At 43.1% G+C, this 71771-nt stretch overlaps 2 protein-coding genes and 1 pseudogene across 2 annotated transcripts; 2 read left to right on the top strand and 1 right to left on the bottom strand.

The window, feature by feature from the left end:
- Nucleotides 1-7143: 7143 nt before the first annotated feature.
- On the top strand, nucleotides 7144-10741 carry Nefl (neurofilament light chain). Its single transcript, XM_052190829.1, has 4 exons — nucleotides 7144-8190; nucleotides 9249-9373; nucleotides 9769-10088; nucleotides 10602-10741. The coding sequence occupies exons 1-4, from the start codon at nucleotides 7144-7146 to the stop codon at nucleotides 10739-10741; spliced, it is 1632 nt and encodes a 543-aa protein (XP_052046789.1).
- Nucleotides 10742-41551: 30810 nt separating this feature from the next.
- On the top strand, nucleotides 41552-43044 carry LOC127690688 (phosphate carrier protein, mitochondrial-like; annotated as a pseudogene).
- A 4370-nt stretch (nucleotides 43045-47414) lies between these two features.
- Nucleotides 47415-52093, bottom strand: Nefm (neurofilament medium chain). The gene is made up of 3 exons (XM_052190826.1): nucleotides 51020-52093; nucleotides 50126-50250; nucleotides 47415-48771 (listed from the first exon to the last, which is right to left on the bottom strand). Exons 1-3 carry the CDS (start codon nucleotides 52091-52093, stop codon nucleotides 47415-47417), a joined length of 2556 nt encoding a protein of 851 aa, XP_052046786.1.
- Between the last annotated feature and the right edge of the window lie 19678 nt (nucleotides 52094-71771).

The raw sequence follows: 71771 nt of genomic DNA, 5'->3' as shown, positions 1-71771 counted from the left end.
TGCTAAGGAGGGTTTGTATGGTGCAGGCTAGAATATCCTGGAATTCTCATTGTAGTGCAGGCTAGCTTCAAACTCTGGGTACTGCCTCAACACCTCAGTCTCTCGGTCACAGGTATGCACCATTGTACCTAGATGCTCCTTTGTCTTTCCAGAATTGCACTGCCATGAGGTTTGATATACAAATATATAAAACCATAAGATTTAGAGGAAGAACCCCAAAGACCACCAGGACAAGAAACCTGGGTGATAGGCCTGGCTTCATTGTCTATACTTGTCTGAGGTATATCTCTTTACTCCTCAGACCTCTTTTCAGCATCTTTGGAGGACCAAACACCTGCAGAGTCAGCTCACACCTCATAGAACGGCTGTGGAGAATCAGTACCCTAACTCAGGAAGGTCATCTTCTCACTGAAATATCTCTACAGTTACCGATTAGAAGCAGGATGCTATAGACTCGCACAGAGAAGAAAGTAAAATTTAGGAGCATAAAACCATAAAGGCGTAAAATCAAAAATTTTTTCTAAGCATCAGTGTTCCTGTGTGTCTCTAGAAATGTCTATTCCTTTTAGAAGTACTGTCCGGTGGCTGCAGTATGGGGTGCAGATGGGAAGGGATAATCCACAGCTCGGGAGAGACAGCAAAGCAGATGAAGGTTAAAGTCCCAAAGCAGACAAAGAAGCAGATAGAAGACTCGCCCGGCAATCACATACATTACAGATCCTCATAGCCTGTAAAATAGCTTCTAAGAAAAGACTCTAGGGGTACTCAGCCTTAGATAGCCTGAACCAGACATTTATTCTCCAATTTGGCCTGATGTTGGGAAGGTTTTTGAATTATTTCATCAGGTTTGAATGGACCAAAAATATTTAAAGAGGATATTTAAAGAAAATGAATCACAGTTATGGCTTAGACTTTACAAAAAGCCTCAGTATAAATAGCTTTTTATGCTTCTTAAAGTCAATACAGAATCAATATGAGGCAGCAATGTAAGACTGAGTTGGAAAAAAATTAATGCAACACGAGGCTAGGATAACTGGAATACAACACCATACACACATCTCTGGAGCAGGATAGCATTTACTTCTTAGAACGGCTGAGGTTTAAATATAATGTCCATGAAGCACAGGAGTTAGCCACACAAACGCAGGCTCTGAGCCACTGTCAGCCTTTCCTCCTGCAAACTGCCCCAGTTACTGCTCACACCAGACGTTTCCCCGTGATAACTCTTGGGATTTTCATTCTTTGAAATTTCGTGTAAATAATATTTTTTTTCTGTTTGTCTGTTCTTAAAAATAATGTCTGATACTTTTGTTTTATGCTAAATTCATTTTTATAATTATTATTATAAAGGTGGACATAGATTTATTTATTTATTTGGACATGAGTAAATTCAGTAAAATGCACAGCATCCTGACAAAGGCAAACCCCAAATGCACAGTCCAAACTGCTCAAGAAATAACCGTATCACCATGCAGAAAGTTCCTTTGTCAGCCCCACCCCCAGAGAAGCAGCCGCTGCTGCAGTTTTCCTTGCACGGGTTAATTTGTCTGCTGCAGAATTTCATGGAAATGGAGACATAGAGCATGTAATCCTTTGTCAAAGATTTCTTGCAGTCTGCCCAGCTTTCTAGTTTTTGATGTTCATTCATGCTGTGTGTTTTCTGTAGTGACTTCTTTTGATCTTATTTAGCCTCTTTTCAGTCCCTTTGAAGACCATGGCTGGGCTGTAACTCTCCGCACCCACTAAGGCACATGTATAGATTTCTGCACGTTCTGAGCTTTTCTGTTGACATTTTGTGACTCAATGGGTGCCCGAACATATGAGTTATTTAATAAATCAATAAGCATTTAGCCACGACTTTTCTAACGCAGACAGTGCCTTAATGTTTAACTTACCAAAGAACCTGACAGACACATGGTTTTCAGAAGCTGGCCTGCAGAGTCTTCAGAGTCCTGGGATCCGCCCCTTTGCGACTCAGCGGCATCTGCTGCCATCTTGCAGCAAGAAGAGCTGGTGAGGGAGTGAACTGCTGCCCTGGCTGGGCTCCAGCATGGCTGTGAGGGCGCCAGCCTCAGGCTCTGTCTCCCGGCAGGTGGAAATGCTTATCCCCTGTCTTTGAAAGCATTATGCCTCACATTCCTCCGATTGATTTATTAAGCCACAGTAGAGGTCAGCAAAGAAACCCAGGTGCGGCGAGGTTAGTTTTGTAGCCAGTTACGGCATGGATTGCAGAAGCAGCATGTATTTCTTTGCAGTCAGGAAAGTGCAACAGAACAAAAGGGGTTAGCACTGTCAGACCTGACCTGCAGCAGTGACCTGCCTGAAATGCTGTCCACAGCAGAGCCTCTGACTCCTACTGGTGACTGTGATGGAGGGTGAGGTTCTGTGGAGCAGACCTCTGGGGAGAAAAGACATTGTCCTGGCTACTTCCATGGAACAAGCCTTTAGGGGTCTGCCCCCATCACCATCATTTCTGCTCAGACAGCACCAAGTTCCTGTCAGTTCCAGGGATGAACGTGCTCTGAATGGAAACCAGCCTCTCATCTTTAATGCATGCAAGTGTCATCCGCCCTTCTGCTGCAGCTTAAAGTCTATACAGTCCTGCGGCACATTCGTGATGCAGTGATGCACCACTTTCAGAACATAGTGCTTTAAATCGGATGCCCTTTACACTAAATGGCATGCTTTCTTTTAAGCATTTCCCTAGATAGGAGGGAGAGTCAGCTATGAGTCTAGTTGTGAGTATGGGCCCAAATATATACAAAAAATGAACTGGCTATAGAAAGGAAAGATATCCATAGCTTCATCAAATGTGCCTTCAAGATGACATTATGCTCATATTTCTTTTGAAAACGTTAAAAATATTTAGCAAGCCCGACACACTTTGATTCTGGGCTGCTGAGTACCAGTGGTTTTCCTTTTATCTGTTGTAGAGATTTTAAAGGTAATCTGAAGGAAACCTATTTGCAAAGACAAAATGAGGGAGAGAATGACAGGGGAGGACAAAGAGGAGCGTAAGTCCAGGAAACTGGACATCAGGGTGTGGCTACTGCAGAGTCTGAGGCCTGAGCTGCATTTCAGCTTAGTACCTTCTGAAAAGGTTACGCTACAAATGGGTGTGAGGCTCTATCTGAAAAGTAGTTACATTGTTACGTTATTGGTCATATATCTTCTTTACTGGGAAAATCCATTTTATTGTCTACTGGGATGTTTTGGGACGCTTATAACAAGTTTATGCTAGTTGTACAAAGTGAACATTCTCAGTTTCTACCTTACTTACAATATAGATCAGTCCATGTTGGGTGGTACCAAACCAGGAAATGTTTACAGCACGCATGCTAGATTCTGCATCCTGCAGCATGCAGCTATTGAAATTCACAAAGGCAGAGAAGATGCAGACTCAGGTGGGCAGATCAGCAGTGCTCAATTTGGAGGCATACGCAGCTTGGGCTTGATGCAGCTGTGTGATTTCAGAGGACTGTTTTCTCTGAAGGGCATGCTTAGAGAGATCTTGTTCTTGTTAAATATCACATAGTAAGTGCCTGTTACTTGGTGGGTATCCTTTCTGTGTTTATTTCCTTCATCCCTCCTTGGATTGATGTGTGCACATCAGCAACAATGCCCTTGATGTATCTACTTGATGGTGAGAGGGATGGAGACCCATCTGCTGTTCTGAGGAGGACTGTTTAACTGCATTTCTGATGAGAGGAGAATATTGCTCTCAGTACCATGGACAGAAGCCCACCACTCTCCTTGGCCTATAAGAATTTCAGCTGATTGCTGCACACACACACACACACACACACACACACACACACACACACACACCTAAATGCCAATACAGAAGTTGCTGTGCCAAAGGATTTCAGAATAAGTAACAGAGAAGCTACAGTCACCAGGTGCCCACTTGAAGCTTTACAGAGTCACAGAAAAAGAAGTGTTATCTTTTTAGTGGTCCTAAAACAGTTATTCAGTGTTACTGTTGAACTGTAATGCAAATATATTTTTCTTTCAATTGATTGACCTGGAAGAGTTCTTTGAAGGAATAGAGAGATGTTGAAGATAATTAAAATAGGGTGAATTTTCCCCCCAACTCATATTTATCTTTATTTTTCATTTTATGTATCTATAAATCCTGTCTTATTGGAAACTCTCAATTCCATGTTTGTTCTATGATTATAGGAAAATAAATAGATAAAGATGATGAGACTCATAGGTTTTATTGAGAGAGAGAGAAGATACACACATGCACACATCCAGAGAGATCAGTGACAGACACACAGAGAGACAGACAGACGCTCAGAGAGAGACAGAGGCAGAGACAGAGAGGGAGGAGTAGACCAAATTCTTAAGGCAGAAATTCTTATGGGCAGGGGAAATGAAAGTCAGGCTGTTCCTTTTAAAAGTGTCTTATTCTAACTTGGCCCGGGCACACCAAGCAAATGTCACTTGGACGCTCAGAGCAAATGCTGACAAGAGGACTGGGAAGGGAGGATGACTGGGCAGAATATTTAAAAAGAGACAGGCACTTAGCAGAGGAGAGCACGACGCGGGTAATGAAAGGGGGGGCACAAAATAGCTTCAGGACGCCCCTCCATCCCGATGCAGGTCTGAAGTGAAGCAGTTATAACCAGTGCCTATTGACAGATGCTATTAAAAAAAAAAAGAGTAGAGCCTCGCCCACTCACAAATACTTTCCTCTGCTTGTTCTTGGTCAGGATTAGCAAGGGAAAGGGTCCTGGATGCTCACTCAGTCTTGCAGATGCCAGCCTTGTCATCAGGCCCAAGTACTTGCCTCCTCTACCTGCTGCATTGGACCACAGAAGGTGCCCCATAGTTTATTTTCTCTGCAGCATCTCAGGGCCCTGCAGCACCAGCTGCACCACTCCCTTGTGGGCAGTCTGCTCTGCAGTCAAAGGCATTATCTAAGAGCCCTGCCCCTCAAAAGAAATCTCTCCCTCTCTCTCTCCCCCTCTCTCCTCTCCCCTCACCCCCTGCCTCTCTCTCACACACACACATGGGCTTAAGATCTCTGAGAATGACCTGTAACTCCCAAGGAAAAGTGCTGGCGGAATGGAGTGAACAATGCCCAACAGAGGTGTGTGCAGACCCTCTAAAAGGTTATGAAATAATACAAGTTACTTGGAGGAGCTTGGGAGAAACAATTGCATCTCTTTACCTATATGAGTAATAGGAACAAAGAAAAGCTATGGCTTATTCAAGACTTTCTCTCTCTGGTCCCCCCCCCCCTCCATACTTGATCAGTGATAAAGAAGAAAAAGAAGATGCAGGCTACAGAGAGCCGTCTGGATAAATGCTCCGCTCTGTGTGCCAACCACACTCAGGCAACCTGGGGACTAGGTTTGGACGCTTAGATTGTGTAAACACGGGTGGGCTTCTAACATGGCTTAGACTTGCAGCTTTAAGCCACCAGCAACCTCACAGTAGCCCCCTGCTTCAGCACATTTCTCTCCCGTGAAGGGGCGAGCTACCAGAATCACAGTACCTGTAACACGAGAAAAGAATATGCAGGATAAACCTCCCTTCACCCTCTTTTCAGTCTCCAGAAGCGACCGAGTACAGCTCCAACAATTTCACGACTTTTTTATTTGAAAACTGTTACTGCCCACTGTGCCATTTAAAGGAACCAGTAAGCCAGTGATGTGTTCAACAAATTAAACAAAACGCCAAATGTTTGCTTAAAGGTTTTTAGTTATTTCTTACAAATCCCTGCAGTGTCTCTTTGAAACTGCAGGTACTCACAACGCCAGTGTGAAAATGCTGCACCCACGTGCCTTTGCCTTGTCCTCTCTGGTATCTGGGTGCTTCCAGAGGGAAGCTCACAGATTCCTAAGTACACCCATTATCTGTGAATTTCAGCAGGCTTCATGCTGAGTTCTCTTCCTGAAGACCACACCCAAAGCTGGTAGCTCTTTGCAGCAGTCTCTCTCTCTCTCTCTCTCTCTCTCTCTCTCTCTCTCTCTCACACACACACACACACACACACACACACACACACCACCTTCATGGATTGTCGAAACCATCAGGTTGGGGTACCGCACAGGTGTTAAAAATAGGGGAAGAGACTTTTGATGCGATGGAGATCTGAATGCCTCCAGTGAGGATACAGGCACCCCGAAAGTTCTGCTGCGGCAGAGCGCATCGGTCTTTTGCCTTGCAAGTCTTTACCTGGTTAGTTTTAACCCCTCCCAAACACTCCAGACTTCATTTCTCACAAAGAAAGGGAGAATTCTATGAAAGGCGCCAGACGAATTAGCTGCTGTAAAGGTTTTAAAATGCTAAAATGAACATCCGCTGTCCTGGTTGTCCTGCGGTTCCAAGGCTGTGTAGTGATACATGTCCCCTATGTATTGAGAAGCAGAGTAAACCGGAAAGAAATAAAAATAAAAATAAAAATAAAAGGAGGCAGGAGATAGGTGTGGTAGGGGGCGAATTTAAGAAAATGTCAGAAAATATCTACAAAGACATGCAAAACTTTTCCTGCAGTAATGTCGCCAGAGCGAAACCTTAAGCTATTGTCAATTACCCAAACATGCTGCTTAAACACGAATCAGCGTGCTTGAGAGGGTCCCTGAGGCAGAAAGGGCGAGCTGGGGGTTGGCTGGGGTGGGGTGAGGGTGTCTTTGTGACATTGTTAAAAGTTAAAATGTTAAAATTGATGTTAAAAGTTGATGTGTCAGTAGGGATCGAGAACCTTTTATTTGGAATATTTAAGGGCCCGAGTGATGTGGGCTTTAGGTATTAATAGACAAGAAAAGATGGGCCGGGGGAATAGGAAAGGAAAGGAATGAGCAGGGAAGTTATGGGGGTCTCAGAGAAAGTAGGGGGCCTCAGAGAAAAGCGGCCAGGCGGGAGCCGCAGCTCGTTACCCTGCTGTCGCTCGCCCCCGCCTTTGCTTTTGCGCAGAATCCACCCCTTGGCTGCAGCAGCGCGCTGCCCCCACTGGCCTGCGCACCGCGATCGATCACAGTCTGCGTCAGAGTCCCGGCGTATAAATAGAGGTGGCAGGACCGCGCCGAGCCGCACACAGCCATCCATCCTCCCCTTTCCCTCTTCTCCCCCGTTCTTCTCTCTAGGTCCCCCATCTCCGCCCCGGGCCTGAGGGGCGCACCGGCCGCCACCATGAGTTCCTTCGGCTACGATCCGTACTTTTCGACCTCCTACAAGCGGCGCTACGTGGAGACGCCCCGGGTGCACATCTCCAGCGTGCGCAGCGGCTACAGCACGGCGCGCTCCGCGTACTCCAGCTACTCCGCGCCGGTCTCCTCCTCGCTGTCCGTGCGCCGCAGCTACTCGTCCAGCTCCGGCTCTTTGATGCCCAGCCTGGAGAACCTCGATCTGAGCCAGGTAGCCGCCATCAGCAACGACCTCAAGTCTATCCGCACGCAGGAGAAGGCACAGCTGCAGGACCTCAACGATCGCTTCGCCAGCTTCATCGAGCGCGTGCACGAGCTGGAGCAGCAGAACAAGGTCCTGGAAGCCGAGCTGTTGGTGCTGCGCCAGAAGCACTCGGAGCCTTCCCGCTTCCGCGCCCTGTATGAGCAGGAGATCCGCGATCTGCGGTTGGCGGCGGAAGATGCCACTAATGAGAAGCAGGCGCTGCAGGGCGAGCGCGAGGGGCTGGAGGAGACTCTGCGCAACCTGCAGGCTCGCTACGAGGAAGAGGTGCTGAGTCGCGAGGATGCCGAGGGCCGGCTGATGGAAGCGCGCAAAGGCGCTGATGAGGCCGCGCTCGCCCGCGCCGAGCTGGAGAAGCGCATCGACAGCCTGATGGATGAGATAGCTTTTCTGAAGAAGGTGCACGAGGAAGAGATCGCCGAGCTGCAGGCTCAGATCCAGTATGCTCAGATCTCCGTGGAGATGGACGTGTCCTCCAAGCCCGACCTCTCCGCCGCTCTCAAGGACATCCGCGCTCAGTACGAGAAGCTGGCCGCCAAGAACATGCAGAACGCCGAAGAGTGGTTCAAGAGCCGCTTCACGGTGCTAACCGAGAGCGCCGCCAAGAACACCGACGCTGTGCGCGCTGCCAAGGATGAGGTGTCGGAAAGCCGCCGCCTGCTCAAGGCTAAGACCCTGGAGATCGAAGCCTGTCGGGGTATGAACGAAGCTCTGGAGAAGCAGCTGCAGGAGCTGGAGGACAAGCAGAATGCAGACATTAGCGCCATGCAGGTATGAAACGATTTAAGCTCAGTGGGGGAGGGGAGGCTCCACAGTCGGGGGTGCAGGGTGTACCCAGAGATTGAACGCTAGGGGGTCCTCCAGCACATAGCCACTATCCTAGGGCTTAGCTTCGGAGAGGTTGTGGAAAGGATGGGGCATTTGGAGGGGGCGGGGCGCGACTGCTGACTTGTAATTGCTAGTTCTGGTTGAATCAGTGTTCTTGGGGGTGAGTTGGGAGGAAGGGGCGGAGGGAGTCGGAGTTGGGCGTGGCCACCAGTCTAATGCCTTCTCTCTACTGACAACTGTTAACTCCAAGTTACCCTCAGTACTTCCTGTATCTCCTGGTTAATAAATATGGCTGCTAGCTCTCACTAGGTCTGGACCACCCAGCCCTGGGATAGTTTTGTTTTTAACAGGGACACAAGAATAAAGTCACAATATTTTAGGTCAATTAATCACTGCAATCCATTTTTTAAAAAATAAGTTCTTCATCTTTGGGGGAGAAGAAATAGAGTTGTGGAAAGCATTTTAGACAAACAATTACACACATATATATAGCTTTATTTTTGTTTATATATTTATTTAGACAAACATATACACATGCACACACATGTATATATGTACACTCACACACACATATATATATATAAAACACTCACACACACACACACACACACACACACACATATATATGTGTGTGTGTGTGAGTGTGTGTATATGTCATTCCCAAATATGACCTGGCTAAAAGAAGTGTGACAAGGGTGGTTAATAATAATAATAATAATAATAATATCAATTTGGTAGTTTTAAAAGACATAATCAATTGAGGACAATTTTCAAAATGGTTCACATCAGTCAATGCCCTTCTTCTTCTTCCTCCTCTTCCTCTTTTGCTTCACTAGACTGGGTATTTTAGGCCAACTCCCCTCCCCACCATTATTTTAATGGAGATTTCTTGAAGGTGTACACTTTGGAGTTAACTGAGGCCAGGCCTAAGCATGGATACTGCAGTAAAACAAATGCAGTAGAGATTTGTGTTTTGACTTTTGGAAACAATCTTCGGACAGGACACAATCAACAAACTGGAGAATGAGCTGAGAAGCACGAAGAGTGAGATGGCCAGGTACCTGAAGGAGTACCAGGACCTCCTCAACGTCAAGATGGCCTTGGACATTGAGATTGCAGCTTACAGGTACCATGAGAGTTGGTGCAGGCAGTGGGCATGACAGCTCAGGATGGAGAGGATTGCCCGCCCAGTGCAGAGCTACAGTGACTCCCAGGTGTTCTAGAATAGTCCTACTCTGGTGTTCCTCCAAGAAGGTACACATGTGCAAGGAATTAACCCTGAAGTAACACAAACCCTGTTCTTTGCATTCATATTTTAAATCCAATGGGGATGCATAAAAGGTCTTTTTGGGTGTGGTCTCTCATGAGCTCCTTATTAAATCTTGATTGTGCCTAACCCTGCATGTCCTTGTATTTGCCTTTGAGGTTGGTTGTAGAGGAAAGCGATGAATATGGACTTAGAGCAAGTCATGAGCACATCCAGCCTTGGTCTAACTGTGCCCTTCATTCCTCCCCCACCAGGAAACTCTTGGAAGGCGAAGAGACCAGGCTCAGTTTCACCAGCGTGGGCAGTATAACCAGCGGCTACTCTCAGAGCTCACAGGTCTTTGGCCGTTCCGCTTACAGCGGCTTGCAGAGCAGCTCCTATTTGATGTCCGCCCGCTCCTTCCCAGCCTACTATACTAGCCACGTTCAGGAAGAGCAGACAGAGGTCGAGGAGACCATTGAGGCTACGAAAGCTGAAGAGGCCAAGGACGAGCCCCCCTCTGAAGGAGAAGCAGAAGAGGAGGAGAAGGAGAAAGAGGAGGGAGAGGAAGAGGAAGGCGCTGAGGAGGAAGAAGGTATGTAAAGCATAAAGATCTTTCAGAATCTCCATTGCAAACTGGCTGTGGCTATTTATTGGGAGATCCATGAGCTATGCAGGCCTTGAGAATTCTATGCGAGTTTTGCAGTCATAAACAATACACACATGATGAGAACACACATGTTTAATAAGCACAGATGATAAATTGTAAAAGGTTCATATACCCTCATTTAACATTGTGGTTTGGGACCCAAAGGAACACTTGATGTTGGCCAAAAGATGAGGAGTTGATTGCATCTTAAAGAACACGAGTGCCAGACGCACAAAAATATTGAGGTGAGGTCTTGGAGAGGAGATGAGCTCTCAGCACCTGGAAGTAACCTCCTTTTATGTGTACATGCAAATCGTTCATGGCAGGCACTGTCTGTTACCTGTTCTTCAGGAGAGCGGGGGCAGAGTCTGACAATAGTGTTCAGTAACCCACAAAGCCTCAGTAGAAATGTTTAGCCTAGACTTAACCTGGAGTTTGTATTTTTTTCCTATGTTCAAGCTGCCAAGGATGAGTCTGAAGACACAAAAGAAGAAGAAGAAGGTGGTGAGGGTGAAGAAGAAGACACCAAAGAATCTGAAGAGGAAGAGAAGAAAGAGAAAAGTGCTGGGGAGGAGCAAGTGGCTAAGAAGAAAGATTGAGCCCCGTCCCCAACTATTCCTGGAAAAAAATCTCCCCAAATCAGGTCAACCTCATCGCCAACCAACCAGTTGAGTTCCAGATCCTATACAAATTAAGAAGTCAATATATGTATAATTCTGAGATGACTTAGGTTGGACATTCAATGTTGTGCTATGAATTTCCTCCTTACGCAGAGTATCTGTTTGCTTGCAGAGTGGCTTTCTGGCTTGCTGCCAGCCTGTGCATGGTCCATGCTTATGAGTTCAGGATCTATGGCAATGTGAATCACACAGATGTTTACAATAATAATAAAAAAAAACCACACACACAACACGAATAAATGAATTCACTAATGTTCATGTGCAACTTCATGGAAAAATAGTCATTTGAAACTTCAGTGGTTAGAAATTAATGACCTCGAGTTATGTGCAATAAATAGTAAATAAAGTTACACTGAATGACATATATTTTGCTGTGGTTTTTACTTAATTAAAGTACTTTAAATAAGGCACTAACGTAAACCGTATACAAGTGGATGACTAACTTCCAGTTTTTTTTAAATAAAGTAAAAATTGTAGTGAGTGCAGTACATAATTGGACATTCTGAGGGACAAATAAGTCAAGACTAGAAAATATCCCAAAATCTATTGATAATAAATATGAATGAGAGTATTCATAAGTAGCAGTGTAATTCACCATGCAAAACACACAATTCTGGCTGGAGGGATGGCTTTCTAAAAGACAGTTTTGAAAGTATGATCTACTGTTAACATAGTAGTGCAACCCGGATAGACTATGAATCCCACGGTTGTCACTATGGTTACATTTTTAATATATCCTTGAATATCATGGGCATAAATTGAATCCCAAGCCCATGATACAATTAAGAGGAATGCCATGAGGGGAAGTAAGATTATCAGAGGTTATCTGCCACTGCAGACATGTTGCCTGGAATCCTGAGCTCATGAATGATGTGTTGTCTGCTTAATTCTACTGCCTCACATAATTGCCTTTGATGCTATACATTTTAAAACCATTTAAAGACCACACAAGCAGGTAATGAAATTATATTACTGTCACTCCTTGCGGGGTTGGGGGGGGGGAAGAGAATAAATTTGCGTGCTGCATTGGTATTGCTCTGCATGTCTTAATTGGTAACTATTTGGATTTCAATGCCTGGTTGGACACTACATCACACCTTTCCCCATCCATCCACATCCATGGTAAAGTCACGGCAACTCTTGCACTTGTCTTTGGCGTGGAATATAGATGATGCCTTTGCTTATCTATAGCTCTGGTGTTCTATGGCTCTGATGTTCTTAAGGAACTGTTTGGTTTGTTGATTTCTTTGCTACCTGTTTTTTAGATCACCTGTGAGACTTAGGAATTTTACCTAAAACCAAAGTAGCCTCCATTTAAAGTTACAGGGTCTCTTTGTATCACTTACTTCTACTTGAAAATGTGTTACCACACAAGTAGGCAAAGCATTTCTTTAGCCATCATGATGTGAGTTTGAACTGTGGAGGCTCTTGGCATTCCTTTGTGCATAGGAAGCTCCTAGTCTGAAAGCTTTTCACACTTGTCAGTCATGAGTGGATGCAAACATGTGGTTGATTTATGAAATATTTGATTGAAGAACACAGTTCCATATTCACTCCTGTGTGCCATAATAAAATATTGAAAAAAATCTAAATTCAGTGTGCAGTCTTTTTTAAAAAACACTACTCGAGTCAAACTTGAGTCACTGGCCAGTCGTTTTTCCCTTGGCTCCACACAAGCACAGGCTGCGACTCAAAGTTTTTGTCCCCTGTCTCAGTGGCTCTCCTCCCCAGTTACATGGCCCATAGTATAATTACAAGAAATAACTTTTCATCCATATTTTATTTCGAGTGGGAAAGTAAGACTAGCCAAGATTATCTTGAAGAAGAACAAAACACACACTCCTTCATGACATTATACCCTTGATTTTTTTTCTCTTTCCCAATCTCATTGATTTCTTGAATCCACGGGCACCTCCCTATGTACTCTGACACTGCCCCAAGGACTTCATCAGTGTGTATTGGGGCCCCTGCAGTCAGCCCCTTCTTCTTGGGTCTTGAACTCTGACTAGGGCAGTGTGGGAATGTTGAAAGGTCTGTGACACTGAAGACATGACAAACACATGGTTATAGAAAATCTGGGGTCAGGTGGACTGTGTGTTCTGATGGGGCCACAGTTACTATCTCCACAACTCAGAACCTCATCGTCTGGGAATGCCAGAGCTTGGACCAGGGGAAGAAGGCTTTGGCAATTCTGAATCTGAGCCATATGGGGAAAGGCCTTACCATTTGCTCATGGATTTGGTCCTTGTCATGGCTGTGTCCATGTCAACAATACACATTCACACGGGGCTGCTTCTGTTCCCTACATAATAGGCTAATCATTGGGAAAGCTAAGTTCAATCAGGGCACCACCTCCCTCTTGACTAAACTCTTTTGTAGCTTTCTATCATTTGCATATAAAACTCAGAATCTCTAATGTCATCTACACAGCTTGTTGTTGTGTAAGTTTCCTCTGAGAATGAAACATTGCATCTTCAAGGAAACTCTTTAAGCAGGAAGATAACTTAAAATAGATTCAGGAAGTCCCTGCAACTGATTAGATTTACTAGGTCCCCTCCTTACCAGAGCAAGTAATAAAAGCTGAGAGCCGTCCTCAGATGGAAGAGAGCTGGGCTAGAAAGAAGACTCTAAGCAGAGACAAGCTGCAAGGAAGACTCTCAAACAGGCAAAGCTGCAAAGACAGACCACGCCAGCTTCCCGGAAGAGGCAGAATCTAGCTGAGTTTCCTGGAAGAGGTTTAGATCAATCGAGGCACCTGGAAAGGATGCTCTCTAACCTACCGAGCTGCTGCAGGCTGTGCAGCGTGCTGTAGGATCTCGGCTTTGTGACCTGTTTGTTACCTGTGCTGGGGTGGGCTTTGGTGATTCACATGTCTTTGAGTCATTTCTGCTCCTGTAAGTAACCCCTCATCTATATTCCTGTAAGCAATGCCAATAGTACAAATTGGTTCACCAAGTTGGGCTTCGGTGGTATTAATACGTGTCATAGAATCCCTATCTGAGGTGAGTAGACATGAGTGTTCCATGTCTCCAGGAAATGTTTTTGTCACACAACTGGTGAGATCTCATCGTGACCTATTTTTCTGTGTCCTCCCTGAATACATTTCTCTGGCCCTCACTCTGGGTGCTCCAACCGCCTTGATCTTTTTGATCCCATCCTCAACCCTGCCTTACAGCTAATACTCACAATTCAGTTATATGCTAATCAGTGTCCTTGTCTTAGGAAGCCTTTTTGACCTCTTTAGTTGGTCAAATGCCACAGTTAAATGTGCTCATAAAACTCTGCAGACATCTCACACTTGACTTTGTTATCTATTTTGTGATCATTGAACAATTCTCTCTCAACCCCAACACCATGCACGATCTTCAGGCAGATGAGAATCTGAGCTCCGTTGGTCACTTTTCTTTTTTTAAAGATTCATTTATTTTACTTTACATGCATGAGTGTTTTTTGCCTGCATGTATATGGACACCACTTCATATCTGGATCCCCGAGAGGCCAGAATAGAGCATCTGATCCCCCAGAACTAGAGTTACAGATGGTTGTGAACATCCATGTGGGTGGGTCCTGGGAACTGAGCTTGGCTCCTCTACAAGAGCAGCGAATGCTCTTAACCTCTGGGTCATCTCTTTAGCTCTGCTTATTACTTTTTAAACTTTTAATTAGTGTACATTTGTTGCATGAAGTTTTATTAACATATTTTACACATGTTTCTCATTTAGTTTTTGTATATATTCATTCTATAAGTTCTGTTACTCTAGAGAACCCTGACTAATATAGGCAGCACAGCCAGGATGACAGTTCTAGTCCCATTTCATTTACTCAGGAGTTTCATGATTTTATTTTTAAATGTTAGTAATATTCCATTATATAAATATACACATTTTCTTTACCTATTTCTCTGCTGAGGGACATTTAGATACTTTCCAACTTCTGGTTATTATGATTAATAGTCAGCAATGAAAATAATTTAGCAGGTGTTTCTGGGGGTAGGATTAAGCATTCTCTGGGAACATATCTTAGAGTGTTATAGCTAGATTTTGAGTTAGATTGATTCCCATCTTTTAGAGGAACTGCCACCCTGATTTCCATAGTGGCTGTACAAATTTGCACTCCCACCAACAATAGAAGAATGTTTTCACTCCCTTTAACTCATATCCTCACCAACATGAGCAGTAATTTGTTTTATTGATCTTAGCCATTTTGACAGATGTAAGATCAGGTCTCAAAGTAGTTTTGATTGCCATTTTTTGTTGACTAATCTCTCAACACAATTGTAATCTCTTTACATGTTTCTCAGCCATCTGAGTTTCCTGCTTTGAGAATTCTGTTTAGATCTGTACCCCATCTTGTATTTGGGTTACTTGTTTTTTTGATATCTAGTTTTTGAGTTCTTTATTTATTTTAGATACTAGCCCTATATCAGATGTGTAATTGGCAAAGATCTTTCCCGTTCTGTAGACTGCTGCTTTGTCCTTTGCTACACAGAAGCTTCTCAGTTTCAGAAGGTTCATCTATTAATTTCTCAACTATTAATTACATGCACTAATGATGTTCTGTTCAGAAAGTCATCTGTAGCAGCGAGTTTAAGGCTATTCCCCCTTTCTCTTTTATCAGGTTCAGTGTATCTGGTTTTATGTTAAGGCCTTTGATCCATTTATGGTTGAGTCTTGTGCAGGGCAGTAAGTATGAATCTGTTTGTCTTCTTTCATACCCAGCCATCCAGTTTGACCAGCACCATTTGTTGAAGATGCTTCCTTTTTTCTAGTGTGAGTTTCTGGCTCTTTTTTTTAAATCAAGAATGAGGCATTCATAAGTGTGTGGATTTACGTGTGGGTCTTCAATTTGATTCCCTTGATTAATATATCTAGTTCTGTGCCAATACCATACTGTTTTTGTTATTATAGCTCTGTATGACAATTTGAGGTTGGGGATGCTGATACCTCCAGCAGGTTTTTTGTTATTCATGGTAGTTTTAGATAATCTGCCTTTTTGGGTTTTTTGTTTGTTTGTTTGTTTACTTTTGTTTGCTTTACTATATGAAGCTGAAAATTGTCCTTTGGAAATCTGAAGAGTTGTGTTAAAGTTTTGATAAGGATTGCATTGAATGTGTAGATTGCTTTTAGTAGGATGGCCATTTTAAAAGCTATATTAATCCTACTGATCCAATAGCATGAGATATCTTTTCATGTTCCAATATTGTGGTGATTTGAGCAGGAATGATCCTCATAGGATTCAGGTGTTTTAATGCTTGGCCCACAGGGAGTGGCACTATTAGGAGGTGTGGCCTTGTTGGAGTAGGTGTGGCCTTGTTGGAGTAGGTGTGGTCTTGTTGGAAGAACAGTGTCACTGTGGGGGAGGGCTTTGAGGTCTCCTATGCTAAGCTCTGCCCCATGTGGGAATCCAGACTCCTCCTGGCTGTTGTTCTGTTTTCATGAGTTTATAAGCTTGTTTTTTTTTTTTTTTTTTTTTTTATTTTGTTCAGGTGTTATTGACATCCAGCTTTAATCTGTGGTCATCTAATAGGATGCAGCGCGTTATTTCAATTTTTTTTTTTTTATACCCGTAGAGACTTGCTTTGTGATAAAGTATATGGTGAATTTTGCAGAGAATTCCTTGAGGTACTGAGAAGGAAGTATATGTTTTTGTGTTTGGTGAAATGGTCTGTAAATCTTTGTTAGGTCCATTTGGTTTATAATATACATTAACTCCAGATTTTCTCTATTTGGCTTTTGTCTGGATGACCTATCTATTGCTGTGAGCTGGGTAGTGAAATCTCCCACTATCAGCGTGAGGTTCGGTATGTGACTTAATGTGTAGTAGTGCTTCTTTTATGAACATGAGTGTCCTTTTATTTGATGTGTAGATGTTAACAACTGCAGTGTATTCTTGGTGGAAGTTTTCTTTGATAAATATGTATATGTCCTTCCATTTCTTTTCTTTGGTTTTGGTTTCAAGTCATACTTGTTACATATTAAAATGGCTACACTAGCTTGCTTTTCAGATCAGTTTGTTTGGAATATTTTTTTCCATTCTTTTACCATGATGTGAGGTCTCTCCTTGATGTTATGGTATGTTTCTTGAACACAGTAGAAGGATGGGTCCTGTTTTTGCCTTCTGCTAGTCAGTGCCTTATTGGGGAATTGAGACCAACAATGTCGAGAGTTATCAATGAGTAATGCTGATGGATTCCTTTTATTTTGTTGTAATGCTATGCCTGTGTATGTTTCCTCTTTTCTCATGTGCTGGTCTGGGATTATTTATTCCTTCATTTTCTTGGATTAGTTATCCTTTTCAGGTTGAAGTTTTTTTTTTTCTAGTAGGTTCTGCAGGGCTGAATTTGTAGGTAGATATTGCTTAAATTTGGTTTGGTTGTGGAATGTCTTATTTTTCTCCATCTGCAGCGACTGAAAGTTTTGCTGGGAGTAGTAATTTGTGCTGGCACATCTGGTCTCTTTGAGTCTGCAGCATATCTGACTTCTGGCTTTTAGAGTCCCCATTGAGACATCAGGTGAAATTTTAATAGGAAGACCTTATATGCCACTTTGTCTTTTCCCCTTGCAGTTTTCAATATTCTTTGTTTGACCTGTACATTTTGCATTTTGATTACTAAGTACCAGGGGAAATTCTCTTCTGACCTGATCTACTGGTGTTCTGTGTGGTTCTTATACCGTAATAGGTATCACTATTAGGTCAGGAACATTTTTAATATTTTGTTGAAAATATTTTCTGTGCCTTTGACCTAGGTTTCTTCTCCTTACTTTGGTCTTATTGACCCTAGATTTTTTGTCTTTTCATACTGTCCTTTTACTTAGATGCTTTGTGCCTGGTTATATTTTTTTAAGGACTCAATCTTTACATTTGCATAAGTAAGTGGGTTTTACTCTTTACTACTTATTGAAAGCTATTTCAGGCATTTTCCCCCTCAAATTTCCCCCTCCTCTTTTGAAAATAGATTGTTTCCTCTCATAATGTCCTGATTACGGTTTCTCGTCCTGTTGCTCCTCCTAATTTCTCCGACCTCCTTACTTACTCCCTTTCTGACTCTCATTTGAAAAGAACAGGCTGATGTCCTCAAGGGTCTTCCCCAGTTTCTTTTCTATTAGCTTCAAAGTGTCTGGCTTTATGTGGAGGTCCTTGATCCATTTGGATTTGAGCTTAGTACAAGGAGACAAGGATGGATCAATTCGCATTCTTCTGCATGCTGACCTCCAGTTGAGCCAGCACCATTTGTTGAAAAGGCTATCTTTTTTCCATTGGATGTTTTCAGTCTCTTTGTCGAGGATCAAGTGGCCATAGGTGTGTGGGTTCATTTCTGGATCTTCAATCCTGTTCCATTGATCCTCCTGCCTGTCACTGTACCAATACCATGCAGTTTTTAACACTATTGCTCTGTAGTATTGCTTGAGGTCAGGGATACTGATTCCCCCAGACTTTCTTTTGTTGCTGAGAATAGTTTTAGCTATCCTGGGTTTTTTGTTGTTCCAGATGAATTTGATAATTGCTTTCTAACTCTGTGAAGAATTGAGTTGGGACTTTGATGGGCATTGCATTGAATCTGTATATTGCTTTTGGCAAAATGGCCATTTTAACTATATTGATTCTGGCGATCCATGAGAATGGGAGGTTTTCCCATTTTTTGAGGTCTTCTTCCATTTCCTTCTTCAGAGTCTTGAAGTTCTTGTCATACAGATCTTTCACATATTTGGTAACAGTCACCCCAAGATACTTTATGCTGTTTGTGGCTATTATGAAGGGGGTCATTTCCCTAATTTCTTTCTCAGCCTGCTTATCCTTTGAGTATAGGAAGGCCACTGATTTGCTTGAGTTGATTTTATAACCTGCCACTTTGCTGAAGTTGTTTATCAGCTGTAGGAGCTCTCTAGTGGAATTTTTTGGGTCACTTAGGTAGACTATCATGTCGCCTGCAAATAATGAAAGTTTGACTTCTTCCTTTCCAATTTGTATCCCTTTGACCTCCTTATGTTGTCGAATTGCCCGAGCTAGAACCTCAAGTACAATATTGAAAAGATAAGGAGAAAGGGGGCAGCCTTGTCTGGTCCCTGATTTCAGTGGGATTGCTTCAAGTTTCTCTCCATTTAGTTTGATGCTGGCTACCGGTTTGCTGTATATTGCTTTTACTATGTTTAGGTATGGGCCTTGAATTCCTGTTCTCTCCAAGACTTTAAGCATGAAAGGATGCTGAATTTTGTCAATGACATCGGTACAGGGAGAAAGTTTCTGAACAGAACACCAATAGTGTATGCTCTAAGAGCAAGAATTGACAAATGGGACCTCATAAAATTACAAAGTTTCTGTAAGGCAAAGGACACCATCAAGAGGACTAATAGGCAATTAACAAATTGGGAAAAGATCTTCACCAATCCTACATCAGATAGAGGGCTAATATCCAATATATATAAAGAACTCAAGAAGTTAGACTCCAGAAAACCGAACAACCCTATTAAAAAATGGGGTACATGGATTCGGTTGGCAAGAATTTTATTGAGTATTTTTGCATCTATGTTCATAAGGGAAATTGGTCTGAAGTTCTCTTTCTTTGTTGGATCTTTGTGTGGCTTTGGTATCAGCATAATTGTGGTTTCATAGAAGGAATTGGGTAGTGTTCCTTCTGTTTCTATTTTGTGGAATAGTTTGAAGAGTATTGGTGTTAACTCTTCTTTGAAGGTCTGGTAGAATTCTGCACTGAAGCCATCTGGTCCTGCGCTTTTTTTGGTTGGAAGACTTTCTATGACTCCTTCTATTTCTTTAGGCATTATGGGACTGTTTAGATGGTCTAGTTGGTCCTGATTTAATTTTGGTATTTGGTATCTGTCAAGGAAATTGTCCATTTCCTCCAGATTCTCCAGTTGTGTTGAGTACAGGCTCTTGTAGTAGGATCTGATGATTTTTTGGATTTCCTCAGTTTCCGTTGTTATATCTCCCTTTTCATTTCTAAGTTTGTTAATTTGGATACTTTCTCTGTGTCCTTTGGTCAGTCTGGCTAAGGGTTTATCTATCTTGTTGATTTTCTCAAAGAACCAGCTCCTGGTTTTGTTGATTTTTTGTATGGTTCTCTTTGTTTCTACTTGATTGATTTCGGCCCTGAGTTTGATGATTTCCCGCCTTCTACTCCTCCTGGGCGAAATAGCTTCTCATCAAAACGATCATCCACCATGATCAAGTAGGCTTTATCCCGGGAATGCAGGGTTGGTTCAATATACGGAAATCCATCAATACAATCCACTACATAAACAAACTCAAAGAACAAAACAACATGGTCATTTCATTGGATGCTGAAAAAGCATTTGACAAAATTCAGCATCCCTTCATGCTTAAAGTCTTGGAGAGAACAGGAATTCAAGGCCCATACCTAAACATAGTAAAAGCAATATACAGCAAACCGGTAGCCAGCATCAAACTAAATGGAGAGAAACTTGAAGCAATCCCACTGAAATCAGGGACCAGACAAGGCTGCCCCCTTTCTCCTTATCTTTTCAATATTGTACTTGAGGTACTAGCTCGGGCAATTCGACAACATAAGAAGGTCAAAGGGATACAAATTGGAAAGGAAGAAGTCAAACTTTCATTATTTGCAGACGACATGATAGTCTACCTAAGTGACCCAAAGAACTCCACTAGAGAGCTCCTACAGCTGATAAACAACTTCAGCAAAGTGGCAGGTTATAAAATCAACTCAAGCAAATCAATGGCCTTCCTATACTCAAAGGATAAGCAGGCTGAGAAAGAAATTAGGGAAATGACCCCCTTCACAATAGCCACAAACAGTATAAAATATCTTGGGGTGACTCTTACCAAACATGTGAAAGATCTGTATGACAAGAACTTCAAGACTCTGAAGAAGGAAATGGAAGAAGACCTCAAAAAATGGGAAAACCTCCCATGCTCATGGATCGGTAGAATCAATATAGTTAAAATGGCCATTTTGCCTAAAGCACTATACAGATTCAATGCAATACCCATCAAAATCCCAACTCAATTCTTCACAGAGTTAGAAAGAGCAATTATCAAATTCATCTGGAACAACAAAAAACCCAGGATAGCTAAAACTATTCTCAGCAACAAAAGAAATTCTGGGGGAATCAGTATCCCTGACCTCAAGCAATACTACAGAGCAATAGTGTTAAAAACTGCATGGTATTGGTACAGTGACAGGCAGGAGGATCAATGGAACAGGATTGAAGATCCAGAAATGAACCCACACACCTATGGCCACTTGATCCTCGACAAAGAGGCTGAAAACATCCAATGGAAAAAAGATAGCCTTTTCAACAAATGGTGCTGGTTCAACTGGAGGTCAGCATGCAGAAGAATGCGAATTGATCCATCCTTGTCTCCTTGTACTAAGATCAAATCCAAATGGATCAAGGACCTCCACATAAAGCCAGACACTCTGAAGCTAATAGAAAAGAAACTGGGGAAGACCCTTGAGGACATCGGTACAGGGAGAAAGTTTCTGAACAGAACACCAATAGCGTATGCTCTAAGAGCAAGAATTGACAAATGGACCTCATAAGGTTATAGAGTTTCTGTAAGGCAAAGGACACCATCAAGAGGACAGATCGGCAACCAACAAATTGGGAAAAGATCTTCACCAATCCTACATCAGATAGAGGGCTAATATCCAATATATATAAAGAACTCAAGAAGTTAGACGCCAGAAAACCGAACAACCCTATTAAAAAATGGGGTACAGAGTTAAACAAAGAATTCTCACCTGAAGAACTTCGGATGGCAGAGAAGCATCTTAAAAAATGCTCAACTTCATTAGTCATTAGGGAAATGCAAATCAAAACAACCCTAAGATTTCATCTTACACCAGTCAGAATGGCTAAGATTAAAAATTCAGGAGACAGCAGGTGTTGGAGAGGGTGTGGAGAAAGAGGAACACTCCTCCACTGCTGGTGGGGTTGCAAATTGGTACAACCACTCTGGAAATCAGTCTGTCGGTTCCTCCGAAAACTGGGCACCTCACTTCCAGAAGATCCTGCTATACCACTCCTGGGCATATATCCAGAAGTTTCCCCACCATGTAATAAGGATACATGCTCTACTATGTTCATAGCAGCCCTATTTATAATTGCCAGATGCTGGAAAGAACCCAGGTATCCCTCAACAGAAGAATGGATGCAAAAAATGTGGTATATCTACACAATGGAGTACTATTCAGCCATTAGAAACAATGAATTCATGAAATTCTTAGGCAAATGGATGGAGCTAGAGAACATCATACTAAGTGAGATAACCCAGACTCAAAAGGTGAATCATGGTATGCACTCACTAATAAGTGGTTATTAACCTAGAAACCTGGAATACCCAAAACATAATCCACACATCAAATGAGATACAAGAAGAAAGGAGGAGTGGCCCCTGGTTCTGGAAAGACTCAGTGAAACAGTATTCGGCAAAACCAGAACGGGGAAGTGGGAAGGGGTGGGAGGGAGGACAGGGGAAGAGAAGGGGGCTTACGGGACTATCGGGGAGTGGGGGGCTAGAAAAGCGGAAATCATTTGAAATGTAAATAAATTATATCGAATAAAAAAATAAAAAAAAAGAAAAAAAAAGAAAAAAATGGGGTACAGAGTTAAACAAGGAATTCTCACCTGAAGAACTTCGGATGGCGGAGAAGCATCTTAAAAAATGCTCAACTTCATTAGTCATTAGGGAAATGCAAATCAAAACAACCCTGAGATTTCATCTTACACCAGTCAGAATGGCTAAGATTAAAAATTCAGGAGACAGCAGGTGTTGGAGAGGGTGTGGAGAAAGAGGAACACTCCTCCACTGCTGGTGGGGTTGCAAATTGGTACAACCACTCTGGAAATCAGTCTGGCGGTTCCTTCGAAAACTGGGCACCTTACTTCCAGAAGATCCTGCTATACCACTCCTGGGCATATACCCAGAGGATTCCCCACCATGTAATAAGGATACATGCTCTACTATGTTCATAGCAGCCCTATTTATAATTGCCAGATGCTGGAAAGAACCCAGGTATCCCACAACAGAAGAGTGGATACAAAAAATGTGGTATATCTACACAATGGAGTACTATTCAGCCATTAGAAACAATGAATTCATGAAATTCTTAGGCAAATGGATGGAGCTAGAGAACATCATACTAAGTGAGGTAACCCAGACTCAAAAGGCGAATCATGGTATGCACTCACTAATAAGTGGATATTAACCTAGAAAACTGGAATACCCAAAACATAATCCACACATCAAATGAGGTACAAGAAGAAAGGAGAAGTGGCCCTTTGTTCTGGAAAGACTCAGTGAAGCAGTATTCGGCAAAACCAGAACGGGGAAGTGGGAAGGGGTGGGTGGGAGGACAGGGGAAGAGAAGGGGGCTTACGGGACTTTCGGGGAGTGGGGGGCTAGAAAAGGGGAAATCATATGAAATGTAAATAAATTATATCGAATAAAAAAATTTAAAAAAAGAAAAGAACAGGCTTCTAAGAAATAATAATAAAGTATAACAAAATAAATTACAGTAAGATCAAACAAAACTCATGACATCAGAGTTGGACAAGACTAACAGAAGGAACAGAACCCAAGAGGAGACGAGAGAGTCATAGACTCACTCATTCTCCCACTTTGGAATCCCATCAACATACTAAACTGGAAGCCATACTATACATACAGAGGACCTGGTGCAGGCCCGTGCAGACCCAGTGCATGCTGCCCCTCTGTGAGCTCATGTGAGTTTTGAGAATGTTCATTTAGAGGCCTTGTTCTCCTGGTGGCCTCCATCCCCTCTAACTCTAACACTTGTCCTGTCTTCTTTTCCAAGGGTTTCCGGAGCTCTGAGAGGGAAGGATTTGGTGGAGAAGTCCCGCTGAGTGCTGGGTTCCAAGGTACCTCGCACTCTGTAATGTCTGGCTGTGGGTCTCTATATGTGTCTTTTTTCCTGTAGGAGGAAACATCTCTGAGTATGGCTTAGCAAGCACCAAGGGGTTTTAGATTTAAGTTTTTCTTTGGTTGAAGTATCTATTTCTTCTACCATGTGTTCAATGCCTGAGATTCTCTTGTCTATACTTTCTTTTTTTTTTTTTAAAGATTTATTTATTTAGTATATGTGAGTACATTGTAGCTGTCTTCAGACACACCAGAAGAGGGCATCAGATCTTGTTATGGATAGTTGTAAGCTACCATGTGGTTGCTGGGATTTGAACTCAGTACCTCTGGAAGAGCAGTCAGTGCTCTTAACCATTGAGCCATCTCTCCAGGTGAGGTTTACCTCTGAGGTTCCTGTTTGAGTTCCTATTTTTTTTATTTCCAGATTTCCCTCAGTTTTGGTTTATTTATTGATTATTTTTCTGTTTTCAGATCTTGAACTGTTTTCTCCATTTCCTTCCACTGTTTGCTAGTGTTTTCATAGATTTCTTTAAGGGATTTATTCATTTCCTCATTAAAGACCTCTATTATCTTCATAAAGGCTTTTTAAGGTCTTTTGTGTGTGCTTCAGCTATTTTATAATCCTCGGGGCCTGCAGTGGTAGAGTTGCTGGGCTCTAGTGGAGACATACTGTCCTGGCTGTTAGTGTGTTTTCATACTGATCTTTAGTTAACTGGGTTTGGGAAGACTGTAATTCTCGATGTTGATACGTTTCTTATCTTGTCTTTCTTTATATGGTAGGTGTTTCTCCCTTTGGTTTCTCTTTCTGTCTGTGGTTCTTAGGAGGGTGTGGTGGCTGTGTGTTGCCTCTTAGTGAATTCTTCTGGAATCCAGCTAGGTGTGGCCACTGGGGCAGGGGTTCAGTCAAAAGTGTTTCTAGGTATTGACAGCTGACACTTAGGAATGGCGCTGGGCTAGGAGGCGGAGGTGAGGGATCTACAGGGGGAAGAAAGGCAGGAGGTTGCATGAGGATCCACTTAGTCTCCTGGAAATGGGCAGAGAGTAGGAGAGGCCACAACAGGTAGTCTGTTATAGAGCTGGGTATGAGACTGGGGGATTGGATTTGGAGGAGAGGAGTAACAGTGAAAATCTGAGGCTTGTCTATCTGTTTCACTGGCCTTCTCTGGTAAGCTTAACTGGTAGGTTCCTAGAGAATGTGTGCTGGGTTGGGGGCTGGGATTGTAAGCCACTTCAGAATGAAAGCATGAATGTATGACCATAGAAAGTGGCAAGCAGTATTACTCTTGATAACAACATAAGCTATATCAAAACATATATAGCATGTCTGAGTCACTCACTGCTGCATAACAAATCGCTCCAAGCTTCACTGGCTACTGTTATGTGTCGCCCTGACCAAGGCTACAGGATCTTTTCAAGGTGATTCATTTCTGTGGCTGGTAATTCTTTTTGACCCGGGCCTCTCCCTCTTAGCTGGCTGAGCATCCTTGCAACACAGCAGCTGGCCTCCCTCAATGCAAAGCTGCTCAAAGCCAAGGCAGCACATGCCATGTCCCTTATGACATAGCCTTCAAGGTCAAATATCGTCATTGCCACCACTCTCCTGGTCACTGCTACCATTGCAGGACATCGGGCATGTGAGCATTATGTTTTATAGTCAGGAAGCCTCCATTCTAGAGGTTCCAACACAAATCGAATGTTAGGTATTCTTCTGCCCTGTCCTCATCAGTTACTCATTCTTGTTGGATTATGTGTTCCAGTTTAAGTTTCACAACATGTTATGAAAATTATAAACAGTTTGACAATGAATATATCAACCCAATGGATATCTACATACACAATCTTCTGATATTTATTTAAGTATTTTGTTAGTTTAATTATGTGTTCAAAAGGTAGTATGGGATTGAGGAGATGTCTCAGAGGTTAAGAGCACTTGTTACTTTTGCAGAGAATTTGAATTTGATTCCCAGCATCCATATGATGGTAAACAACCATCCTTAACTCCAGTTCCAGGGCATCTAACAAGCATCTGCAGGCACCAGGTATGTATGTGACACATATGCATGCATACATACATTCACATATACATACAGGCAAAACATTCATACTCATAAAATAAATACATCATTAAACAGGTATTGCATTCATTTTAATAACCCCTGATAAAGATCTCCATCTTTGTGGGAGGTTAGTTTTTTCACTTGTTGCATGTGTATATGTATGGTATGATTTGTGTACATGCATGCATGTGGATTCATATGTGTGTAGGTGCACATGTATGCAGGTGTGCATGTTCATCTATGTGTGTTTAGAATCATGGGGTTGGCATGTAGAACCTTCCTCTATCACTTCCACTGTATCCATTGACGCAATGTCTCTCAACAGAGCCCTGGGCTGGTTAATATGGGCTAGTCTGGCTATCCAACTTGCTCTGGGGATCCTAACTCAGTCTTCTTAGCAAGCTGGAATCACAGGAGGGTCAGCATTACTAGGAGTTTTCTTGGGATCTGAGGATACAAACTCTCGACCTCATACTTACACAGCCAGGCATCTCTTTCCCTGTATATCCTTATTTCTCTTTTACAAAGGCTGGCAGTATACTTTAAGACCTCTGTATTCTTGCAATAGTTTATTTGAAATAAAATTAATATTACTCTAATTATTGGGGCTAAGTAGGTGAGCAGCTAATATAAAAACTTAGAGTAAGTTATGAGAGAAACATGATAACTGCTAATTATTTTCTTCTGTGCACAGATTTATCTCAGTTGACATCTTTAGATTTAAGAAAAATGTCTTAGGTTTTAAACATGAGTTTACATGAGCAACACTAACTTCTACTAAACAAACATCCAAAATTATCTATGTTGATTACGAAGGAGATAAGCAATGTCTTCTTATGCAGAAATTTTCTTTAAATTAGTTTGGATTTCTGGGGTTTGTTAAAGATACCCCCCACCACCACCACCAATAACAGCCCTTTATTTTCCCCCAGAGACATCCTAAATTGTACAGATAAACCCGGATCTTGTTTCTGGAGCTGGTAACTAAGGTCTTACTCATCAGCCTGATGCTCTGTTCCCTTTTCAGACACATAGATATCATCCCAAACCTTCATCATATCTTCATACTTAACTGTTGTGGCTTGATGAATCAGAACGGCCGAATTTGAAACAAGTGTAATATGGTTTCTGTCAAGGATTAAATCATCCTTCTGGGCCTGAGAGACAGAACAATCAGCATCCATCTTCACCCAGACTCTGTGGACATATTCTTTTACACAAGAAAATTGGATTTCAACCAAAGGCCCATACTTCTGAGTAATATCATTGATGGGGAAGTGAGCTCACACAGACCACACTGTGTTATGGAAGCCCCGTGACTCTTGACTCCGTGAACACAACTGTAGATGGTGCAGACAGTGGCCAGGACCTTTCCATTTCCCCACCATTTCTTGTTCTTTCTAAAGAGTCTGGGCTCTACATTGATGTGATTGAAGTTCCCCTGGAAGGTTGCTCTGTGGGCCTGTATTCCCCCTCAGAGTTGTATCAATGCTTTCTGGAATGTTTGCAGTATGGTTACTGATAATGGTCTTCATTCTCTCAGTAGGTAAGGCAAAGCCAAGCCCATTTCGTCTGTATTTCGATGGCCAGACATCTCTTTGGTTTTAGCTAAATGTCATCCTTTCTTTGTAGAGACAACTCATCGCTATAATTTCTTATGGCATAGGCCTATTCCTGATATGACCCCTGGAAATCAAATATTTCTGAGAAGGATTCCTCTAGTAGAGACAGAACTCCATAATGAAGATTTTGTTTTGAGGAAGAGAAAGTGACCTATCCGTGTCCAATGTGACTTGGTACTTGTTTCTAATAGTTTATTCCCTGGAGATATGTCAACATTTTATTATAGAAACACACACCTATGCACACACACACTTAGGCATACATACCCATGCACAGCTGGAGAGAACCCCCTACACAAACTCCCAACCACACAAGGCTTTAAGTGTTGAGAGAATCTCACCTGTATCTTTAAATTGTTCACACAGTTTAAAGCAGAAAAATTGGTGTCAGATATGTGAGACCAGGGGTCAATTTTGAGGGGAGAGTAATCACAGTTCTCTATTGACAGGCCCCCACAGTCAGTGTGAGTGTATAGGGTTATGTGTGTGTGTTGTGTCTGTGGGTCTGTGTTAAGTACCATTTTCTTTTCTTTCTTTCTTTCTCTCTCTCTCTCTTTCTCTCTCTCTCTTTCTTTCTTTCTTTCTTTCTTTCTTTCTTTCTTTCTTTCTTTCTTTCTTTCTTTCTTCCTTCCTTCCTTCCTTCCTTCCTTCCTTCCTTCCTTCCTTCCTTTCTTTCTTTCTTTCTTTCTTTCTTTCTTTCTTTCTTTCTTTCTTTCTTTCTTTCTTTCTTTCTTTCTTTCTTTCTTTCTCTCTCTCTCTCTCTTTTTTTTTTTTGCAGTTCCAAATGGAGACAGACAACTTGCTGTTCAGGGAACAGGAACCTGAGGGTCTTCACAGCCTTCTGTCTTCCTTCTGCACTCTTAGATTGCAACATCTTATTTCTGTTTGGCAATAATTCAGCAACATGAGCAGGAATGCTCCCATCCTGTGTTCCTGCCTCCTCCTCTCCACATCTTGCCACAGTTACCCACAGCAGTGGCCTTGGTTGGGAGCACCAAAGCTATCTTCCTAACACTATCCCTTTTGGGATTGCACTCAGCAAAAATACCACCTGAAAAGAATGTTTTAGACACATTTCTTTGGCCTGTGATAATTTACACAGCTACCCAAGATGAAAGTGTCAAAAACCTAAAATAGATAATGTAATTCAGTCTTGACCCCTGTGTTTGGCTTTGTCGGGGTGCCATGCCAACGGTCATAGATCCTTTTGAGAATGTTGACAGGATGCAGGGACCAAGATGGTTCCTTTGAAGATTCCAGGATACTCCCCGACTTTCTCCCAGAAGTCCTTACCTCTCCTAATGCCTTTTGGGTATTGCTCTAGCTCCGCCCAGAAATCTTTACTATGCAATACCTTCTAGGTTCTGCCCCAGCTCCTCCTGGATGGCCCTACAGCTCAATGCCAGACAGTTGGATTTTGTGCTCAGTAGCCTAGAGCCACGCTGGCTCACATGGGTAAATTATTCTAAGTCTGGTTGAAGAGAAAACTGGGGTGAAGCTGAGGGGGAAGGAGGAGACACCTGAAATACCCTATTATTAGGTCTTTCTCTAGGTCACTGCGCCTGGAGGATGGGACTGAGTCCTGTCCAAGGCAAGGATGTGCCCATGTATCCCTGTCCAGGAGGAGGAGGGGACATCCCTCAGGAAATGTGTGTCAGAAGGCAAAAGTGTCCTTTATTCAAGGATGAGGCAGTTCTGGGACTCCAGGAATAGGCCGGGAAGGTGAGATATCTGAGTCTTTTGAGTGATGCCTCTTTCTTATGAAGCAGGGGTAAGCTCCCGAGCCACTGGAATATAATTTTAATGTGAAACAAGACTCTGGCACTGTGAGCAACTCTCTGATGTGGATGCAGGAGGTACCATACCAGGGGTCAGGGCGGGGGATGGGCGGTGGGGGCTGAAGGGGGGCTGGTCTATCCCTTAGATGGGGATTTGGGGCCTTTTCATAGCTTGGGCATTGGCTAGGCATACACTTCTGACTGCATTCGAACCAGGTATTCTTCAGTTCTTGGACATAGAGAGCACAAGGCATGCTGGACAGGAAATGAAGGGTTCTGGTGTTAGAGTCCAGGAGTAAAGACAGGTGAAAGAGGCAGAGAAAGTGAGGGGTTACTACTTACAACAGGAGGGAAGCAAGGAAAGGCTCAGCTTTCCGTGGCAATCATAACCAGGGACCCCTTGCAGATCGAGGGCGGTGCAGGTGTGCTTCCAAAGATCAATAAAGGGCTTTTGTAGAGACTCCTTTCTCTTGCCTGTTAGGTCCTTTTGGTTCTTCTCTTTATCATGGTCTGCTGCCCAGGCTCCAGTCAGACAGAGCTGTGAAGGCATATGGGTCTGTAGGACAGATCCCCAAACCCATGGAAATCAACATTCCTAGAGAGGTCCAGTTCCCCATCTGACTTTGTTTCTATTCTGTACTTGTCTCTTGTCATGTGCTTCTTGGGAGTCCACCACCTTGTGAAGTGGTGAAGGTTAGGAAACATGGAGTAGACATGTCTCTGGACCTTCCACCTGTCCCAGGCTGAGCAACAGCTTGGCTGAGGTTCTGCAGAGTCATCAACGTAGGTGCTTAGGGGGCTTCAGTAAAGGAGGCAGGTATGGTAGAAAACAGGACCTAGACCCCCAGACCCATCTGCTGGCAGTTTTTGACATTAATCTTTCTAGGCCCGGCTTGGGGGATCACTGTAGTCCACCTCTGCTGGGAAGGACTCCAGGAAGGAGATGCCATTGGTGTTTTGCTCATTCACTCATTCATCAGAGACTGCCTGAGAACCTGCGATAGGCTAGCCACATTACTGAGGTTCGAGGCTATTGTAGTTACAATATAAATTTCCTGTTTCTATACAATTTTATTGAAAAAGTAAATTATGTGCCAAGGGGTGTGAATGAAGTACTGTGAGTAGGATGTAGCCTGGCTCATCTGTGATGCTTGGTTTCTAAATTAGCATAGATTTGAGTGAGTGACAAGGTACCCTACTTGGTGGAAAGCCAAGTGTCTAATGGGTAAAGTCCAGTCCAAAGACCCGAGGTAGCAGTGTGTAGATTTACATTTTAAAAAACCTACTTTAATAAGGGTTCTCAAACACTTCAGCCTCCCTTTCTAGCCCATAGTCCAAAGGTCAGGGAGAAAAGATGGTAAATAGGACAAGGGGATGTGGACCTGTTTAGAAGTAGTTTGTTGGCGTGATTCCAATCACTGTTGTCAGAATACCAGCAGTCCAGTTCAGTAGTGTCAGGATACCAACAGTCCAGTTCAAAAGTGTCACCAAACATAATTCAGCAAGGTGGCACAATCCAGCAGGAAACACTAGGACTCCTCTGAATCAGCATGAGTCAGCAGAAGCAATCAGAACCAGCCAAAAAGCCAAGAGAATTTCTCTGCCATGCTTCTCTCAACAAAGTGAAAATCATAGAAGACTCAAGACCAATGAAGTGTAGCATGGCTGGCTATGGAAGCGCCCTGTCACTGTCTCTTGGGTCCCAGTTATACTCTCTCCAAACATCACATTAGTCTGCATCACATGACACAACCAAAAATTTCTACTCCATGACTGTGCTCTGTGTGTTGATAGATGGGCAAAGAGGGTAGTGTGGCCATAGCAAACTGGACAAGGAGGAATTTTCTGGAAGATCGACGTTGGAAAATGTGTGGAGTCAGGATGACTCCAAAGTTTTAATCTGAGAATCTGCATTAGCTTTCCATTACTGAACAAATATCTGAGACAGTCACCTTAAAAGGAAGAGATGTTTATTTTGGCTCTTTGGTTTAGAGGTTTTTGTTCTTAGTGAGCTGGCCCTGTTGATTTTGAGCTTAGGTGGCATCACACAGCAAGTGTGTGAGGGAGCAAATCTGTCCACCTCTCAGTGACCAGGATACACAAATGACAGGAAGGAGCTAGAGTCCTACTATTCTCTTCAAAACTATGTCCCTAATAACCTAACTTCCTCCCAGTAGGCTACACCTCTTACTGGTTATAGAGCCCCAGCAACAACATGGGTTGGAGGACCAGCCTTTAATGCATAGATCTTTGGGTGACACATATCCAAAGGATAAAAAGCATGATGGAATGGAGTTTCGAGTTGATGAAGAGGGGACACCAAATATGTAGCAGGTTGTGGAATTGAGGTAACAAGGGTTAGGTTTCATGTACCTGTCCCTTGAGGACACACTCAGATATATGTAGTGGGAGTCTGCTGATAAACATATGAATTTCACTAACATTTGGAACTTTCCTTTAGCACTTTAAAAAGTAAAAGTTCCTTCAGTGAGGTGTGGTGATAACACCTATAATCCCCGGGCTGGAGAGGCGGAAACACCAGGATTTCTGCAAGTTTGAGTCCAGCATAGAGTATGTAGTGAGCACCAAGACATCTTGGGCTACATAGCAAGGCATTGTCTCAACCAAGCAAGCAAGCAAGCAAGCAAGCAAGCAAGCAAGCAAGCAAACAACCCACCAACCCACAAACACTTTCCCAGCCTTGAGTAGGTTTTTCCAGCATTGAGCAGGCTGAATAGATCTTGAGCACTTGTCACAATGGACCTTAACCACCTAGGTGGAGTCATCTGCCTTCGTTGCTTGTGCAACTTCCCACACGAACTTAGAAGAGACTGCCCAGCTGACTTGGCTGACCTGGCTGATCTTGCTTTGCAACATAATCCAGCTGAAACAAAAGCTGGGTCTGTGGGCTCTCCCTATGTAAACACAGTGCTGATTATTAAACTTGAAGCCTTGATCAGAACCTTGTCTTGGCTTCATTCTTCTCTCAGTGGCCAAACAGCTGAGTGCCCTGGGTTTGATTCTGTTTCATGTTTGAGGAAAGGGAGAGTCATCAGGGAAAAGGTGCACTGGAATTGTCTACAGTGGGACTCAAATTGGAATCTAACAGTCCAGTACCCTTGCCCATAGGATACAGTTCTGACTGCTGAGAAATGCTGCTTTGATTCTTCCAGCTCTTTTTGACGGCCATGATTATGGCAAACTATGTACATGTGTACGTTAGTTAAAGTGGTCCTTTTCAGCAGCACTGGAACAACAGAGAATATGTCTGAATTGTGTAGCATGGAATGGTCTTTCCATTTCCTACCAACCCTGCTGGCTAATGGTAGATTTAGCTCCAGACACTACTTACTATTTTGGAAGTAAGGCAGTTTCACGGACAGTTGCAAACGTCATCTCTTGACACACATGGTTAAAGAATGTGCAAAAAAGCCAGGCATTTCTTCTTAGAGAAGTGATAGATCATAATTTCTGAGGAGCAAAGGCAGATCTTCTGGCCAGGGACAGCCTGGCCATAAAGCACCACAATAAGAAACTGACTTTGAAAGACTTAATTTCAGGGAGAGCACAGGCATCTTTGTTATCTGTAAAGCCATGTCTCACCACTAAATCCAAAACATTAATTTCCCATCTCTGTGACCAAGCGTGATTTCTTCCCTGCCTTCAAACCCCTGCCCACATGGTGCCAGTTCCCCATCTGTCAGTTCCTTTGATTTTTCATCATTCAGATTTTAATTTGAATCATAATAAAATTGGTCACTCTGATGGTTTGAAAGAATAGGCCCCATAAGATCATATATATGAATGTGTAGTCACCATGGAGTGGCACTACTGGAGAAGTTTAGGAAGTATATGGCTCTGATGGAGTAGGTGTGACCTTGTTGGAAGAAGTATTCCACTGGTCGTGGGCTTTGAGATTTCAAAACTCCAAGCCAGGTCTAGTGCTTCTTCTTTTCCTGTTTTCTTTGGATCAAGATGCCAAGCTCAGCTACTTCTCCAGTACCATGTCTGCCTGTGTGCCACCATGTTCCCTGCCATAATGATAATGGACTGAATTTCTGAAACACCAAGCAAGCTCCTATAAAAGTAAATGCTTTCTTTTATAAGAGTGGCTCTGGTCATGGTGTCTCTTCAAAGCAAGGAACACTAAGACAGTCACTACCAACACAACTTGTAAGAGCAGTGCATTTGATCTCTTAAAGTGCCACCATCCTTCCTTATCACTCTACTAAGGGAAAAGAGACATACACTCTGCACCAAACAAGAAGCACTGTGTCTGGCCATTTCCCTTGAGTTGCCATCCATTATAATACCTGGTGGCAATTTCCATGGTGGGGCCAATGCTCTCCTCCTCTCCCCTAAGCCTTCTAAAATCATCTCTGCTGGTTTCTATGCCTCATCACAGGAATTCCATAATCCAGTGTTCCAGGCCAGGCACTCTGGTGTAACCTCTGATTTTATTCTTCAGGTCTCGATGTCAAATTCTATAGCTTTCCCTTTCAAAATGTAGCCCAGGACTTCTTCCATCTCCCATGCCATTATACCAAAACCTTTTATCCAACTGTTACAATCGTCTTGTCAGTGACCCTTTTTTCTTAGCTATTTTTGTCCCATGTTCTGAACTCAGCAAGGTAGGTAGAGAGGTTCTTCTAAAGTTCATAGATTACATTCCTTTACTCGAAACTCTCCAAAGCTGTTTACTTCCTAAGACCTACAAGGTCTTAATCAGTTCCCCCTTATCTCTGACGTCCAATCCACTTCCTCCTCATTTATTCCTATCAACCAGGCTCCTCCTTCTTTTAAACACACTACACAAGTTTCTTCCTGGAGTCTTTTCATTTGTTCTGCCTTGCTAGGCGGTGAGTGACATAAGTGTCTTATATATGCTAGCTCTCAGTAGCTGAAGATTTTTGTATTAATAGATTCAGCCACTGGTATGTCAAAAATATTTTTTGCATTGTTTCTGATGACTATATCTGGAGTTTTTTTCTTATTGATATTGTCTAAACCATATAGTAGAGCAACTATACACATTGCATTTATATTGTGTTAGGTGATTTGCCATTTAGTGATCATTGAAAAGTGTGTCAAGATGTTTTTAAGTTTTTATATATGGTATAAGGGCTCAAGTTATCTTCATGCCCCTACCTTTGAAGTAGCTGGGCCTATAGACACACCCAACTGTGCATAGTGCCCGCTTAAGTTTCTTCCCCAAGGCTACATCTCCTTTCATTTTCTTTCCTTCCTCACTCTGGTTTTCTTCTATAGACTGATAAACTCCTGTAACTAAAGCAGAGATTAAATTTGTTTACTATCATATTCTCAGAACCTGAACTTAAAAACATTAGTGTCTACTGATACTTGTTGACCAATGAGTTAGTTAATTCAAAATTGTCCAAAAATGGGAATGCTGCCTTGATTGACATTATCATGATTTTTCAATATTTTCAAAATGTTATAAAGAACCTAAGATCCTAAGTTGTATAGAACTAGAGAACAATAAAGTAGAGCCATAGAGACATGTCAGAGACAATGTACTTGGATCTGTTTTGTAATGGCTATTTATTTAGGATATTAGAATGGAATTAAAGACAAAAATCTCAGCTTGGTGTGGTGAGAAATACCTTTTTTCGCAAAACTTGGGATCTAGTCTCTGTGAGTTCCAGTACAGTCTGGTCTGCAGAGCAAATTTCAGGCTAGCCAGAGATACAAAGTGAGACCCCATCTAAAGCAAGCAAGCAAGCAAACAAACAAAACTCTACATGCATGTACATGTATATGTGCATATTATACAGAGAGCCTAGGGGATGTTGTGTGTTGGTCCTTGCTTTCCTCTTTCCAGGCAAGGTCTCTTTGATATTTTTTTTTCTGCTGTAAGGCTAGCTGTCCCAGGAGCTTCTGAGTAGTCTCCTTGTTGTTACTTTCCTTCATACTAAAATACATTTTTAAATACATAATAAAAATAAAAATACATTTTAAAAATCTGGTTCCTTATTTTGCTTAGGGTCTTCAAATTCTGGTTTTCATCATGTGGCAAATACTTCACCCACTGGGCCATCTCTCCAGCTTTTAAAACAGACATTGTAGTTGTGGTTTAGGATTACAATATTAAGTTAAACATTGCCTACAAAGTTAGCCTAGTGTTATGATTATTCTTGGTTGTCAATTTGACTACATCTGGAAATGGAGGGGGACACCTGCAAGGGATTTTTGCTTATTATGAAGTGGGAAGGGCCACTTCTAATCCAGCTCTCTGAGATGGAAAGACACACCTTCAATACAGATCTTTGGAGGTGGGAAGACCCATCTCTAATCTGGGCTGTGCCTTCTGCTGGCAGGCAGCCTATGTAAAGGACATGGAGGAAGAAAGCCTTGTTCTTTTCCTGGTTGTTCTCCCCTCCTTAGCAAGTCCATTCCTTCACTGGCATTATAACCTACATTGGAATTGCAGCATATGCTGAAGATCAGCTGAGAGTCATTCTAATAAATTAAACACACACACACACACACATATATATTCTATAAATTCTGTTACTCTAGAGAACCCTAAGTAATGACATCTGTCTTTAAACATTTAACTGACATGAAACAAAGAATAGACATGATAACAACAACACTGTCCCGGCTTTGGATTCAGAGAATCTATGAAGGGTCATGGCTAACAGATGAGTGTCCTGACTGTATACTCCACCATTTGTCCTTTATTTTCAAACCTCCTGCTAAAGTCCCTGTAAGATCTCTCATTCTCCCAACCCTTCCTCAACCTCTCAAATTGTTTTCTGTTTGGGGATTTTCCCCCAACTCTATGCTGCCTACAGTTTGACCTTTGCCATTGGTATTTATTTTGCCTAGTGCCAATTTTGAACCCCAAACAATCTGAGCACAGATTGCTTATGCTGACTCAGATTTAAGTGGGATGAATCAAATATCAGCTCGCTCAATGCTACAGTTGGCAGTCTTCTGCACCAGCCCAGTGCTGTTGTGCAGCCACAGTGAGGTCTTTAAGAAGTGACAAGTATTAAGTGTCATCATTGTCATGATTATTACTATTATTGATCAGATATGCTCATAGTCATAATCTATAGTTTGAGGCTGTAGTATAAGTTAACTTGTAGCCAATGAATCAACTAGAATAAACTGGTTACTGTGGTCATGGTGGGTTGGTAGCAACTAATTGGATGGCAGGACATGAAGAATGCTAAATGTTCAGTGACATGTAGTCTCCATGAGTTCAAAATAAAATAGGGAAACAATTATTACTGGAAACATTGTTACTGGAAACAATTATAATACACTGTTACTGAGTAGGTGGGATTATAAATGAATAGCCAAGACATTACTAACTGATGTGTGAAAAAGTAATGAAAAAGTTGGAAATACTCTGAAACACAGTAGAGATCAAGAAAGACAGAAGTTTCCACATTACTAGTACTCTACATCAAATATCCATTATGCTTAAGATTTAAAGTGTAAAGCACTCCTTTTTAAAAATCAACACCAGAAAAATGCACTTGCTGGTGACTGTCCTCTGACCTAGATGAAATACTTTTCAGGTTCCACTTCTGCAGATCAGAAGAAAGGTCTCAACATCTGATTCGCATATTGTGAGATTCAAACAGGATAGCATGTTTAGTCTGGAGAGAAAACTCCTAATCTGGAGAGAAGCACATGTGCTTTAGGATTTTTTGAGGTGTGAGCATAGCTATAGAGATGGAGGGTACTGTGCTGCAGAGCTGTCTCTGCCTTGGCCATTCCTCCACATTAGACACAATCTGGTTTTGTTTATTGGGCGACAATGCCTGACCTGATGCTCACATCTAACCCTCAAAGATAAAAGCCTAGAATAAGGGAAGCACTATTGGTCCCAACAGGAGACTAACTGGTTTTCTTGGCAAAGATTAGTCCTCAAATGGCTGTTTCTGGAACATTGCTTTCTAAGTGGGTAGCACCTGGATTCTGAGTTGTCTACTCTGGATTCTGTCACTGTCAGTCTGTTGCAATCTAATTACTTAATGCTTTTGCATCTATTTCCTGTAATTCTTTTCTGCCACCTGGGCAGATGCCTTCTACTCCACTCTGGTAGGGAACAGCCACACCTGTCCCAGGAACTGCAATTTTGTTGGTGGAACCTTATTTTTTGCATCATTGAATCTAGAATATGCACTTTTTCTCAAGAGTCAGACAGAGTAGTGGAGATTTATTCTGCTATAAACAAGATCTCACTGAACCACAACATTTGTGTTCTTAAAAGCTATGTTGTACTTCCTTGATTTTTGTAATTGCCTGCCCACACTCGATGGAAGAGCCAAGTAAATAACATGAGAGATGGTGCATGACTAGAGGGCCCCAAAGACTTCGATGTGAATATATGTTTCAGATTTTTCAAGGTTTTAAAAGCAACATTCCAACACAGTCTTTAGAGTGGCAAGTTGGAGGTTATTGGTTCTACCGTTTACACAAAAAGGGTGGGAACACTGCCTCGTGGAAAGGGGACATAGACCTCCCATTCCAAATGTGTTGAGAAGGCATGACAAGTCCTTAATCATAGGGAATGCCAGCTTCATGGTGGAATATGTGTAACTTTCTTTTTTTTTTTATTCGATATAATTTATTTACATTTCAAATGATTTCCCCTTTTCTAGCCCCCCCACTCCCCGAAAGTCTCGTAAGCCCCCTTCTCTTCCCCTGTCCTCCCTCCCACCCCTTCCCACTTCCCCGTTCTGGTTTTGCCGAATGCTGTTTCACTGAGTCTTTCCAGAACCAGGGGCCACTCCTCCTTTCTTCTTGTATCTCATTTGATGTGTGGATTATGTTTTGGGTATTCCAGTTTTCTAGGTTAATAACCACTTATTAGTGAGTGCATACCATGATTCACCTTTTGAGTCTGGGTTACCTCACTTAGTATGATGTTCTCTAGCTCCATCCATTTGCCTAAGAATTTCATGAATTCATTGTTTCTAACGGCTGAATAGTACTCCATTGTGTAGATATACCATATTTTTTGCATCCACTCTTCTGTTGAGGGATACCTGGGTTCTTTCCAGCATCTGGCAATTATAAATAGGGCTGCTATGAACATAGTAGAGCATGTATCCTTATTACATGGTGGGGAATCCTCTGGATATATACCCAGGAGTGGTATAGCAGGATCTTCTGGAAGTGAGGTGCCCAGTTTTCGGAGGAACCGACAGACTGATTTCCAGAGTGGTTGTACCAATTTGCAACCCCACCAGCAGTGGAGGAGTGTTCCTCTTTCTCCACATCCTCTCCAACACCTGCTGTCTCCTGAATTTTTAATCTTAGCCATTCTGACTGGTGTAAGATGAAATCTTAGGGTTGTTTTGATTTGCATTTCCCTAATGACTAATGAAGTTGAGCATTTTTTAAGATGCTTCTCTGCCATCCGAAGTTCTTCAGGTGAGAATTCTTTGTTTAACTCTGTACCCCATTTTTTAATAGGGTTGTTCGGTTTTCTGGAGTCTAACTTCTTGAGTTCTTTATATATATTGGATATTAGCCCTCTATCTGATGTAGGATTGGTGAAGATCTTTTCCCAATTTGTTGGTTGCCGATCTGTCCTCTTGATGGTGTCCTTTGCCTTACAGAAACTCTGTAACCTTATGAGGTCCCATTTGTCAATTCTTGCTCTTAGAGCATATGCTATTGGTGTTCTGTTCAGAAACTTTCTCCCTGTACCGATGTCCTCAAGGGTCTTCCCCAGTTTCTTTTCTATTAGCTTCAGAGTGTCTGGCTTTATGTGGAGGTCCTTGATCCATTTGGATTTGAGCTTAGTACAAGGAGACAAGGATGGATCAATTCGCATTCTTCTGCATGCTGACCTCCAGTTGAACCAGCACCATTTGTTGAAAAGGCTATCTTTTTTCCATTGGATGTTTTCAGCCTCTTTGTCGAGGATCAAGTGGCCATAGGTGTGTGGGTTCATTTCTGGATCTTCAATCCTGTTCCATTGATCCTCCTGCCTGTCACTGTACCAATACCATGCAGTTTTTAACACTATTGCTCTGTAGTATTGCTTGAGGTCAGGGAGATGTTAATGTGGGCAAGATAATGCTCTTGAATGCTCTTGACTCTTCTCAGCCTTTGACAAATCTTTTCTATTAAAGATTCTCTCCCTCTCCCTCCTTCCTTCCTCCCCTTCTCCCTCCTTCCTTTCCTCTCTTGTTACCAAGAGATATTTGGGGAACTTTTGGGGGGGGGCAACTCTCTTTACTTCCATTTTTTGATATCTGTTGATAGAGATATTTGTTTCCTGAGCAAAGTATCCAAACAGTTTCGTAGCAAAATATTGGCAAGTGAATTGACTCATTGTCAAGGAGAAGTTGACAAGTTCTGAAGCGTTCAGTGGCATGTTTCATGGGTGACTGGGGAAGCATAGATGAGCTTCAGCTCTCCAAATGTCAGGACAATGTGATTTCTTCTAATTATAAGCTCATCCTGGTATGCCAAGAGAATGAACTCAGTGGGTGGACACAGCTAACTGTGTTCACAGGGACACTGTGATTTATTAAGCTTCATAACAATGCAGCGGAAATCTCATCCCAGGCTCTGGTAGTAACAGATGACAGTGGGCGGGAAGTTGAGGCAATTTATCCAAATTTGTCCAGATTTTTAATATATTACATTCAAGCCAGGCTTTATCAGAACTGCCTGGACTTGTTGGGTTGCTAGTAGATGAAAATAAATTTTATTGGACACTTGGTCATTTTAATTAATCCTGAAGATTTTTTTCTTGTGTCAATCACAGAAGAACAAAGTGTTGGTTACAACTGATATTAGAAACACATGACTTTATTCTAAGGGGCCATCACTTTAGGTGACTAACCAGTAAAAACATCCTTTTAATTATTTCTAACTTATTATCCTAACTTATTCTTTCTAGATCTAATTTCCAATTTAAAAATCTAAACAAATGGAAACATAGACATAGAATCTCCCCAGCACCAATTAGAATCTTGATATATTTGGCATTACTTTTTCACAAAGTCACATACACAAAGATAGGATAATGGAACCTGGTGCCCAGGGGACCTGATTGTTGAGTGAAATAATTCAACCATTCCTGTAACAATGTGATTTTCATTACTGTTTTGGATTCTTTAAATATGGGGACAGACCTTTATGTCTCTGAAGTCCAGTCTGGGGACTATTGAACTCTAGTCAGATTTGCCCCAGAAGATAGAAGTTCCTGGAACTTAGAACGCTTTCCAAATGCTAGCAAACTTTCTGTGGGAATAGTTGCCTTCAAAGAGCACTTCAGTTACAGTTAGGGGTGAGAAGGATTAAGGAATTAAAGCTAGTCCAGCACTTAGATTCTGAATCTAAGTAGGACATAGCATGTGATCATCCATCGCTGCAAAGATTGATATCTGATGGGCTGAAGAGATGACTCAGTTGTTAAGAGCATCTGTTACTTATGCAGAGGACACAGATTCCCTATCCAGCGGTCACATGGCTATTTAAATGTGTTTCGAGTCCGATTTCAGAAAACACCATGCTCTCTGCTGGCCTCTGTTGAGTACTATAGTGACATACACATGGTGACAGGCATGTGTAGGCAAAAGTACCCATAAATAAGAAATAAACCTTCAACAATAATAAGTAGATGCCCATTCTTTTACTTGTCAAATCTTTGTGCATATGCCTTACAGACATGGCAATTGAGTCAATATGACTATTTTAGTCATTACTCTTAAAAATAATAATAGTAATGGGAATTCACCATTTATTAGGAACATAGGTATTTGTAGTTATTTGTTCTGTGAGTCCTACCTCTATAACTTTATTTAAGTCACTCTGAAATCCAGCATAGATGGAAGAAAGCATCTATGGTCAGCATGACGCTTTGCAGAAAGGGCAAGGCATGGTTGTGATGTTCACACATGCAACATTGTTTCAAATAGTTTGTGCAGGGAAAGGGTACCCTCTTCCAACAGTGATGGCATTTGGCCTCTCTATGAACTGCATGCTGCCTTGTGGAATGAGCAGTTTGGTGTTCTCCTTAGCAGGCAACAGTATGATCTCATCACTGGCACACCTGATGGGGAGGAGCCCCTTCAAAGCCCCACACCTGCAGCTGGTGCATGCTGCGCTCTAGGGTCACCATGTGTACGTCGCCATGGTACTCAACAGAGGCAAGCAGAGAGCATGGCTTCCTCTGGAATTGGACTTGAAACACGTTTAAATAGCCATGTGACCACTGGATAGGGAACCTGTGTCCTCTGCATAAGCAACAAATGCTCTTAACCACTGAGTCATCTCTCCAGCCCATCAGATATCAATCTTTGCAGCGATGGATGGTCACATGCTATGTCCAACTTAGATTCAGAATCTAAAGGCTGGATTAGCTTTCAGAACCTGGGCATGTCCTGATGTTCTCACCACCTGGCAGCCTCTGCCTTGAAAGGGTACAGCTGTGCATTTGGCTCCCTGGAGTATTATGTACTGTGTGGTTTTGATGGGGTCTTAAATTGTGGGCTGATGGACACTGCTATTGTTCCTATAGATTTCATAAAATGCCTCATGCAGTGGACCCTCAAATATGTAAGGGCATATTTAATAGATTCTGGCACACTGAAAGAAGATAGAATTCATGGTTTGGCTAAATGACCAGTGTTGGGGATTGGTTCTAACACTCTGAATTAATCCAGCCCCCAAAATCAGGAATCTGAGGGTCCAAATGCTGAAGGTCCTTGACTCCAGTTAGTGTTTGATTGATCAGTAAATTGCCAATGACCCATGACTGGGCAAGTACACTGAGGTAGGACCTTTGGATTTGCAGGGACTAGGAACTGAAGGGAGGAGAGGGGGATTGCCATGATTTGGAGGGAGACAGATCAGATTTAGACCTGCAGAAGGAAAATCATTGGAAATGAGGGCAAGAAGGAATGAGGCCCCTGAAGGGCTGCCCAGAAGCGTCCTAGACAGCAATGATTAGGGAGCCGCCCAGAAGGAGCCAGGGCAACAAAGGTAAAATATAGAATTAGAGGGTGTTGAGCCAGGATTACAGGAGGGAAATGTGTGCTGGCCGTGGGGAGGACTAGAACTGCCCAGCCTTTGAGTTAGGCAAGGCATTTGACTGAATACCCAAGACACAGTTAGCATATCAAATGACACCCATGAAGAAGTGAGGAGAGGGCCGAATCCTGGATAGGCTTGATCCAGCATTGTAGGGGAGTACCAGGACAGAGCAAAGGGGGGGGGGGTAATTGGAGAATGGGTGGAGAGAAGAGGGCCTATGGGACATATGGGGAGGGGGGAACTGGGAAAGGGGAAAACATTTGGAATGTAAATAAAGAATTTAGAAAATAAATTTAAAAAAAATTAAAAAAAATTAACTAGTGTGCGCACAGGTGCACGTGCATGCAGGTGTGTGTGTGTGTGTGTGTGTGTGTGTGTGTGTTTCTTTTGTGAATCCAGAGGGCTCTGGAGGGTGGCTGGGATCGTGACTCCCCCCTTTCCACTGCCCCTCCCCCATCCATTCTGGGGAGCACAAAGCCATATTGCTAATTCACCACTACAGACCAGTCAACTTTGATTGGCTATTCTATGCAAGGGTTCTGCAAGTTCAACTTTTATGAAGTCTTCAAAGCCATATACACCACATGCTTGGTGAGGAGAGCACACAATGATCTTAAGCTGCTTCTGACAGTGCTGGCTTTTGTGCTGACACTGTCCTGGCTCCTATGGGAGCTGCTAAAGTTTGGATTCAAACCCAGCCTGGCTATGCCAACATATTGAGGAAAGCTATTCCCTAAATGTAGAGAGAAAAAGGCTTAAATGCATTCTATAATGGCATTGCTCCTCTGTGGATGAGACAGATCCCATACACCATGATGAAGTTTTGTGGTCCGTCTATGACTCTCTGAAGAAGCAGCTTGGGTTAACTGAGTAAACATGTGAATGTGACATGGACTGAATATGCTTGCCGATTGATGTTGAAGAAAGCGCTAAGGAACTTTTATTTATAGATTCGATGTGTAGAACATCATCTTTTCCTGATATAATTACTGTATTGCCTTCAGGTCTCAAGGCAATGAGATGGGAATGATAGAGTAAGACACCAGAAGTCCTTCTCTTGCCTTTGCATGTGACTACATACATGCATCCACATGGTTACATGCATGTACCATACAATCCAACACACACATACACACACACACATATATATACTTTGATGCTGGAAATTATATGTACATTTGAACACATATTATATCTTATATAATTATTAATACTACTTAATTTGCATTGAAGTCACATATGCAAATTAATATACTGATTAGTTTCTTGTCTACAAAGTAAAGGAATCATTTATCTCTTGCTTTGATCCAATTTAATATTGAATATGAACAAATAGTTGTGCCTGTGCCTGCTGGGAATATAGTATTGGGAATTTTCTGTTTTCATCATCACGGTCATCATCATCACTATTTGTGTGTGTGTGTGTGTGTGTGTGTGTGTGTGTGTGTGTGTGTGTGTGTGTATGTAGAATATGTGTGAGCATGGGCAAGCACATGCCAGGGTGCTTGTGTTGAGGTTTAAGAATAGCATTTTGGAGTTGATTCTGTCTTTCCACTGTGGGATCCAGGGATGAAATTCAGGCTGTCAGATTGGCCAAGCAAGCACTTATGGCTTTGAGATCTCAAAGGTCTGGGAACTGTCCTAGATGTTATGGAGAACCTCAACTTCCATAGTCTGTAGGCATAAAGGAAACTTACAGAGTAACAATGACCCCAAGGTACACAACCTTGCTGTTCCTGATGGCATTTAAACTCTAATCCAACTCTGCTGTCAAACATTTGCATCTCTAAAGAGAGAGGAATCTTGGAAACAGAGGGATATTGTGTAGTCTTAATAAAATAACTCACTTAAAAATAACTTCTGCTTCCCTTTGGGCAAGTTATGTAAGCCGCCAGAGAAAAGAACTTGTTCCAAACTGGAACTAGCAACCTATTTGTTGTGGAAATGGCTATCCTAATGTTTTAATACTGTCTGTGTACTGACTGGCAGTAGACTAAAACACACCAGAAATAACTTCCCTTAAAAATGTCGAACATGCAAGTTTATCAGGAGAAAAGCATTCGTTGAATATATGTACACTGTAGCCATGTGGTAGAATCGTGTAGATGCCAGCGGAGGACCTCAGCTCCCACAGTCTGCAGGTACAGAAGGTGAAACTTACAGGATAATTATGACCCCAAGGCACACAGCTGTGCTGTCCCTGAGGGCATTCAAACTCTGATCCAACCCTGCTATCAATCTGCACTTTTAAAGAGGGAGGGATGTTGAAAATGGAAGAATTACATTGCATTTTTTGTAATTTATGGTGTAACTCATGCCCTAGAGACAAGGATGTTAAATGAAAGACTTATAGTATAGCTCCTCTGAGGAATTAGATGGCATCCTCATGACATGAGTTGTTCACCATGGGTGAATCTGAGAGGTCATGTGTTGTAGGGGCTCCCACTGTGCACTCTAGAGATGGACTCCAGGTTAACTCTCAGCATTCGGTGGTCTAACTTCTGACTTAGTGTCCCTGTAGCCAGAGACAGACTATAGAGATAACAGACTCTAGCTTTCTGAACTCTTGGAGGTTTGGATACACTTTCTCACTGTCACTGAATGTATTTGGATGCAGGGATTTCAGATTGTTTTCTTTTATATTGAAGTGCAATGCTTCTCATTCGCAATAGATCCTGTAATTCCAGGGGTGAAGCACAGAGTCTCCAGGGGTTCTTAATAATCATTCTGTTTACTTGATGAGCCAGCAAGGCCATTTATTGATTTAGAAATGTTCACATGGATTATCAAAGGAATGCTGCTTCATTGTTTGTGAGGAGGTAGGAGATAGTGATTCTGTCTTTTACCATATGTGGAAGGATTACTAAGAAAGAAGTGAGGTATAGACACAGAGCCGGGGTGGGGTAAGTACACAGCTCCAGCCTCAGGGAGAGCTCAGCTGACAGATACCACTTTTAAATAGTACATGCTGAACAAAAAAGACAATACAAAAATTGAAAAAAAAAATGTTTCTGTATCCCAGGGACCACAACTTGTACTCCTTTTTCTTCCATCTGTACTTTTATTTGATGTGATTGTTTTAGAAAAAAATGATTATTTTTATAATAATGTTTATATTATAAACATTAACAATATTTAATAGCTACTTAAAGTTTATATGGATTAGATCATATAGAGCTAGTGTTTATTCTCACTTCTTATAGGTAAGGCTATTTATTGATTTAGAAGTGTTTCGGTGGGATATCAAAGAAACATTTTACTCTCTGTGAGAAGGTCAAAACAGTGATTCTGTCTTTTCTGATATGTGGAAGTGATCCCAGGAAAGCAAATGAGGTGTGTGGAAGAAGTCAGGGCCGGTGGGCACTTCCTTCTTCCTTCTGATCATTCCCAGGCCTTGGGGGAAATACCCCACCCTCCTCTGCTGCAAGTGACTGCAGTCATTTTTGATTGGACTGACAATCAAGATGCTTCTTCTGTTATTGGTCTGAGGTGGGAGGCAAACGTGGCGCCGCTTTCTGGAACTTTCATCAAAGCAACATAGTCCTGGGCTGAGTCAGCCTTGGGCTGTCTGTGACCTCTGTTCCGGCTCCCCGTGACCCCTCTCCGGCCTCCCCTTTCCCAACACTTGCTTCATCAGCTGATTTTTCTCCAGGTGTTACCCTGGATCCCTCTGGCATACTCATTTTATTTTTAAATTCCACACAGAGTTGGGTTTTTGGCTGGTTATACTTAAATAGCCATATTTCACATTGGGTGTCATGGGTATTGCATCTGGAAGAAAAAATGAGTGTTTTAACATAAACCACGAGTTGTTTTAAAGAAAAGATATAAGTAAGTGTGTAGGTGATACACTATGTAAAACCTGAGGTCTGGTTAATGGCTGGGGAAAGACCATTATGAACCAGCCATGAACTCTGAACTTCCCTGGGTACATTCAGTGTTTAAGATTGGAGTATTTTGAAAAACATTAGCGAGAACATCAAAGGAGGACATCCTTGGGCTGGTCTCATTAATAGGAAAAATAAAGACTTCGAAAAATAAGGTGGTATTAATTTATACATGGGTGTAAAGGTCTAAGGCAAATGGCTTTGGAAAGGAAATAGTATAATTTTCCTTTGGTCTAGGCCAGGGATTTTCACCTAAAACAGTTTACTTACTAAATCAAAGACTAATTTTTTAAAAATAAATCCAATAAGAGTATTTTGTATATTTTTGGTATTATTTCTTCAACTAATAAAAACCAACAGTATAAATTCTTTTCAACCAGATCAAGAATCAGAGTTGGACATGACTGTTAACCAGAGTGGATATTTCTTGACTATTTAAACCCCACATCATCTAGACACACATGACTTCCCTAGTTGTGACTCAACTCCACGGTACTTGTAATGACTGCATTATTACTTCTTACCTTTGGATTTACTCTGACCCGTGGGGTGGAACCATCTATAGATCGAGACCTCTCTCACCAAATCTCCTTTCACTTACCCATGATGCTTTTATTTTATTTTAGAACTATAGTTTTAAAGTTTTGGGGTGAAGCTTGGGCTAAGTACATGTGGCAACACATGAAAACATCTTACACAATGTTTTCCAATGAAATTCTCTCAGAGAACTGAGACGGGCAGGTTGCTAACAGTTCCCAGAGACAGTGTGCTCTGGAGGAAGGCAGCTAGCTCTTGGCAGCAGGTACTTCACTGTGAAATAACACATCACCACACATCTGGCTTATGTTTCCAGTATGACCTTTATTGAGCAAGGACTGCTGTGACGTTTTACATCGATCAACATAAGGTTGCGAACTGTGCAGGTCAGCAAGGTTCTCCCATGAACAGAAGTCCATTTTAAATGCACCAGTGAGGTAAACATAAGTATTCATATATAGCTTTCTTAAGGCTAAGAGAGTTCTGTTTCACTTATTATTTTTGGCTCAGTTGGTACTTTGCATAATACATCTCAAGACATCCCCCCCAGTACCCCTCTTCCAACAGCTTAGGAAACTGGCGAATTCCCTAGGTACATACACGATCATGCATTTGAATTCTCCCAAGGACTGAGGAGGGGGGCACCCTGAGCTTGCATGCAGTTCCCTCATATTGCACAAAGGAAAATACAATGTCTGGAGCCCCCATGGGAGAACCCGTTCTGTTTTGAAGCTGTCAATCACATGCATTTTGAAATTGTCGTATGGCTTAACCTTTTGCAATGGACTCCAATCTTAGTCACCCTGGGTGACTTCCTTGACTATGGCGTGTGAAGTGACCTTCTCTACCTTTTTGGTTGACACCAGCTTCTCCTCAAAGGTCTCCTCATGCTCTTCGACCTTTTGAGTGACGGTTACGGATTTGGTGATGTATTTGGTAGCACCATCGCCCCCCTCGCTGGTGATTTTTTCTACCTTCTTGGTCACCACCACTTTGTCATCACTTCTATCCTCCCCTTTCTTTTCCTCTGCGGGGCTCACGTCTAAGCCATTAGTGACCACCCCTTTCTCCTCCTCACGCCCACTGCCCTTCTCCTGAGTTTCCTGCTCCTCCTCCTCCTCCTCTTTTCCTTCCACCTCCCCATTGATAGCTATGTCTTCCTTCTTAGATTCCTGAGGGCTTCGGTCACTCCCTTCCTCCTCACTGCCCCCCTCCTCCTCTGCCTTCTCCTTCACCTTCTCCTGCTGCTGAGGCTTCTCCTCTTTGGCGTCTTTCTCTAGGCTCACCTTTACCGACTTGGTGATGGTGATCACCTCCTCTACAGCCTTCTCTTTCACCGGGGACTCGGCCTTCTTTGTATCTGGAACATCTTTTGGCTTCTCCTCCTTCTTCTCCACTTTCTCTTCCTTGGGTGATTCCTTGGTGACTTCCTTCTTCTTCTCCTCAACTTTCTCTTCCTCCTTCTGCTCATCCTTCCCGGCCTTGGCTTCTGGCTTTGGTTTTGCTTCTTCCACGGGTGATTTTGGCACAGGGGACTTGGCTTTCTCGGGCTTCTCCACCTTAATTTCTTCCTTGACAGCCACTTCCTCAACCTTTCCCTCAGTTTTCTTTTCCTCCTTAGCTTCTGCTTCCTCTCCTTCACCTTCTGCCTCAGCCTCTCCCTCTTCTTCTTCCTGCTCACCATCATCTTTTTCGCTGGAGCCTTCCTTCTCAGACCCCCCCTCTTCTGCCTGATCTGACTTGACCCCTTCATCTTCCTCCTCTTCTTCCTCCTGGCCTTCCTCTTCTTCCTCCTTTTCCCCTTCCCCCTCCTCCTCTTCCTTAGCCTCAGGAGACTTCACGGGAGACTTTTCTTCTTCCTGTTCCTCTTCCTTTTCTTCTGCTTCTTCCTTCTCCTCTTTGGCGGAGGCTGCCAACTCCTCTGCGATGGCTGTAAGGGTGTCTTCCATTTCTGACTTCTCATCTTCGACTTTAGTTTCTTCAATGATCTCCTCTACAAATTTGTGTTGGACCTTGAGCTTGGGGGCCTCGACTTTGGTCTTCTGAATCTTACTGGATATTGTGACTGAGGGCTGTCGGTGTGTGTACAGAGGCCCGGTGATGCTTCCTGAAAATGTGCTAAATCTGGTCTCTTCCCCCTCCAGGAGTTTCCTAAGGAGTGAACCAAAGAGTGTGAGATAATCAAGAAAGACTTATTTGGTCTTCTAATCCTTATTACCACGAGCTTAATGTAGTGGGCACTTTTGAATAAATAGAACCACAGAAGGAAAGTTTCTTTTCACCAGTGCAGTGAGTGCCTATGGCTGCTTCATCAGTATGTCTGTCATATCCTGTGGCAGATTCTCTAAGAGTGCCAGCCAGTCCTCTTCTGCAGTGTCTAGCCACTCCCAGTAGACAACTAACCACACCCAGTCAGTAAATCCAGCACTGCGGCAGTCACGTCATTGGTGTAGAATGAATGTGTTAAGATGGTCCCTAGTGGTCAATCCACTCTGTGCCCCGAATCATGCCTCCTCATCATTTGAATTGTCAAGATTTGTATGAATTTTTGAAGCAAATAAAATGTTCAGTTTAAGAGTTAAAACTATTGAGCATAAGTCAGAATGTTTCAATATCAGTGAACTAAGTTATATTTGTTCTACAATTTCAGTGACAGAATGTCTATTTGCACAATCATTTGGTTCTCTTAAAAAGAAAGTGCACTTTATTCTTGCTATAACAGCCTTACAGGAAATGATTGCTTCTCAAGAGCTGTATGCTTTGAATCTGGCCAACAGAAAGCATTGCTCAGAAGACCTATCACCAGTTTACAGATAAAGAGATCAGACCTATATTTGCCTATATGTTTAGTTTTATATGTTTCTATACATACAAGCTTGTATAGATCTAGATATGAGGGTATCATGCTTTACATATGTAGATATGTATACATTAAATTTACATTTATAGCCAGATTGAATGCATGTATATCATCCATAGACTTAAAATGAGTGCACCTATATTCTAACGTGTCTATGTCTAGTCTCAGCCAGAGGATGGCAACAGTAAGCTGTAACAGGGAAACAGAAGAATGACCTGGTATTTGTCCTTGGCATTATAAAAGAGAACCATCAGATGAAATATTAAAAATTAAAACTTTATCTGCTTGACAGACATACAGATGCTTAAAACAAAAATGTAAACCTATTGCTATGCCCCCAGCAACTCAAAAGTACCATTCTTTTATGCATCTTTGGGCTTTTTTCATACAATATATTTTTATCCCCTCCCCCCAGCTCCTCCCTCCTCCCTGACCCTCTCCGTAGTCACTCTTTAGAGCTGAATAAAATTGATAAAACTGTATCTGTAATGCTTAGGATTCGATTTGTAACTGAGCTAGGGAATCAGGCTTCTGAGGCCTGGAATCAGGCCCTGCTAGCTTTGGCCCAAGTGGGGAAGGCTGTTCGCAGCAGCCTCTGCAGTGCCTGTAGCGCCTGCCTGGGTTAAGCCTGCAGAGATCCTGTACCTGTACGCAGCGATCTCGATGTCCAGGGCCATCTTGACGTTAAGGAGATCCTGGTATTCTCGCAGATGACGAGCCATTTCCCACTTTGTTCCCCGAAGCTCATTTTCCAACTGCTGGATGGTGTCCTGAAAGGTACAGGGGAGTCTCTAGAAACTTCTTTCATAGGACATTTGCTATCCCAGACAACACTCCTAGCTATCCCTTCTTTTATGGTAGTAAAATTCAAAACGAAGCAACAGAAATCAATCAGACAGTTCCCAGGCACAATACACACGGAGATTGGCAAGCCTAGAATGCCCCTTGAAAGGAGCACTAAGGAATTTGAGGAAGGTCCCAGGAGTACTTGCCCCCCACCCCCCATCCCCACCCAAATTCTGGACTGAAGCCAGCTTTAAGAGCTCAGCCATTCTCTTGGGGAGGCAGGAAGGTTGGGAGCGTGGAGTAGGGGGTGAGGGGTGGGGGTGGGGTGGAGTACAGGGTGGGGGTGGGGGAGTAGGGGATAGGGAGGTGGGGAGATGACAGGGGGGGCAGGTGGGGCGGGGATGGAGGCAGGAATTCAAGAGATTTCTTGTACTTCTACTTATTAAACGGTGTATTTCTCAACAAGCAGAATGTGCTTTTTTACTTTTACAACAGAATCTACTGTGGGAAAGCAAGTTTTTGAAGGAGATGGGAATTTTTAAGTAGTTGTGGCAGGTGGGTGGGGCAACGAGGAGGGGCGGAGCACCGACCTCGGGCTGAGGCTAATTCGCAGCTGGAGCTCTCGTGCGCGCACTGGAATGCCGCCACCAGGGAGCGCGACCACGAGGGCCTCTGGGCGCGCTCTCGAGAGTCGTGTCGGGGGCGCGCGGCGCTGGCGCTGGCGCAGGCCGGCCGCGCAGCCGCGGTTCCTACCTGGTAGCTGCTGAGGTCGTGGTTGTGGCGCTCCTCGATGTCGCTGAGCTGCCGCTCCAGGGACTCCTTAGTGCCTCGCACCGACTCGAGCTCGATGCTCTTGGACTGCAGCTGGCGCCGGTACTCGGCGATCTCTTCCTTGGCGGAGCGGATGGCCTCCTTGTTCTGCTCGGCCGCCTCGGTGAGCTTGGCGTAGCGGCATTTGAACCACTCTTCGGCCTGGTGCATGTTCTGGTCTGAGTGACACTCGAGCTGGGAGCGGATCTCCTTCAGCGCCGTGGAGATGTCTGTCTTCAGGTAGTCTTTGCGCTCTACCGTGATGTGCGACGCCTGGATCTGAGCCAGCAGGTCGGCCACCTCCTCTTCGTGATTGCTCCGCAGGAAGGCCACCTCATCCTGCAGCGACTGCACCTTCTTGTCCAGCTCCACCTTAACCATCGACGACTCCTCGATGTCTTTGCGCAGCGCGCGGATGGCAGCCTCGGTGTCGTCCCGCAGCCGCGCCTCCTCCTCGAAGCGCTCCTTGAGCCGGTGGATGTCTTCCTCCAAGTGATCGGAGTCCAGCTGCACTTGAGCCTTCTCGTGGTTCACCATCTCGAGTGTGGCGCGCAGCTCTCGGATCTCCTGGTCGTATGCATCACCCAGTTGGGCGTGTGAGGCCTGCTTCTGCCGCAGCGCCTGGATCTCTGCCTCGATCTCCTTGTTCTGTTGTTCCAAGTAGTGCACTTTCTCGATGTAGCCGGCGAAGCGGTCGTTCAGCCCCTGCAGCTGCTCTTTCTCGTTGGAGCGGGACAGCTTGTAGTCAGCGCCGGAGCCGCCGTTGAGCAGCGACGAGGACTGGCTGAAGTCGAGGCTGCTCTCGGCCGAGCTGAGCATAGCCGAGCTGTAGGTGAGGCGCGGGGCGAGCGCGCTGCGCTTGTAGGAGGAGGACACGGTGCTGGGCGAGCCGCGGGACCAGGACTGCGAGCGGAAGCCGCTAGACGGGGAACCGCTCACGCGGCTGAAGCTGGAGCGGGTCTCGGTGACCCGCCGGTAGGCGGACGGGTTGCCCAGCGAGTCCAGAGTGTAGCTCATCTTGGAGGCTTTGGGGTGTGTGGCTGTCACAGCGTTCTGCCGGCCTCTCCGCAGCCCCTTTATAGCGGAGCAGCTGGTCCCGGGCCAGGGCCCCGCCCCGTGGAGGCGGCGGCCGAGGAGGCGGGGACTGCGGGCACCGGGCCGGGGGTGGGGGGAAGGGGGAGACAAGCCCTGCGGTGATTCAGCGGCCGCTCCACGTGGGCCCGAGCCACACTGGACCCCACACTTGGGTGTCGCCGGGCCGGCCCTTTTCTAGCGTCCCCTTGGGTTCCAGACCACTTGCCACCCGGAAGATTTCGCTTCTTTGCTTTCCCCCTGCAGTTTGCAGTTCACAGCTTTGGAGCAAGTGCCCTTCCCCAGCGCCCTTTCTTTGTCTCGCCACTCTCGGCCCTTTGGGCAGCTCTTCTCCGGCCTCCTGGTTTTCCTTTAGCCCCCTACTTCTTAGTCTCTTTTTCCCTTACTTTGGGCTTTAGGGTCTGCTGTTCTTTATCATACACACCCCTCCCACCTCTCCCAACCGCATTTCTCCCTCTCACCCGGCATTTCCCTTGAAGCCCTTTCTCCCGGGACTTTTTTTCTTTGCAGACTCGCCTTTCACCCCTTAACCCGCGCCCCCCACTCTCTTTTTCTTCCCCCATCCATCCTTATCTTCCTTGCCCTCCCTCTCCTCCCCCTACTCCTTGTCTTAAAACAGCAAGAGATAGGCTTAGAGTTATGCAGAAGAAGAAAAAAAGAGAGAGTTTTTGAGGAATGGCCCGCCGGAACCTCCGGAAAGAGGACAAAGAAGACAGGCGGGGTTAGTCATTTGTGTTAAAAGTGGGAAGTTGTTCTCCAGTCTGCTTAACGGTTGGGGGACATCTGCAGCTTTTCGCAGGTAAGGCGCTACGACGCCCAAGGATCCCAAGGATCCGGCAGCACCAAGGACAGCGCCCAGGAGAGCCCAAGGGATGCTGCCTGGTTTGCAGCCTACCAGAGCCCAGAGAAGGGTCACTTCTGGCTCATCTCCTCCCCAGTGAATACTATTAAACCTGTTTGTAGCCACTGTTTGTTTGTAGGAAACAAGCTGGAAAGCCCACGCTAAGACTTCTCTGCAGTGCAGAGTTGGCACAATGAACAGACTGCAGATTTTGAAAACAACTAAAGTCCATTAAACTAAGTTAAGGAAAATAGAGACTTGAAACCCAGTTTGACTTTACCAGCAAATGATGGATGCTAGGAAAGGAGACACAAGGCCTGAAATTTGAAGGTCAACTATTCACTGGGAAGGGGAAATCTGAGATGGAAAATGCAGGGAGATAGAGTGTATGTTAAGTTCCAAAGATGCAGAGTCATCTTTCTGTCTGGGTACCACTTACGTGTGCTGCTACAAATGACAGGGCAACTGAATTAGGTTTAAATTAATTGAAAGGTAACTGGACAGACTCATCTTAGGCTTGAATAAACCAGGTGGTCCCCTCACCCCCATTTCAAAATGCAACCTATTTCCTTACGTAGATTTTGATGGCTGATTTGGAATAGATCCATCATCCTTTAAGCATGTCTATTGAAACGAGCATTCTACAGAGGGTTTCCTTTGGCGGTGTATTTTTAACTGAAAATGCCCTTCTATTTTGGATTACAGTTTGGGAAGATTCAGAGTGAAAAAGTTCAGAGTCCTGCCAGAGAAAGTATAGGATGGACTGCAGTCCTAATGCCCGAGCTGGGGTCACAGGAAGGAGTGGCCAATGTGAAATGCTTGCTGTGGGCCAGAATAAACCAGTGCTTGGAAGCAGAGGCAGCAGACCGATGTACCTTTTCCCCCCTGCATATATTCTCTAATCTCTGCTTCATTATGTGACGGAGTTGTATTAATCAGTAAGTAATCACAGACGCCTTCCGTTCTGAGGCTTTGATTTTGTAGTTTTATAAGCTCCTGGTCCTTGCATTCTAAGGTAGAAGTGCGTTTTGAAAGGGAAAAGGGCTCCTTTAAAGAGTTACTTTTAGTTCTTGACTGTGAAACTGCAGCATTGCGGGCTGCGGGGGTGGAGGGTGAGGGGGCTGGGTATGAGGCAGATCTGATCTGCTGAGCACTGCTGCTTACTGCTCAAGCAGAGAGAGCCCAGACTAAAGTCACTAACAATGGCATTCCACAAAGTGAAGAACTAACTTGTAAATATTGTAAAACCCCAAATTTATTGATTTCCTATGGAAAAGTAAATGAAAGTGAAAACTTCGTGGGCCCGTCAGATGTGGGCTAGCAGGGTGGGATCTCAGCGGGATGACATGCAGATATTACTGCCTCCTAACCACGCGACATTTATCCCTGAGCTCCGCAGGGCTGCCTGCTTTTTACTAAGATATATAAAGCTGCCGGCAGTATCTTGCTGCACACTCACAGGAAGAGCTCCCTGCAGTGATAGCACATGGGTAGCAAACAGGCTTCAGCTGTGAGTTTTCTGCGGGGCTTTGGCAATGAGATGACTCTGCAGAGACATTTACAAGGAAGCATGTGTTTAATTTCACAATCAGCCTGTTTTGCTTCGTGTCTAAACCAGCTCGAAAATTGTTAAACATCCAGCCAGTTGCAGAAAGTGCTGCTTGCAAACAAAGTCATGGCCAATTACTTAGGCTAAACCTGGTGCTGATAGCTTAACATCTTAGCTTCAATGTCACCTGAACTATTGATTAATCTGGGCCTTAAGGCGTGATGCAGGGACTTATAAGTTCCTCTGTTAAAGGGAAAATGTGCTAATGGTTTAAAAATGAGGGCTTCAGTCCCACTGTACTTTTCTGCAGCCTTCTACTCTGTTCTTTCATTTCTGTATTTGTCCTGAAGGTGACTTGAAGGGTAAATCCACCATACAGTCTTTTTAAAATTATTCTTATTATTTTTAAAAGGGCCATGACAGCTATTCTTTGTTTCCCTTTCTTCCCAGAGTTTTCTTAATATTTTTCATAGAGAGAAATGGTTTGCATATTTCCTCTCTTGGTTACATTACAGCTATAGAACTGTAACATACTAGCATCAGAGAAAATGATCTAGAAAGGGTATCTGACTTTACCGCACTGTGGGGCTGGCATTGAGCTTATGACAGTACTTTTGTGGTTTATTCCAAAGAAGGAAACTATGCATATGATTCAGATATAAGAGTTTTAATGATATTATCTCCCAGTTGTTGTATAAGATACTGTCTGTTTTGAATTGCTTTTTGGAGAATGGAAGAACTTTTTCTTTTCTATTTCTAATTCCTTCACTAGGTGAAATGTGAATGTTAACTTGAGTTAAGAGGAAAGCACTCTAAGGGATTCGAGGGCCTGCTGCGGGTGAATTAATTCCAGAAAAATCCGAAGAAGGGGACTTAGGTTTTAAAAAACACTAGAGCTTCTCCAGGAGTAATTCTATAGCTATAGCTCAGCACAGATGAATTGCACTGGTATTGTTATATTAATTTGCAGCATGTTTTAAATGGTCAAGCTGGGTTTACTGAGAGTCAGGACAGTTCTTGATTGAAAATGGAAATACAATATTTGCACAAGAGGCCCATTTATTGGGTCAAAATGAAGATTATATATCTTATATATAATATATATGGATCATATTTTCCTCTCTTTTTTTACTTCCTTACTTTTTTCTTTTATCATTACACACACACACACACACACACGAATGCAATGGAGAGAGGCAGCAAAAAACTAAAGAAGGAAGTAAGGAAGGAAAGGATGGGAAAAGGGAGGGAGAGGAACACACTGACCAGTGGGTAAGGTGTTTCTGCCTGTGATGTGATCCCAGCAGCTTGCTGTGATGTGGGTCCCATAATGTTGCCTGGGAACTACTTCTAGAACCTACAACAAATAATTATTTATGAATTTTCCTTTGGTAGTTGTTAAAGGGGTGGTTGAGATCAGAGGCTCAGCACAGAGTTTGCTGGAAAGAAGACTGTAGTTGAAAAGAAGCCAGACCACTTCTTTATTTCTGCTTGAGTCTCAGATGTCAAAGTTCACGAGTAGACCAGGCTTGCTTATGTGTTTTATTTGTTGGAAGGAATGTTAAAAATATCCCCAGGAGAGAATGATATGTCTTATCAGAACAATTGGGTCATACGTGTATGCTGCTATTGTTTTTAATTAAAACAAATCCATCTGGTGCAGCATCTCTTTTCTGGCATTAAGTCCCTTAAATAAAGTATGCTTACTTCTCTTACCAAATACTTTATACATTGAACATTATATTACATTCTATTTCTGCCAGCTTCTGCCTTTATAAAGTTAGTTTGACGTCTTCAGAAATCTTAAACTATTCCATCTTTATGGATGTGAACGTAATCAGCTTGAAAATTTTCCCTGTAGAAATTTCATGTTTTCCGGGGCTAAGCCTTAGCTCTCCGTGTACCCCAGCATGCTGCCTCCCCTTTTTGCTGTGTAATGCTAGTGCTCTGCTGCTGTGAATCCATGCCAGAAAATCCAGAAGAAGGAGACTTAGGCTTTAAAACACACTAGAGCTCCACCAGGGGAAATTCTATAGCTAGAGCTTAGTGCAGATGAATTGAAGAGGCATTCCTATATTAATTTGCAGCATGCTCTTAATGGTCAAACTGGCTTTACCAAGAGTCAGGACAGCTCTTGATGAGGTGCACATGAACTCTTAAAGCTGCAGTACCTCTGAGTTTACCCGGTGCAGCCTTGTAACATTGCATCTTAGTTCAAGCTTACTGTGGCCTGACTTAGAGAGATATGTTCCTTTTACTGGAGAGGTTTCATTAGAAAGAGCTTTATAACCATAGCATCTGTAATCTATGGTTTTGAGATTAAATTTCTGAGCTAAACACAGGGATATGAATTTAATAATTCTAATAATTATAATAATTTCAAATCTGAGTTCCTTTCCTTAGTTTTGACCATCCTGAAAAGCTGGCTTCTCTCACAAAAATCTGAAGATGGTTCATGAGCAGAGCCCCAGGTCCCTCTTGGATTGCCAAGAACATCATATATTTTAAAATATTTCATCAATTTGTTGGGTATAAAATGGAAGTTTACAAAAAGAAGAAATTTACAAAATGCAGAAATACAGAATTATATCTTTTTTCTAAGTTTTTAAATGAATTTAAATATAGATTATAGTATTTGAGATTATGTAATGTTAAGCCTATTTGCAAAATAAATGGAAAACACAGTGCTGTGTGCCAAGGAACCTGGGTTTGAGCCTTGTATTTAACCTGCAATTTCCAATCTACACAAAAGATTATTTTTTATAATTTCTTTTAATAAAAGATTACTAGACATTCTATAGATCAAGAATGACTAAACAGAGCAAGTTTGGCTGCCCCTGACTGTAATCCTAGCATTTGAGTGATAGAGGCAGGAGGATTAGGAATTCAAGGATACCGCTACTATGTAGAGTTCAGGTTAGCCTGGGCTAATTGAGTCTTTGCCTCCAAAACCAAAACCAAGCACAATCAATCAAAAAACTCTCAACAAGAACAGTTACTGCTGCTGCCCATCAGGAAAACCAGACTGGGTATGGACTTAGCTTGTTATCTTTTTCTCATTTATGGAGGTAAATGTCATTGCGAAGTCGAAGGCTATGTGTGGTGTGTGCTCTGTGATGCATGGTGAGACCAAGCGGATGTTTTGATGTACGATCTGGTACCTTGCAGCCTGACCTAGTAAAGCTGGAGCACTGCATTTCTTTCTACTTAATGGGACCCGAGCCCTACAATACCATTCATTCATCCATTCATTCATTCATTCAAATAAAACTTTATATTAAAGAAGTAAGATGAGACAAATCAGACCTGGTAGCATACGCCTGCAATCCCAGCTACTCAGGATGCTGGAGACAGGAGGACTGCTTGGTCCTGAACAGCCTGCTTCTAAAGGAAAAGGCAGAAGGGCGGAGTTACAGCAGTGGTAGCTGTTCACTGCTCACCCACTTATCTAGCACAAGTGAAGTCCCAGGTTCAGTCTCCATTACAGAGAGCACAGGGGTGAGGGAGGGGGAAGAGAACACAAATGATTCAGTTTTACAGTTGATCAAATTGGCTGATCAAGGCCACACACATCTGCCAAATGGTGGCACTGGGACCAGAGCTCGGATCTTCTGGTGGTATTGTTAACCTTGCAAAACTCCCTCACTAGACTGCCAAATTCAGTTTCAAACTGGAACTCTCAGCACCAGTGTGAACGCTGCAAAGAGTAAGATCACAGTAATGCAGTTACAATACTTACTGACCATTTACATGCATCCAGTGTGTGAACGTTTTGCCCAAACTTCCCTGAGTTGCCTCATTTAATCAATACAACTTCCTCAGATGATCTTGTCATTGTCTTTATTTTGCAGGAAAAAAGCAATCAAGTACAGGGACACAAAGAAATTAAGTATATGCACAGCTGCAAGGTCATCAGAAGGTCATTGTTTCCAACTTTAAAAGCAATCTCTCATTTTAAATCTCTCCTTAGTGCCTAATTATCATGCTACATTAAAAACACCCAGTCAGTGTTATGCACACATATTCTTCCCCCTTCTGCAATTAATATCAAAAGATTTTATTTTCTCAGATGAGTATTTTTGTTTCATTTGTGACTTTATTAAAGACATTAAAATACATTTGAGTCACTTGTCTTTTTAATTGTATTTTCCCCTAAATTAATTTTCTATGTAATTCGAAGGACATCCAACTCACTCAACTCACTCTGGTCCATGCTCTGCGTGTGATAGATGCCCCAGTCGCAGCATTAGATCTGGTGTGACTGCCATTCACATTTACGCATGCTTTGGGTTTTTAAAAGATTTTAATTCATTCCATATATAATTTACCATTCGTTAGTTTATTTATTACTACCTTATTTACATTTGAATTATAAAGAAAATCTCTTAATTTTATTTTTATGATCCGTCCTTCCTCCTTTCCTTCCTTCCTTCTTTTTTTCTTTTAAAGATTTATTTATTTTTTTATTTATATGAGTACACTCCAGCTGTCTTCAGACACACACCAGAAGAGGGCATCAGATCCCATTACAGATGGTTGTGAGCCACCATGTGGTTGCTGGGAATTGAACTCGGGACTTCTGAAGAGCAGTCAGTGCTCTTAACCATTGACCCATCTCTCCTCTCCCCTCCCTCCCTCCATCCCACTCTCCCTCTCTCCCTCCCTGGACATTTCTTCCTTCCTTCTCTCCCTTTTCTATTCTATCCTCTTTCTTCTTCTCTTTTATGGATCTCACGCTCTTCAGACTACATCGATTTTGAGAGACGCAGTAATATTCATTTATAATTTGGCCATTGAAATAACTTGGCCCACTATTCTTATTGGTAAAGGTTTACAATGGGATGTCTGGCAAGGAAGAAGCTTTTAAAAATCTTTTGAAATAGTGAAAAGACAGCCATGAATAATTTTAAGTGAATCTCTTGATCATCTATTTTATATACTAAAGTCAGGGTTATATGATTGCACTTATATATATTGCTTGGAGACAAGTCCGTCTTAATCCACTTTTTTGTTATTTATGGGATAAAGTACTCTGACTCGCTCATTCCATCCATATAAATCTGCTTCTATTTATCCACTATTAGGGTCAAGGAAGAGAATCATTTTTTATTTTTCATGAGCAAGATTTGACCTTGAAAGAAACGTCCATCCTGCATTAGTCATGACAACAATTAGCTCCTGGATTTCTATTAAATAAAATTATTAGAGATTCAGTGCCTAATGATAAAAATGCTTCCTTAGCTATCCATAGTGACTCACAGATAATTGGCTGGTTTTTTTTTCTGACTCCTAATAGTATACACACAGCCCTGTCCACCTGCCATGTTCAATATATTATGAGAACTCGACTCCTAAGAGTGAGGCACTTATCTTCCTAGGGTGTACTTATGGTTAATTGAGGCCACTAGGTGTTTACAGAGTCACCACATTGCTGCAGAGGGAGTCATTGACTTAGGGTTTGTCAGTCTCAGGTGCTTCCCATGATGCTTTTAGAAAACTGCCACTTTCCAGAACCTCCCTGTTGTTTCTCTAGGTATGAAGCCATCTTTTGGTCTCTGGAGTTTATGATTGACAGTCTACTTAGGTATTACTACTGCTGGTCATTTCAGTAAAATCTTAACACATGTCTGCCTAACTATGCCATTCTAGGTGGTAGGCATAAAGTCAGGTGTGTGTGTGTGTGTGTGTGTGTGTGTGTGTGTGTGTGTGTGTGTGAGAGAGAGAGAGAGAGAGAGAGAGAGAGAGAGAGAGAGAGAGAGAATGTATGTATGTTTGGGTATGCCATGTTGTTCTGCCAAGAGTGAGTGTGTAATGAGTATCTCTGTGGACCAGTACATGAAAATCTACCTCCCTTTCCCCCAAATTATACCAGGCAACACATGGGCATCGGGAAGCTGTGAGAGGCAGCATCCTGGCTTGGATGAAGAGAAGAAGGAACATTCAGCTAGTGGGAAGACACAACCACCGCAGGGAGAACTGTCTCCAGGATATCTGAAGAGAAACAAAGAGTGTCCTGAGAAGACAGGGGGTGGGCAATTCACACAGCTGTTGACAAAGATGAGGTTACTAAGGAGGGGGGGGGGGCTGCAATGACTTGTGAGACATGAAATAGACAGAAAGGACAACACAGACAAGCGTGGGCTGTGCTTGAGGAGTCCTGAGGGCTTAGCATGGGGCTGGAACACCAGTTTTAGGGGGTAAGAAGAGACATGCAGTCCCAAGGGGAGCAAAGGCAGAAAGTCTAGGTTGACGTTTACTACGGGCTGCAGGGGCTGCCCACGGAGGGCTCTTTTGCCATGAGACTATTGTACTTACGTTACCACGTGCCAGGGCCAGACTAAGTATTTAATTAATTAGAAGACTGACCTGATTGTGCTGGCATATTAGAAAAATCACTTTGGCAGAATAGTTTGGAAGATAGAAGGGATTGAAAGTAATCAATTTGGAAGCTATTCCAATAACCCAGATGAGATTAAATATGCGTATTTGGGAAGTGGCTGAGGCGAGGCTGGGGATGGGGTAGAACTACCAATGTAGCAAACAGGGAAATGGCAATACAGTGCTTGCATTCCTTCCTGCAGATGCTGCAGTTGCCACATACTTCGAGTCTTAAAAGAACACGCAAAGGTCTTGTCTTCTGGTCTGGGGGGAGGACAGCTGGAACTCATTCACTGCCCTTGAGTTAAAGCCCATGTGTTGAGAGGTCTGTGCCCCTCATGGAGATTCTAGATCGAGTCCATTTGTGCTCTAATGCATGTTCTGGAATCCATCTGTGAAGAGGCCCAGATCACGGACTCCAGGTTTTTTCAAAGGCAGCAGCGTGGTAGCTTCTCTCCTCACTGACCTCTGCCCTGCCACCTAGACCTCCTCTCATAAGACCTTTGTGACTTTGTCTGACCTTCAGCATAACCTCAGACAAGCTTTCTATCTCAGGCTCTAAACTGGCCTTCTAGGGATGCTCTGAAATAGTGCATGCCCAGTGAAAACAACAGAAATGTATCTAATCTTATTTTACTTTTTTTCTCTTTGTAGCTTGGAAGGCTCAATGTATGGGGACAGGTTTCAGCATGATTGATGTCTTCAGAGGTCTCCTTGGCAGGTAGATGTCATTTTCTCCCTGTCTCTCCATTGCTATCACTTTCTGTGGGTCTATGCCACCACTTTCTGATATAATGAGGATATTAATCATTGGATTAGGGGGTAATCTATTGACACCATTTTAATTTATTATCCTCTTTTAAAGTCTCATCTCCAGATAATGCTATATTCTGGGATGCTGTGTGGTAGGGCTTCAATTTGAGAATGTTGAGAGTACTCAATTCAGTTCCTAATAGACTGATTCTCTCTCTCTCTCTCTCTCTCTCTCTCTCTCTCTCTCTCTCTCTCTCTCTCTCTCCCTCTCTCACCTTTTTCTTCTTTTCTTTGTCTTTTTATTTTTTTCTTCTCCAAGACAAAGTCTTGGTGTAGCCTTGGCTGTCCTGAAACTCACAGGGGTTCACCTGCCTCTGCCTCCCAAGTGCTGGGATTAAAGGTGTGTGCCACTGTTTTCTTAATCATATCTGCAATAGAGCACCTTTGGCATGGAGAGATGTTCACAAGGGTGAGGTAGAAGATGGGACATGTGTATCAAGAGAGTATGACTTAGAGTACAAAATTCAGAAGGAAAAACACATTTAAAGATATGGAGGTAGGGACTGGAGAGAGGGCTCAGTGCTTAAGAGCATGCACTGCTCTTGCAGAGGACCGGGAGTGTCCACACCCAAATCGGGCAGATCACAGCTTCAGGTGAGTTGACACCCTCTTGTGGCTTTTTCAGGCAGCTGCAGGCATATGTACCTATTGCAACACAGACATACATTCATACACATAATTACAAAAGTAAAAGTAAACCTAAAGGAACGAATTCAAAGTTAGAACTTCCACTCTGTGGCCCAAGGTGCCTATGCTACACAGAAGGGAACTTCATTACAATTTAAATTGAATTTATATTCCTAGATGGGTAATGGACTCCTTGACGCTATTTTCTTGTAACTTTTCCAAGCCTTCTTTTTCTCCATTTGTAAATCAACAATGATAAGGGGTCTGATTTCATAATATGACTCTACATATTCAGTATATTAGACCATATTCATTAGGCCCTAGAGAGTCATGTGACCCGTCATCTCATCTCTACCCCGGCTGGCAGAACACTGGGTATGTGTTCTGCAAAGCTAAAGAGAAATGCCTGGTTCTTTCATGGAAAGGTGTAAAGAGAGACAAGAATTTTTCCAGAGTGAAAGGAACATAGAAGGCTGTGTTTCAGCTCACGTGCTGAGCGGTAAGACTGTTATAGACAATACAGACCTGTTCGGCCAGCGCTGGTGGATGCTCGGTTTCAGCAGCTCCTCTAGTGACAACATGTCCCCAGATGACTGAGTATGTGAATGTTTTTATTAGACCCCTTCCCAGTACGTAACATGGAAGAGAAGGTTGACATGTCACAGGCAACCCTTGCAGCACTGATATAGGACAGGTTTCTATGGAAAACTTCTTTCTGACTTCTATTTCCGTTCTTTTTCTACCTTCTAGGCTCTTTCTCATTGTTGTTGGATCTGGAAGCACCTATTGGCTTGTGGTGAACAGAGCGTGCAACCTGCTGAAACTCCACTTATCTTTGACCTCAGACATAACATGATATGGCTTTCAGTACTGTATCTGGCAGAGCACAAAGCCAAAATGCTACCGAAATAGACGTGGGAGATGAAGCCTCTTGCTGGATGAGGGAGGAAATCTTTATCTACAAAATCTAAAGCTATCTTGGTGCCTGAATTCAAACTCAAACCTCACTGATTGCCAGTTCTTCACCCCCGTGAACCTGGACATAACTATTCAACAGTTTCCTTGTCTGAGCCGTGATAAGAGTCTCAACCTAAGTGATCTCTGAGATGCCTTGGAATTGTGCTAAATAAATGGTGGGAACAAGTACAACTGTCTGTTTTCCTTTATTGGGCTCAACAATGTGACAAGTACTTACTGAGCTCCTGTGGTGTGCTGGGAACATATCCTCAACAATGTACTCCATATTCCTAACAACCAGCTGAAATGCTTCACTGTTCATTTCTAAGACAGCAGTGAGAGATGACCCCGAAATCCTCCCCACTGAGGAGTTTTAGGTAGGGAGAACAGCTCTTTCTTAGATCTAGAGCTTCCCCCCCCCCCACACACACACGTGTTTCCCACAATCGGTGAACCCTTTTTTTGGAACTCAAAGCCCTAATTTTCCTGTTAGTACAGCATTTGGTTTAATTATCCATTTAAGTGGTTAGACTTCTGGCTTTTTGAATCTTTCATTTATAGGCTGCCCTATCAATAGGTGAGAGGCAGAAGGAAATTATAAATGTATTTCTGCAAAAATAATATGGGGGTGTAAACAGTTACGCACTCAGCATGCTTGTTATTAGAATATCTGACAGACAGCTTGCTATTTTCTCAGCTGAATGCTAAGACTCCAGAAAAGGCTCGGAGGCCTCCTTCCTAACACCATTCTTCTGAAACAATAATTGTCACAGTGCTCAGAAACTTCCTGTGCTCCTGAGAACATTTTAAAAAAATATAATCAGAGAAAATACTGCAACGTGCAAATCTGAATGCAAATCACCTCATTTTAAATTACATTATGGGTGTAAATTACCCCCAAGTGCCAAACATGTCTACCCTGAATTCCAGAACTCTGTTTTGCAATTATATCTTCTGGTATGTCTTGCAATCTGACAGTAGCAACAAATGTGTAATAGCAATAATTATGAATCCAGGCTACGGTGCGCAGCTTAATATAACATCTAGAATCTATATTTGAAATGTAAAATCCAACCCTGTCAAACTTGCATCAACACTCAAAGGGGAAATGCATTTTTGTGTGCTCACAACAGCAGGGATAGGAAATGATGAAATTATTGAATGTAAAGACTAAGGCTTTGGGAATTAGTGATCAAGAAAGCATTAGTCTATTTAGTGGCTTTGGCTTTAGTTTGCTCAAGGTGGTCATGGGTAATATCTGATCCATCTCAATGGGATGATGTCTTCTGCGTGAGCATGAGAGTTATCCGTGAAGTGCGAAAGCTAAGCCCACGTGGCATAACTCTGGTACATACATGATAGTCTGGTACATACATGATAGACTGGTTCAGGGGCTGGCTGAAGAACAGGGATGGGTCCTTCTCGCTATGCTGATCCTGAGCTTTCAGTGGATGGTTTTACCTTATGTTGTCATTTTGGGGTTCTAGATTCCTTCAGTTTGTTTCTTTGCTTCTGTACCCCAAGACAATGAATGACCTTACCTTACAGACTTAGAACTGGGTTTCAGCCAGATACATTTTGAGACTCCAGAAAGAGGAAAAAGCACACAATGTCTTTTCAAGGCCAGCCTCCGGTAAGACACTTGTAGTTTGTGTTTATCTGCCAGGGGTGGGAAAATCCACATAGACCAATCCAGGGATGCTGGTAGATGTAGTCTCTGGCCATTCAGGATGGGCTCAACCAAAACTCTATTACTATAGGAGAAGTTTTGGAAGGTGTAAAGTTCAGTATACCCCCACAGTGAAACGCTAACTAAGGGAGTGTCCTTAGTGACCCAGCAGGGTACACAGCCTGCCTCACTCACTATCTTAATAGTGACTCAAGGGAGACACAGTAAAGATGTTAATCTAGCTGAATAGAAGGATTCAAGGACAACGTTGAGGTGAGAAATATATCATTTTGGCTAGGGTGTGCCCTCCCCTACCCAGCCTTTGAGCAGGGAATTTCAGACCACTACTTCCCACCTAGGGTGGAGCTCTAGACCATTGTTCTTCAAGGACCTGCAGTTTCCTGAGAGGGACGAGACACCTGCTGAGCAACCGAATAGGTTTTGGGGACAAGTTTCCAGCCTTTGGGGGAAGAGTCCTCCCCCCTTTATATTTGGAGCTCCCCATTAAACTTTGAGCCTTGAACAGAAAACCTTATTTCTCCCAAAGGCCCGTTCTATTTCATCCCCAGCTTTCCTTCCAGGTGACCTTGGTTCCTTTAGCCTCAGGCGGCTAAGACAGAGAGAGCGAGAGAGAGAGAGAGAGAGAGAGAGAGAGAGAGAGAGAGAGAGAGAGAGAGAGAGAGAGAATTTCACGTATCAGTGCTCCTGAACACATCAGAATCTGAATTCAAAAACAAATCAGTTGATCAGTTGTGAAGGAATTGACAGAACAAAGGGACAGGATGTACTAAATTCTAAGACTATGGAATTTTTTTTTTCTGGACTGCTCTGTCTGTTGTCTTTCTAGCTAAAATCTGTCTCCTTGGTTTCAGCTCCATTTCTCACTCCTGAAGATGACACTCACCCCCACCCCACCCCCATCCTCTTTAGGTTCCCCCAGCATCTCACTTGGCAGTGCGCTGTTCAGGGAGTCTTCTGGCCACAACTATTTCACATTGCACATTGGATGCATCTTGTCCCGGCAGTAGGACTCCGGGATCCTGAAAAGCAGGGACTTCTTGCTACTGGTTCACTTTTCTCTCTTTACTCCCTGTAGCAGAGTGGAGAACAGAACTGTCTCGCTTCTGTCTCTGTAGTCCAGTGCTGTCTGTTTTTATAAATAAAGCAACTGCTTTGTAAGGAGGCAAATTGAAGTAAAAGGAACCAAGGAAAGTGTCAAAGGCACAGATCCGAGATTCAAGGGAAGAGAAAGGAGCAGGGCTGACCCATGTCGTCCACAGTTTCCTTGAGTGTAGCTTTTGGCCTCTTGATTTTCTCTCAGGACACTTGTTTGAGAACTTTTTATCCTTGTGTCTCAGAGTGTAGGTCAAACAGAAGCAAAGAGCGAGGTTGAAGGAGTCAGCAATGTGGCTCTTTAAGAGTGTCTGTGCTCCCACCCACCCCTTCCCACTTCCCCGTTCTGTTCTGGTTTTGCCGAATACTGCTTCACTGAGTCTTTCCAGAACAAGGGGCCAAGTGGGAAGGGGTGGGTGGGAGGACAGGGGGAGAGAAGGGGGCTTATGGGACTTTTGGGGAGTGGGGGGCTAGAAAAGGGGAAATCATTTGAAATGTAAATAAAAAATTATATCAAATAATAAAAAAAATTTCAAATCAAAAAAAAAAAAAGAGTGTCTGTGCTTGATCCAGCATTGTAGGGGAGTACCAGGACAGAGAAATGGGAGGGGGTTATTGGGGAATGGGTGGAGAGAAGAGGGCTCATAGGACATATGGGGGGGACCGGGAAAGGGGAAAAAGCATTTGGAATGTAAACAAAGAATATAGAAAAAAAAAGAGTGTGTCTGTGCAAATGGTCATGGATGGCTCTTGGCCTCTCTCTACTTCTTCATCTTTGTCAATTCTGTTTTACCTGGAAGGAAAGCTAGAGAGACTACATGGCTCAGGACTTTATGCATGCAGTCAACAGCCCATGGATACTTGTGATTAGACAGTACATGCTAAGGTGAAGAGGAAGGCATAAGCAAGAGTCTCTTTTACTATAGTGGTCTTTTCCAATCAATATGGAGAAAAAAATTTGAGTTTTGGTTTTCCACATCCCAAAGGAAAATCCTTATGTCGAGATGCTGTGTAAGCTGCATGCTGGGTATGACATACACTTATCGATGCTATTGATTGACCTTTCGATTTTTCTTGCTGCTGAAGCTCAGTTAAAATCCTACGTTGAATCTGCTCTGTTCTGATTGGCATAGAAGGAGAGACAGGAGAATGTCCTTTGAGACTGCTGATCAGTGTTGGGGATACTCATGGGGAACTGAACCTCTGGTTTCAGAGGCTAAGAAGGGACATGTGCCTTGCAAACTGTTTTCCATTCCAGATGGCAAGGGCATTTATAATGGGGTCAAATCACACATGGCCCAGGAAACCAGAGGGCAGCATACGTATCTTGGGTTATTTTTTTCTTGGCAACCTAGTTATTTTAGAAACATTTGTGTGGGCTCTTGTTAGACAGCTGGTAAGAATAGCAAGTGTCACATGCCAATATTTTTTAATTACGCATTTACATCATATTTTATACTTCCAAAGCACTCAGATTTGCTTGTCAGGGATGTTGTTTTGTGAGCTGTATTTATGATGTATTTCAACTTTAGCTTGGGAGAAGGGGGTGGGGGAGGAGTTAGCTCTCAGGTGTCAGGGAGTGAGGACTGGAAGCTGATCCCAGGCCCTGGCTCCTGTCAGCACTTGTTTAGTTCTGTTTCTAGGAGTAGAAGAGAATGATAACATCTGGAGAGAGAAAGGGTTTTTGAGAAATTAACCTAATCCAAGAACAACTGCCAAAAAAAAGTCTCATTTGCTCTAAAACCAAACAAAAAACACTTTCCTCTCAAGCCTGACTACCTGAGTTCAATCTCTGGAAATCATAACAAGCCAGATGTGGTGGCTCACAGCTGTAATGCCATAACTACCTTGGTGTGATGGACATTGAAGAGAAGAGAATTGTCTGAGAGCTCCAACATCAACTGCGCTGGAAGATGAGGACAGATGCCGCCTGAGAAGGCAGAATTAACCCCTGAAATTGAAAATCATGTTCTAAAATCTACACGCCTACCATGGCATGGGTGTACACACACACACACACACACACACACACACACACACCAAGTCAATTTAATTAAAAATAGAAAAAATCTCTTAAAGAAGAGTCTATATTTGTTTTAAAATAAAATATATTAAATGGGGGATAAGAGGCCTCTCAAATGCAGGTGTTCTGGGGGAGATGCTAAAGAGAGAAAGACTTGTACAAGACTGTATTCAACATCCTGCCATAGCAGGAGGTAGGACCTGAGAGGACCCATCCTCCATGATGATCTTTAGTTAATTGTTGTTGGGGACAGGGGTGCAGTGGGGAAGGGGGGATGGGGGGGGGTTGGGGTGGGAGGTGGGTGTGGAGAGGGGCCATGTCCTGATTCTCTTAGTGGTGTAGCCACTGGTCCAGTGTTCATGCCATATACATACCACGCAAAGCAACTTAGAAAACTTGTGATCAGGGATGCAGATGTCTTTCTCCCTGGAACCTAATAGAATACTCCGGAACACTTGAACTGTTGTTTCTTTTATTGTTTTCTATCTAGCTTACTGTAATAGTCTCCTGACCAGAAAGTTTCTTCCTTTAGGCCTCTGCATTTGGAAATTACTGTATTTTAGAACAAGTTGTCATTCTCACAGTTTAAAAAACTCCCCACATTTTCTAGCGTCCCAGACCACTTACATCATAGAAATAATGGAAGAACATAGCCCCAGACTTTGGCTATTGGTAATTTGTATCATACCATTGATCAAGGCATTTTCCAAATTACTGTTGTTGATTTCATCTAGGTAGTCTTCTATTTTTAATTTTCTTTTCTTAAAAAAGGTGTTTTTATTAGAACTAGAGAGATGGTTCAGTGGTTAGGAGTACTAGTTACTCCCCCTCCCCTGCTCTTTATGCCCCCCCCCCAAGGATCAGAGTTTGGTTCCTAGGACCATATGGTGACTCAAAACCATACGAGTAACCCATATAGTAACTCCATTTCCAAGGGATCGGATGCCTTCTTCTAGCCTCTGCAGGCAATTGGACACACATGTGGTGCGCAGACACGCATGCAAGCAAAACTCATAAAATAAAAATTAAGAATGTGTGCTAACCATTAGCACATATTGGTTAAACATCACAATGGGTTTTATTGTATTTTCACACATCTATATAGTGTATTTTAATCATATTCACCAGGCTACCCTGTGCATTCTTTCTGCTCCTCTTCCTCTGGTTAGTCCCCCTCCTCTCTCATGTCTTTCCCTTCCTCCTCCCCTTCCTCCTCCCCTTCCTCCTCCTCTTCCTCTGCCTCTTCCTCCTCTTCCTCTGCCTCTTCCTTTTCCTCTTCCTCCTCCTTCTTTCTTCTCTCCCCTCATTCCTCCTTCTCCTCCTTCTCTTGTGATCTGTAAAATGAGTTTACATGGACATGAACACTGTACCAGTGGCCTCTAAGAGGACCAGGACATGCCCCCAACCCCCGTCTCCCAATAACTATTAACTAAAGATCATCATGGAGGATGGGTCGGTCCTCTCAGGTCCTACCTCCTCCAGGGCAGAGTTGATGAATAGAGTCTTGTACAAGTATTCACAGGTCCCGTGCCAGCCTTACTTATTTCTTTTTTAGTAAACTTTATTCATTCGATCAGCTAATTGGTTGCAATTCATTGCGATCCCACAGTAGTTACAACTTTGCGTTAGGAACTGAAAGGTTTTCCTTAGTCCTCAGGCTGTAGAATTCAGCATGTGTCTAACATGGACTTGAATGTTGTCAGACAAGTTTCTGAGGATGTCACATTGTAAAATGAATTAACTATGGAGTCTTCTATAAGTCAATGCAGTGCTCACCACATCTCTCTCTCCCTCTCTCAATTCTGGCAGATGCTGTAGTTACCACTGGAAAATCAGAAACAAGGTCAAGTCTGGAGAAACTGTAGTGGAAGCAGACTCTGGCCTTCGTGGCCATCTCCATGGCTGGGAGCAACCATTAGGATGCTAATGACCAAAGGTGTTTAGGATACTGTCTATACAATCACTGTAATCTCACTGTCTTAGTGACCTTTCTTATTGCTGTGATAAAATTCCCTGAGAGGGGCAATATAAGGCAGAAGGAACCCGTTTAAAGGGCACAAGGCCATCACTGTGGGTTGATCGTGTTAGCAGTGGCTTGGAGTGGGGCATCACTTTCCAGCCTCAGATAGGAAGCTGGGAAGCCTGGATGTTCTGGCTCAGTTCAGGGTCTCCTTGCATTTGTCTAGCAGTTAGGATGGGTCTTTAAGTCTTACACAGCCTCCCTAACCTAATCTAGACAATCCCTCACAGGCCAGCCTCGAGGCTTGTCAGCTTAGGTGGTTCTAGAACCCATCAAGCGAACAAGAACCATCAGTCGTCACGTTTACAAATGGAAACATGAGGTGGTTATTGTGCTTCTTATTTTATGATTTAGAAGGCCAAGGTTCCAAGAAGTGTGTCTTCCTTTTTAAATCAAGGGACTGGAAGAAGAGGATATGTTCTATGCAGTACACATCTGCCCACTTGAGATGCTATCCTCACTTTTGTCAGGATTCTGAAGTTTTATGAAAGAAACAGAAGATAGTTTTTGTTTTTCTGGCATCTTCTCTTAGCCTCTAAGTCCTCTTACCTGGACCAAATGAAGTGACTGGAGGAGGAGTGTGACTGGATTGGAGCATCAAGCTCTGATGCGCGCACGCGTGTCTGTGTGTGTGTGTGTGTGTGTGTGTGTGTGAGAGAGAGAGAGAGAGAGAGAGAGAGAGAGAGAGAGAGAGAGAGAGAGAGAGAGAGAGGAAGAGAGAGAGAGGAGAGAGAGTTGGAGGGAAGATGCAGGAGTTTTACATGGCTACCGTATTGACCACTTGGGGGGTGACTATCCTTATGTTTCCTCAATGAGGCCATGTTTCCATTGTTCCAATGTTGGTGCTGGGACCTCCGGCTAGTGCAATAGGTTCCTATAATTCAGCCACAAACCCACTTGTCAATGTTGTTCTGAACATCTGGTGCACACACAGCCTTTCAGAGGCTGCATCTTGTCCTCTAGGATTATGACACTGATATTAAGATCTCTGAGCTGGGAGAACTCTGGGGAACCCTCAGAGCACAGAAACCTTACTAACAGCTGGGTCTGAATGAACCCCAATAGCTGTGGAGATTATATACCTGCCTCTCCTTTTCAAGGTGTCCTAGGGTTTAGAGAGTTGCATGAGAAATGAACATGCTAATAAAGGTAAAATATACACCAACAACCAGCAAAAGCAGACCATGAGCAAAACATTCTGGTGTGCAATTCTCTAACGCTTTTCTTCCAAGCCCCAAACCTTCTATTAGACTAAAATGACAAGTAAAAAATGTTAATTTACAGAAGCAAGTTTGAATTTCTATTTTCAATTGCTTAGCCCAGCCCTAGGATGCTCTGTGCACAATTATTAATACTCAGACACCTGAGATGAAACCCCTCCTCTTTCCCATCGCTCTTTTTTGCTCTGTTAATGTTACTGCCATCTCCCCAGCCACCTTTGCCTGAGTGCTATACTGTATTGTTGCTGTCTGTTCCTTGTGGAATGCTGTCAGACAAACATGTTGTCCACAAAGAAGTCATGGCTAGCCTGGTCTAACCATTAGCCACATTGTAGATTCTTGGCACTGAGTGTGTGTGTGTGTGTGTGTGTGTGTGTATGATCTGTTAATAAA

Source organism: Apodemus sylvaticus, chromosome 8 (assembly GCF_947179515.1).
Source record: "Apodemus sylvaticus chromosome 8, mApoSyl1.1, whole genome shotgun sequence".
NCBI lineage: Eukaryota > Metazoa > Chordata > Mammalia > Rodentia > Muridae > Apodemus > Apodemus sylvaticus.
Note: the sequence above shows the minus strand (reverse complement) of the source record. Positions and strands in the feature narration are given on the sequence as shown.

What these genes read in the sequence shown, in the direction of transcription:
- Nefl (XM_052190829.1), top strand. Translation starts at nt 7,144, where the DNA reads ATGAGTTCCTTCGGCTACGATCCGTACTTTTCGACCTCCTACAAGCGG. An exon ending in CAGACATTAGCGCCATGCAG is followed by an intron (nt 8,191 to 9,248) that starts GTATGAAACGAT and finishes ATCTTCGGACAG; the next exon opens with GACACAATCAACAAACTGGA. An exon ending in AGGCGCTGAGGAGGAAGAAG is followed by an intron (nt 10,089 to 10,601) that starts GTATGTAAAGCA and finishes CCTATGTTCAAG; the next exon opens with CTGCCAAGGATGAGTCTGAA.
- Nefm (XM_052190826.1), bottom strand. Translation starts at nt 52,093, where the DNA reads ATGAGCTACACTCTGGACTCGCTGGGCAACCCGTCCGCCTACCGGCGG. An exon ending in ACGACCTCAGCAGCTACCAG is followed by an intron (nt 50,251 to 51,019) that starts GTAGGAACCGCG and finishes TGTACCTTTCAG; the next exon opens with GACACCATCCAGCAGTTGGA. An exon ending in ATCGAGATCGCTGCGTACAG is followed by an intron (nt 48,772 to 50,125) that starts GTACAGGATCTC and finishes TTCACTCCTTAG; the next exon opens with GAAACTCCTGGAGGGGGAAG.